General features: G+C 40.7%; 7 protein-coding genes across 19 annotated transcripts in view; 2 read left to right on the forward strand and 5 right to left on the reverse strand.

Moving 5' to 3' along the window:
- Positions 1–7539: 7539 nt before the first annotated feature.
- On the reverse strand, positions 7540–15948 carry si:ch1073-13h15.3 (inactive all-trans-retinol 13,14-reductase). The gene is made up of 11 exons (XM_012871693.3): positions 15483–15948; positions 13828–14010; positions 12726–12967; positions 12438–12633; positions 12138–12335; positions 11950–12069; positions 11724–11862; positions 9453–9562; positions 9145–9311; positions 8876–9035; positions 7540–8604 (listed from the first exon to the last, which is right to left on the reverse strand). The coding sequence occupies exons 1-11, from the start codon at positions 15637–15639 to the stop codon at positions 8438–8440; spliced, it is 1839 nt and encodes a 612-aa protein (XP_012727147.2). The 5' UTR covers positions 15640–15948; the 3' UTR covers positions 7540–8437.
- A 2227-nt stretch (positions 15949–18175) lies between these two features.
- On the reverse strand, positions 18176–19047 carry gngt2b (guanine nucleotide binding protein (G protein), gamma transducing activity polypeptide 2b). The gene is made up of 3 exons (XM_012871694.3): positions 18902–19047; positions 18648–18736; positions 18176–18471 (listed from the first exon to the last, which is right to left on the reverse strand). Exons 2-3 carry the CDS (start codon positions 18729–18731, stop codon positions 18343–18345), a joined length of 213 nt encoding a protein of 70 aa, XP_012727148.1. The 5' UTR covers positions 18732–18736; positions 18902–19047; the 3' UTR covers positions 18176–18342.
- Positions 19048–21073: 2026 nt separating this feature from the next.
- tmem101 (transmembrane protein 101) lies at positions 21074–24286 on the forward strand. Its single transcript, XM_012871723.3, has 4 exons — positions 21074–21256; positions 22036–22216; positions 23275–23421; positions 23533–24286. The coding sequence occupies exons 1-4, from the start codon at positions 21126–21128 to the stop codon at positions 23839–23841; spliced, it is 768 nt and encodes a 255-aa protein (XP_012727177.1). The 5' UTR covers positions 21074–21125; the 3' UTR covers positions 23842–24286.
- Positions 24287–28027: 3741 nt separating this feature from the next.
- Positions 28028–33456, reverse strand: LOC105932493 (leucine-rich repeat-containing protein 17). The gene is made up of 2 exons (XM_012871690.3): positions 32343–33456; positions 28028–28792 (listed from the first exon to the last, which is right to left on the reverse strand). The coding sequence occupies exons 1-2, from the start codon at positions 32619–32621 to the stop codon at positions 28028–28030; spliced, it is 1044 nt and encodes a 347-aa protein (XP_012727144.2). The 5' UTR covers positions 32622–33456.
- A 3313-nt stretch (positions 33457–36769) lies between these two features.
- On the reverse strand, positions 36770–48342 carry lsm12b (LSM12 homolog b). Its single transcript, XM_012871722.3, has 5 exons — positions 48172–48342; positions 44763–44896; positions 44566–44675; positions 39311–39437; positions 36770–37411 (listed from the first exon to the last, which is right to left on the reverse strand). Exons 1-5 carry the CDS (start codon positions 48296–48298, stop codon positions 37319–37321), a joined length of 591 nt encoding a protein of 196 aa, XP_012727176.1. The 5' UTR covers positions 48299–48342; the 3' UTR covers positions 36770–37318.
- A 1845-nt stretch (positions 48343–50187) lies between these two features.
- Positions 50188–57297, forward strand: g6pc3 (glucose 6 phosphatase, catalytic, 3). The gene is made up of 6 exons (XM_012871687.3): positions 50188–50501; positions 51600–51706; positions 51807–51897; positions 51984–52102; positions 53407–53548; positions 53636–57297. The coding sequence occupies exons 1-6, from the start codon at positions 50284–50286 to the stop codon at positions 53976–53978; spliced, it is 1020 nt and encodes a 339-aa protein (XP_012727141.2). The 5' UTR covers positions 50188–50283; the 3' UTR covers positions 53979–57297.
- A 2083-nt stretch (positions 57298–59380) lies between these two features.
- The window catches only part of tanc2b (tetratricopeptide repeat, ankyrin repeat and coiled-coil containing 2b), a 155978-nt gene continuing 145677 nt past the window's right edge, over positions 59381–69681 (reverse strand). For 10 of the 13 annotated variants that reach the window (XM_036142109.1, XM_036142100.1, XM_036142098.1 and 7 more), the window contains 7 exons: positions 68714–68889; positions 68481–68613; positions 66549–66578; positions 65237–65328; positions 63473–63619; positions 63253–63353; positions 59381–62667 (listed from right to left, as the gene is read on the reverse strand). In XM_036142109.1, the coding sequence (XP_035998002.1) occupies positions 60606–62667; positions 63253–63353; positions 63473–63619; positions 65237–65328; positions 66549–66578; positions 68481–68613; positions 68714–68889 (2741 nt within the window). In that variant the 3' untranslated portion in view covers positions 59381–60605. Of the gene's footprint in view, positions 62668–63252; positions 63354–63472; positions 63620–65236; positions 65329–66513; positions 66579–68480; positions 68614–68713; positions 68890–69681 lie in introns of those variants that run through there. The other 3 variants (XM_036142099.1, XM_036142097.1, XM_036142108.1) reach the window with 2 other exon arrangements.

The raw sequence follows: 69681 nt of genomic DNA on the forward strand, positions 1-69681 counted from the left end.
AGACGCTTGGGATGGAGCTACAGAGGTCCAGAGGTCCATCTTCCAGCAGGACAACAATCCTAAGGATACAGATCTAAACATGCACATTGGTTAGAATGTCCCCAAGGTCCAGATTGAAATCTAATGAAGAAATTGCAGTTTCACAGACACTCTCTATCGAGTCTGAAAGAGCTTGCACTGTTTTGCAAAGAGGAATTGCACATTGCATTCTAAGTTTAAAAGACTCTGGGGTCAGCGGAGGAGTGGAGTGTGTTACTTTCACGCAAAAAAAAAACATGCGTTACAACTGCTCTAAGTGGGACAGCAAACACTCGGCGTGTGTAAAGAGCGAGCCCTGAACATCTCTCAGCAAACTGTGAAGCACTCCAGGAGAAAGGTGTCAGGAGACGAGTAAATACAGCGGCTTTACTCAAACAAGAGCAATCCGAGTGTTTGACTTTGCCTCTGAATGTTTCGACCTCTTTCTCCAGCGTCCTGTGGCTGTTCGTAGTTGTTTCCTTTCTCCTTTTTTTTTTCTGACCAAAATCATACTAGGCAAAAAAATAATAAACCAAAAAAAAATTGCAGGATTTTAATTTACCATGTATTTTGGTGCCATATTATGTCGTGGATTGTTCTGGATGACACCCACAAAAGAGCCCCCTCTAGTGTGTAGTGTTTCAGACATTACACCCCCCCCCCCTTCTCGCCTCACATGTAAACACAAAGCAGACGGAGCAGTGATGACGAATGCGGATGGTTCGGTGTGTGATGAGGACTAAAGGGGGGTGGTCTTTTCGTACGGGGACGTGGAGGAAAGACTGAACTCTGAAACGTGAGACATATTTCTGAATCATCTGCTGTAGGAGGGGCTGCCGCCAGCAGAACCCAGATGGGTGTGAAAAAGCCAAGAAAGCCTCTTCCTTACAGCTACATTCAGTCACAGGTAGACATCGCCGTCTTTGCTCCACAGCTCTCAGGAAAGTGGTGGATTAACCCCCAGAGAATCACTGTAACTCTGCAAAGCAAACGTTTATGATCTGAGAGAGCGTAATCTGGTGTTTTTGGGTCACAGTTTTCTTTCCTTTTTCCGCCACAGTCACTATTTGGATCTGCTTTTATAAACTCTAGCTGGATGGTGTATTTATAAAAGTGAAACAAAATATATAGACATTTTTAAAAGTGAGGGTCTGTAAGATAAGAAGTTGGTGTCTTTCCTCTTGTCAGCATGAGAAAGCTATTGTCAGACGAACAGTTAATAAGGGAAACACCTCTGATGGAGAAGATTTAAGCGTGGGGACTGAGAGGCCCGTCGAAGATGGCAGATTTTGTGTCTGATGAATTATTTCTACAGTACAGTAAGACCCGTAAGACCCAAAGATGTTGCATTTTCAGTTCTCTGGCTGATGCCACCTGTTGTTTATTGGAAAAAGTCCTGGTATTTCCAAAGGTTCATGAGACCAAGCACTCTAACAAGGTTAGAATCATAGATCTGACACCATACACGTCAATATCATGGCACCCCAAGGCGCCATAACATCGATCCTTCGATTTGAAGTTTTGCTGCTAAGGAGCTCAAGTTTGGTCTCATCTGAACGCAGCACAGAGCCCCAGTAGAGTTTAGTAAACTCCAAATGCTAATGCTTCCTATCAAGAAGTCTTTTTTTTTGTGTCATTACATCTTAATTAGCAGCTAGCTTATGGTGATCACCCCAACGTGTCACTCTTTGCTACAGTGCCCAATGGAGCCATGATATTTTTAGTTCAAGCACTGTTCCAGGAAGTGCTTGTTCAGTTGCTGTTTTCAGTCCAAGCCATTGTCACCAGTCCTGAATGTCAAGGCAGGTGCTTTAGACTTAACAACTTGTACTTATACTAAGTTTTAACATACAAAAGTTGGTAATGTAGTTTTTGTTTGTTCCTATTGTTTGACAAAGTTAGAAAATAAACACACGGCTGCGTAAGCATTGAAGAAGGCTCCACCGCCTTTTGGGTCATTTACCTGGCAGCGACTGAAGCAACAACAGAGTATCACTAAAGACGTTAAAAGTTTCCGTCTGCTTTTTTTAACCTCGTCTCACCCCCAAAGCTAAAGGGCTGTTTCTCTGCTTTCAGAGGCTCTGGATTTTTATCTTTTCACATGTACTACAAACTGCAAGAAATAGTGAGAAGCCCTTTTTAAACTGAATTTACTATGAAATTGTAAGATGACAGGAAAAAAAAAGGTCAGAATGGGGGAAAAACAATGTGAAAAAAAAATGAAAATCTGGAATTTTTGACATTCTCACAATAGCATTTGAGTCTGAACTGGACTTATCTATAAATTCCCAAACATGTTGACTGGGCCGTCGGTTGATTGTGGAGAAAATCTTCAGGCAGTGAAAACAGATTCGGGGGGAACTGGAGAGAGCTGCCATTCTCCTTAAATTTTCCGTATGGCTCAGAGCGGACCTTAGCCTTTTTCACCCACAGTGGAAAAGTGTGATGTGATCTGTGCAGGGCAGCAAAACTGTTACATTTTTAAGTCAAAGAAAAAAAATATATGAAGAGATCTTATTTGTTTTATGTGGTGGTTTGAAAATGTACCAAAATAAAGTGGATTTTCTTCAACCTAACATCCACATCCTGAAGTACTGCAAGATCGTAATGAGCGAGAGACAGGTGTCGTCTTGTCACCTGCTCAGGCCTTTAAACCTGGTCTGATCCTCTCAGCTATCTCCAGAGTCAGCCTTCCTCTCGTCTGGGGCATCTACATTTTTTCCATCTCTCCAGATTGGAGGCGGCTTTGGCTGCTGGCTGGCTGGCTTCAAGCTGTGGAAGGCTGCAGCAGGCCAGCGGGGAGGAGCTCCAGCATCTGGAAAAGAAGAAAAGCTGGCCAAAGTGCAAAGACAAAAAAGAAAAATCTGCTGTAACAGTTTTTGCAAGTGTCTTTCCTACACAAAGAAAAAAAAGGAATATTTAGGTATATTTGTTAACACTTCAGTTACATTTCTGCTGCTTGAAAAAGTTCATCAAAGGTGTAAAGGAAGAGGAGGCCATAGTTGTAGTTGAAAAGGGAAACCGTTTTTGTGGCGTTTGAACCCTCTGGGCCTCTCTTAATGTAAGGGTGTGTCTAGATGTGGGAGGAAAAGAAAAAGAGGAGGGCGCTCAGGCGTTGATGTGTCTGCTGGTCAGGAAGTACTTCAGTGTCAGATCTGCCTCTTTCAGCATTCAAGACCAATGTTATAAAAATTCAACCTTTATTGCAAGTTATTTCATTCAGAGATGATAAAATCTCTGAATGAGAGATTTACAAAGACTCTAAATTAAGCATTTAAAATAAATGTCACTGAAGCATTTATTTAATTCCTATTGTACTTTTTCAGGTTTATCAAGGGGTTTAGAAAGCTTTAGTTAGAACTTTCCTGCTTCTTGTTTACCTAGGTTGTACCATAATAACATTCATGTAAAAACATTGGGACACTATATGACAGCCTGTGTGTATTTCTACTATATAGGGACACAGATATTTAGGATAAATTTTAACAGTACAGAAAAATCTATATAAATAAACAATAAAAACCTACATTGTCTGTAAATACATAATTTAAAAAGCTGATTCTGACTCTGGTTAGGTCTAAATTATGACATCATATTCATTCCCAGTTAAAATGGCTAATATCACACATTGGTGGATCAGATCTGGTGCGCCTGGTTACAGCATCCTTTCTGAGTATTTTCTAGGCTTTCCTCGTTTAAACATCACACATTCAGTTTGGTGTCCGGCTGACAGTTGAAGTAAGTAAGAAAAACATTGTGGGATGAAAATAAAAACTGCTTAAAGCCATCAGAAAGACGATTGTAGCAGCTTATGAGTCTGGTTAAGGAGTTTAAGAGACTGCAAAAGGGTTTGAAATTGTCGATTTTACTGTAGAGAAAACGGCTCAGAAGTGAAGAATATTTAAGAGGTCTGTCTAAGCTAATTCACTCCGATGGCAGATTGTGAGACACTAAAAGAAGGCGTGAAGATTTGAAAGATCTTCTGCGCTCAAAGAGACCTCAGAAGTTTCACTCTCATGGGAGATGCAACCAGGAAATCTTTGCTATCCAAGAAAAACAGCTTAACCAGAGAGAATATAAATAAAGACCATGACTTCTGAAGTAATATTTAGAGAGATGGATCTAAAATTGAACTATTTGGACACCAGAAGAGAGGACCTGTTAAAACAAATTCAGGACAATTTAAACAGGCTGAACGTGCAAGAAACTCCTCAAACACCTCATAGCTGAAAGTTTCCTCAGACAGATGTCAGAAGCTGGAAGTGTTTTGTTATTTCAATCAGAGGGGGTGATTCTGGGTACTGGGGTATTTCCAACAGAAAGCACATATTTGTTTATTTATTTTGTTTATTGGGTAAAACGAGATTCGTTTTAATGTTTAAATACAATGATTGCATTTTTAAGATAAAACTTGAGATTAAACATCAATTTGAACATTTCTGAACAGAGAACTGAACATTTAATGGGGATTCCTGATCGTTTCCACAAGCAGCGCCACTTCTCTGGACAAAGATCGGTATTTACCTCCACTTACCAACACACGCAGTGAGCAGGATTGCCCTCCGGTGAAAGAGCTGCAAGAAAAAGTGGCATTTTGGGGTCACCAAGTCCCCAAAGCAAGCAGCGGACACAATCTACATACCGATCAGGTGTTTGGAAAGAATGGCGGTACAAATGATTTCCTGTCGTCACGTCACCAATACGTGGAGCTTGCTAAATGCCACTGCTACTTTTGACTGGAGCTAGATGTGCTTTCGTCATATAAGGATGACATCGGGGTCTTGCAGCAAATACTCCAGTTAGTTCAGACACGAAACAAACGAAGACTACCACCTCATGCCCTCTTACAAGATGGAAGGACAGTTCTGAACAGAAATGCATGTTAGAGTCACTCTTCACCTCCACCCACTATATGAAAACAGACAGAGACGTAACCTGAAGGTGGTTATAATATTTATAGGACTGGGATTCATTTAGATTGGAGTCCCACATGAGGCAGCCATCCATTCATCCATAATGTCTATACCTGTTTATCTGTGCAGGGTCAGGGACTGGTGCTCTTTCCCCAGCAGTCATTAGGTGAGAGGTGGGGTACACCCTGTTCATGTTGTCAGTTCATTACAGGGCAACATAGAGACACGCAGGACTAGCTATAAAAAAAAGCATGCTCACAGCTCACAACCATACCTAAGGGCAATTTAGACAGACCAATTAACCTAATGGTCATGTTTTTTTGACCGTAGGAGGAGTCTGCAGACAGATCCCACGCTGCACAAAGGGGAACTAAAAGTAAGTAAAATGTTCTTGAAATGAGTTTATTTGTCCTTCAGCAGGTAAATAACATTATCTGCCAAAGGAATGAGTATGTTGACCCCTAAAATAGGAAAATTAGATATACTGTCCTTCAAGAGCAAAAGTCTTATTCTATTGGCAGATCATTGAAACTTGCCTGCTCCAAACAAAAACAAATATACTAATTTAAAGAAAATTTTACTCAGGACCTTACCACAGCAAGGCAACATTGCTAACCACTTTGCCAGAGTGGCACCTAAGTGGTCTTTAGCTGCAAATGCTAACTATTTACTGCAGATAAGATGCTATGTACTCATTATTTTCACTTGAACCTCATTTTGAAAAGTCAGAATTGTCCATTTAATTAGTGATTTGAGCTTGCTCCGTGGTGCAGCTTGCCATGTGTCTAAATTCTGGGTGTACCCTGCCTGTTGTCTGTTGACCATTGAATAAAAAGCCATTAGCCCCCCACCAAAGAGAAAACTGTTGGGGAAGTTTTTGTTATATAAAGTGCTGTACAACTAAAAAAGTGTGACTTTGTGAATCATCTTTGTGGAAAAGATAAACCCGTGTCTTGAGTTTTATTGCATCACTTAAACAGTTTTTTTTAAATATAATATTAGAAGCTAAGTAATTTCAAACAGAGACCTTGGACGATCAGAATCAGTTTTGTTTTAGGCTGCAGAAATAATGCAGTCACGTCAGTGCACCAGATGTTTAGACATAGCAGCCAGACCGATCATCCAGTCGACTGTCTGACTCCTAGACTCCTGCTGAAACCGAGGATAACTATAACTTCTGAAGTTAGAGTTTAGGTTCCTCCCTGGACCAGTCGCTGAACACCAAAGGAAAGTAAGAGCAACCTTTCATGTTTGTTTCTCCTTCAAGCAATGCCCTTTTATCACGGCGGAGTAATTAGATGTTATGAGCTACCAAACTTCCAGCCATGCAAAGTCAGTGACGTTAACTCCTCCTCCCCATTTCTCTGCAAATTTTGAAAACTTTTTTACAGTTCGGCCTTCTCTGCATTAACGCACCTTCGCTGACAGATGTCAACCTGTGCTTTCTGTGTGTCAGTGCAAGCGTTTCCCTGGTTTGTACAGCAGGGCGATGAAAGCAAACAGAGCTGGAGAGGTACTGGCATCCCACCGTTCCCCTGGACAGAGGGTTCATTCATCCCCTCGGATCCCCCTCGGTTGTCCCCTACAGACCTCAATTTGTCGGCCAATCTGCCCACCGTTTGCTGAGGAAATGTTCACTTAGAGCAGGAAGTCTGTGGTTTCACTCCACACGTTTGATTTCAGCGGCTGGCCAAACAACACCGGGGTAAGGAGTCAGGTCAGAAAAACACGGGTGGGAACTAAACGCAAAGGAGCCGTGAAACCTGGCTTCACCCGCGTCAGATCTTCAAACTATTAGCTAAATCTTTTAAAACACGCACTTAGGTGATATTCAATTCAAGCATTTGCTGACATGCATGATGTCAGGCCCCTATAAGCTCATTTTAACTATCGTAAAAATCATAAAAAGTATTTCAAACAACTGACAATATGAAAGAACAGCATTTGGCATTTTAGCTGAATCACTGAAGAAAGATTTTCCCATGTTGTTTTTCTTTTATATAAAGAAAAAGATGCAACCTAGTGTTTTACAAAAATGCCACAAAAGTAGAACCTTATAACAAAAAAATGCACACATCAACAGAGGAACGTTCAGTCCACATTTTCAAGCACATATTAACGCAAATTTACAAGGAAGGGTCAAAATCTGCATTGATGATGTACAAAACAAATCACTGCTGATACTGACCTTCACAATAATATCATTAGATGGGTATACCTTTGATTTCCATAGACATGGCCATCATTTAAACAGCGCTAGCATATCACTCATTGCCAGAGGCACTGTTGTCGCGGTGGCTGTCCGTCACCAATAATGAACAACGTCCTGAGCACCGGCATCATTGGAAACCCGAGAAGCACACATTTCTGAATCAGTGTCATGAAATGCATGAGATATTTCTTCTTTTTCTGCTCATTTTGTAATAGTTCAGCTGATGAAACAGCTAATTTCCAACAAGGACGACCAGAGCAAATGCAGTTTTCAGGTGAGGATTTCATTCATCGAGGGAACAAAAGATGTCCAAACCAACCTGGTCCTTAACCCCAATCTTGCTTTTCTTTTTTTTCTTTTTTTTGATAAATTTATAGGTGGATTTGCTGGTTTTTCACAAACTATTGTCCCGCTGTATGACCCAAAAAAAGCTTAAAGTCACAAACTGAGGACCCAAAGTTCTCCTTTAAGATTTCCTGGTAGAGAGCATAATGTATGGTGCCACTAATCACAGTAAGTCATCCTGGTCCTGAAGTGGCAAAGCAGGCCCCTATCATCACACTACCACTACCATGTTTATCAGTTGTTAATTCGGGGAGAACGCCGGGGCTAAGTAGGTAAAAGAAAAAATTTAAATAATTTTGTTTATGCAAATAGTTTATGCAATAGTTTGATGGTTTTTACTCTGCCTGTGGTTACTCTCAAAGACATGGGAACGCTGTTACCGTTTATTAAAAAATAACCCATTCTATGTAAATAGTCTCGTCCAAGCCTGACTGCTTTTTTACTGTTGCTGTTATTTTATGACAGGAAACAAAACTGGTTTGGCCCCTGTTGTGCCGACTAACTGGAAACTTAGCCTCCGTTTAATAAAAGTTAAGATGCTAAGAGTTGCCTTTTGCAGGCAAAACATTTCAGTATTTGCTGGTCGTCACCTCTCACAGGATCCTGCTTCAAAATGTCTGAGATAAAAAGTTCACGGGGGGCTTATCCCCATTAACACCAGCCCAAGGTCTAGATACGAATAAAGAATTATGCACAAAATCTAATTAAACATTCAGGCTCCTTCATTTCAGAGTTATTATCTTAATAATTGTACACCTAAACTAAAGAAACGGAGAACTTTTATATAATAACAATAATAATAATTCAACACATTAAACAAACAATACAAATGAGAAATGACACCAGCCTATTGGATTGTAGCTGCGTGGATGCTTTGCTAAGTCTTGCTGCACCAAGGTTTTGCACTTTCTTTATCGTCCTGCGGGGGAGGCAGTGAGCAGCATTCTCCTCACAGTTTCTTCTTGGCCTCCTGGGCCAGCTCTCTGGCCTTCTTCCCCTTCAGCTTCTTTTTGAGGAGGAGTAGGTCGATGTAGACGATGTGATCCAACACCGTGGAGGCGCAGAGGAGTCCGCCGTGCAGAGCGCCTGCAATCCCACAGCTGAACACATCTTGGCCTGGAAAAAAAGCACAACCTAGACACTTTATTCTGCCTTTTTTTGCTCACTTATAACAGTACTTTTAATAGTAACAAAACAGTAAAACCTATACTGGTGAAGCCAGTACACAGCATGTGTTTTCTCGCGTTTAGAACACGTCACCCCCCTTTCAGCATGTGACAGTTTGGACAACACAGTCTTTTAACAAATTCCCTCAGTCACAAAAAACGAAAAAGAAACAGGCTGTGCTTGGAGAAGTCGGATTATAAATCAAGAGCATTTTTCACACCTGAGATGTAGAGATTTTTTACAGGAGTGCTGCATCTGTTCCTGGCTACGGTCTCAGCATAGAATCGCTCCACGTTGTGCTCGGCGGAGTACATGGCTCCACGCTGAGCTCCCAGGTAATGCACGTTGGTCAGAGGAGTCGCCACATCTTGGAAAACGAGCTGTTTGTGGGGAAAATGTGGAATGGTAAGTTTATTTTAATTTTAATTTTTTACATTTCAACAAAACAAAACAAAAACTTTTCTGTTGTACACATTTTGACAGACTTACCTTTTCTTTGATTTTAGGGAATACGGTGCAGGCCCAGTCAAAGAGGTTCTTTGCAAATCTCATTTTGTAGTTGTAGTATCCATCACCTCTTTTGCGCACGGAAGTATCCTTCCACTCTTCAAACCATTCGTACTTGACCATGGTCAGTATCGTCATGCAAGATTTTCCTGAAGGCACAACAAACGGGCAACGTGAGGTGTTACCGTTGCCTCCTGGGTCATTCTGAGTCACATTTCATTACAGAAAAAAACAGATTCATGTCTCCATTTTTTGGTGTCAAAATCAGAAAAAGGAGCTGCTGCGTTTACCTGGATGACGCGTGTTGGCTTCAGGATCTTTTGCTGACGGTATCGTGATGAACATCATAGGGATGTTATCAGGTGCCTCCTCTTTGTTCATTGCAAAAAAGTCCTCCATCCTAGCAAATCAGTCATAAAAATATGCACAGTTTGAATTCTCCTTCTTCTTTTCAGTTTGCACAGTTTGAGTCTTCACTGAACTCTTGAACTCTTTTGAAGTTTTTACCATTTTCATTTTTGTCACACTGCAATCAAAAGCTTCAGTGTGTTTTATTGGGATCTGTTGTAACTGACCAACACAAAGAACCATTTAATTATTTCTTATATAATTTTATTCTTAACTTTGATACTGCAAAACTAATTCCAGTGCTCTTAATTGCCTAAAGAAGTTATTTAATCTTCTTTATGTTAGGTAGGAGGTGGGGTGCACACTAGTCAGGACACCAGTCCATCATGGGGATAATCACCATGCACAACACCCTCACAAACCTGTCATGATTTGGGCTTTGGTAAGGAAACCAGATGCTTGTGGAGAACATGCAAACTCCATGCAGAAAGTCCCCAAGCCAAGATTTGAACCCAGGACCTTCTTACTGCAAAGGAACCATGCTACCCAACTGCATGACTGTGGAGCACCTCCCCGTTTAATTAGTAAATTGATAAATATAGCTTAACTTCAGCAAAGAAAAATAGGTTTCTGTGATCAGAAGATCGACATCCTGAAGACTAAGGAACCAGCAGACAGATAAGGGATACATTTGTGGAGAAATTTAATACAGGGTTAGGTATAAAAAAAGAGCAATATCCCAAATAAGAATGTTGTTATCGATATAAAGCCATAAGTAATTTGCGGCAGCCATGAAGGGGACTGATCAAGCATGAAGAAGAACTAAAACCCCACATCAGTCTGAACATGCAGCTCCCATCAGGTGGTGGTGGTGGCAGCATCATGCTGTGGAGATGCGTTTTGTGTCCAACTTAGGGGGCCTGGTCAGAGCTAATGGGACACACTAAACTAAATTCAGGGTAATCCTGAAAGAAAACCTGTTAGAGGTCACAGAAGACTTGACACTGGAAAAGAGAATCAGGTATCAGCAGGACGACTACCATAAACACAGCCAAAGCTGCGGTATATCGGTTCAGATCAAAGAAGATTCAAAGTTCAAACCTAAATCCAATTGTGAATACAAGTATGTTCTCAGTCTGATATGAAGGAGTTTTTGTTATTTAGCTGTAAATAATGAGCAACATTTTCTGCTTTTAGGTGTGTAATGCTGGTAAAAACATACCAATAAAGTTCTTTAACAAAGTATTGACCTGAAGGGTCTGGATAAAAATGAAGATTAAACTTTTCAGACTTATTTATAAAGACTTTGAAAGCGATGTGTCCTTTTTTTTCCCCCCACTTTACAACTATGTTGGTCTATCACACGAGAGTCCCAAGAAAATACGTCGAAGTTGGCGTTTTTGAAGTGACACAATGTGAAAAAGTTCAAGGAGGAAAGACGTATGTAGGGAAAATGTCTAGTTTCTCTCCCTTTACAATAGCGCCCTCTTGTGGTCATATAAAAAGGATAAAAAATATTTTCATGTGTCTTATGTATGTTGTGTTTATTTGTCTTGTCCCTAGAAGGGCTTTTAAAAATCTAAATCTAAAATACTGCACTAAATGGAATAACGATAAAAGAGTTGCCATTGGTACTACAAAACATGTTTAGATACAGACAGCAGGGGGACTAATTCATGGCAGAAAAACATGTTAAACCTAATTACAATGCTGTCAGTCTCCCAGAGAGCGTACTTTAGGCACAAAGGTCAACAGAACCTTGTCTTCTGAGGCTGTTCTGATGGTTCTGTTATAGCCCTTCAGCTTATTTATAAAGTTACTAAGTGGTTTGGGTGAAAATCCATTGAGCAGTTGAATTCTTTTTAAATATATCCACTTAGCAAGATCAAAAATACTTAGAGTGAGGTAACCTGAATGGGTTTTTGTGTGAACCTTTCAAGGCCTGGTTGTGGAGATTTTTCCACTGGTTTGAGAGTCTGTGGCCTCTCAAACCAGTGTTTTTGGTTAGTCTGTGGCCAGACAGTAGCTGCGTGAGACCGGTGTGATCAAATCATCGACTTTAAGAACATCTCTGCACAATCGAAGGTCAAGAGTTTTCTCATTAATTGGAAGCAGTTATTGTTTGAACAAACAGTTTTGCGGATTTTTTTAACATTTAACTGGGAGTCTAATGTAATTCTCAAGTATCTGTATGTTTTCTTTTTTACACTCACGACTTATCCATGTCATTGTCCTTGAAGAGCCAGAAGTTTGTAGAAACAAGACCCAATTCCTCCGCAGTTCCGTCAAAGCCGGAAAAGATCAAGAACGATCCTCTGCCGTGTTTCATCATGTTCAGTCTTTCCTGAATACCTATGAAGGGGCAGATTCATAAAAAACTTGAGATATCTTTGCCGAGCGCTTTTCCTTCAGAATTAGGCCGTCCCTAGGGATACTAACCATGTTTGACCTGAATCTCAGGCGGTAGGAGTTTCTGGAAGGTGGTAAAGACGCCGCAGTTTGAGACCACCACAGGTGCGTGGACCTCCACTTCCTCCTGGCCCTTCTTCACCTTCACGCCTGACAAACACACCAAACGTAAAGTCTCGACCGTGGACTGGTGAAGATGACCTGGTCTGAGCTCTCACCGTAGGCCGCTCCCTGCTTATCAACCAGGATCTGAGAGACGGGGGCTCTGACCAGACAGTTCCCTCCATATTTCTGGATGGTTCGGATGATGTGAAAGGCGATCTCGCTGGCTCCCCCTTTAGGGTAGTAGGCGCCTCGTTTGTAGTGATGGATGAGGAGGGCGTTGATCAGAATGCTGGATTCCTTCGGAGGCACACCTAAGCGAGACATGAACGACACTCCAAGAAGTTAATTCGAGGGTCTATTTATTGATGCTACCTTTTGATAAACCTGTAAATGTAGTAAAGTTAGAGACACACCATAGAAAAAGTAAGAAAAGACAACTTGGAGGTCCTTGTTATTGGTCAGGGTGTTCAGGAAATCAGTTGCAGGCGTGCCAGAGAGGCGAAAGACTGGAGAGACGAGATCTGCGATGCCTGACTTCAGCAGGAATAAGGAGACCCACTGAGGAATCAGCTTCATGGTTGCCAGGTAGTGGGTCTTTTTAGCCGAGACCTGTTGGAACATTAAAGTTGTTGTTTTGTTTTTTTCATTCTTTAAATGTACCGTCACCGTAAATGTTAGATTGCCTAACCCTAACTCAATACCTTCATGATTTTGAAGAATGTCTCAATAGCCTCTGTGTCGTCGGGAAATTGCTTCATCAGGTGGGCTTTCATCTCGTGTTTCCCGGAGAAAATCGTGTACTCCCTCTTCTCATCTCCGAGGCCAATCTGGACGGTGTCGAAATGCGGCTGTAGCTCCTGAAACTCGAGCTGGCCCTCGGTGATCTGGTCGAAAGCAATTCGAAGCAGACTGTTTTCATGGACCTGACCGATGTAATGAAGACCTGAAGGAAAAAAAGAGTGCCGGACAAGGTCCTCAGCTCATTTTTTTACCAAAGTGCCCACAAAACACATTATATTTTTTATAAATCCAACAAAAGGACAGCCGGAGCACCATTGCAGAGAAGGACAGAAATAAAAGAAAATGCAAATGGAGCTGAAACCCTATCTGTTGTTCCTGTGTAGGAGCAAGACAGCGCAGCCAGCTGTTGAAGGAAGTTAGAAAAGTAGCAGTTAAAAAAAACAACAACCTGTGAATCAAAAACACGTTAAAATAAGTTTGTTCTAGTGATTAACAGTTTGGTCCAGAGTTAAACTCACCTGAGAATCTGTGGCAAGATTAGAAAAATTATGCTCACAGGTAGCTTTAATCCAATTTGACTAATTATAGTCATTTTTTTGATTTTGCAAAGAAGAATAGGTTAAATAAAATCTGTTTCCAGATATGCAAAGTAGGTTTAGACAAAGTATATACCTCGAAGTATTGATAAAGGGGAACTGAATACTTGTGCACAGCACAGTTTGCAGATTTAATTTGTTTGGAGTGGGGAGGAGTTTTGAAAACCATGTGCAGTTTTTGTTCGGTTTGACAATTCTGTACTTCCTGTTTTTATTCTGTCCCTTAAGATGGCAATAAAATACATTCAAGTTTGTGATTCTACCATGACTGAATGTGAAAAGGTAAGAGTATGACCCTTTTGATGGGCACTGTAAATTACTGGTTGTATACTTGGCTTTGGGAAATGTTGTATTTCTTCTATTCTCATTTTATTTTCATGGGATAGTCGGAGGAGAGTGGGACCCAACTTTCCTTTAATCGTGAACCACATTAGTTTTTTTCAAATGAGATGAAAAGATCTCTTACCAACGTCAAACTCAAAGCCTTTCTCTACATAAGTGTGGCAGCATCCTCCGGCCTGGTCATGCTGCTCCAGGACCAGAACTTTCTTTCCTGCTTTGGCAAGCGTGGCCCCCGCTGTCAGTCCACCAATCCCGCTTCCGATTACAATGGCATCCAGGTTCTGGGGCACTTTGTCGACACTGAAACCTGGACAGCAACACGCATGAAGGTCTTTAGTTGACACATTTTCTTTTCCGCTTAACAGTCTTACAAAAGTGCTGAAATTGACACACCAGTATCTGTTACACAATAACTGTGTTGTATAGCACAGTGTGAAGGTTACAGCGTACACCTTTCAGGTCATAAATACAGAGATAAAGCTCAGCTGTGTGCGGATGGCAACATACGGGCCTGTTATCAAAATCTCCCATTTCCGATCTAATTTAGATTAAAACACACATAAAAACGTTATCTTACTTCTGCTTATTTAGATGTGATCTCAATTCTGATTGTTGACACAGCAAGGAAATCTTCATATAAATATGTTAGTACAAAATCCAGAGTAATCAGACCAACAGCAAAACAGTTTCAGGCTAATTAGAGATATATATTAAACGCTATGTATGTTCAGTGGCATCAGAGATCTTTGCAAGAAAATGAAAGGAGAAAATATAAACTCATAGAGAGAATTCACCAAAATAAATACAAATTTCAAGAGGAAATACATTAAACTTAGGGTGCAGCGGTTTTATACCACATTCACCATGCAAGACCGCAGAAGGAAAAGCAGATTTAGATTTGCCGCAGAGCGTCTGGATAAGTCAAATACTGGGAGAATAACGTCTGGTCAGATGGGAGCCAAATATTGAACTCTTTGAATGCCATTGCATGCTTTATGTTTGCAGGAGAAATTATGTTGCACTAAAGCCCAAAAATATTAAACTAAAAGTCAGGGTTGGAGGTGAGTACATTATGGTGTGGGCCTTTTTTTTCAGGGAAAAGTACTGGAATTCTTTTTAAAGTTATATTATTATACATTCTGAAGAGCCTCATTTGTTAGATTAAAGCCAACTTTTGATTTTTGTTGCTTTCAGAGAAAGAAAATCAGGCAGCTGGGATATATCTGAAAATCTATAGAAATAATTCAAGGTAAAAAAAATAAAAATCTGGAAGGGGCTCCCGGCCCTTTAAGATTTGAAGGATTTTTATGTGAAAAAGAAATTGTTCAAAACCCCATCGGGTGTGTAACTAGAAGTTTCTCATAATGGGAGACCTCTCCAAGCTTTTAGTACTAACAAAGACATTCAGTCAATGGCTGCAGGGAAGCACAGCTAGCAGAACTCTTCCCCTGCAGTAAGAAGGCCTGTGATCTCTCTGCAGGGAGTTTACGCGTGCTCCCTGTCCACTTTGGCTTCTTACCACAATCAAAAAAACATGACTGGCTCTCTAAATTCCCTCTAGGTATTAGCGCTCTAGGTTTTTTTGTCCTGTGTGTCCCTGGGATGGACTGGCGACCTGTCCAGGGTGTACACCACCTCCTGCCCAATGGCTGCTGTGTACAGGCTCCAGCACTCCCCTCCCATCTTAAAATCCCCTTTTGTGTAACGTCAATAAGTCCATCAGAAATACATTCACTTGACTAATATGTTGGACGTGTTCAGTATCTGCATTAGCTTTACCTTGTTTGATGACTTTGTCTCTCTTCTTCTGGTCAAACTCGCGGGGTCCGGGCGGTCTCACAGACTCCAGGGAGAAAGGACTGGGCTTCCCGAACAGGTACCAGTAGGTGCCGCCGGCCCATACGACTAACCAGACTAAAAGAATCAGGAGCCACATTTTTTGGGCAAAACGCAGGAAAAACCTCGCAGCTTCAGCTGATTAGTCTGCACAACAGATCTCTCTGAAGGCTCCTTTTATTGTGCTGCTGTGCCGGAGCCAAAGGTCCGGGGACTGATATGAGACACTATCTGGGTTACAAAAAGCAGTAAAGATAAAGCAATGAAAGACCCACTTTTCTTGTAATAGCAGAGCATACACAGACCTTGGATAACCACGGCGCAGACGGCAGCATGAAATAATGTCTCGCTTTGTTTTCTTCATCACGTTTTCCCCTAGTTTTGCTCACTTTTTGATAAAACGTGTCAGGGACAACCTGTTGAAGCTATCTGCCACCTAGGCAGCAACAAGGGGTGTTTGTTTATTTAACAAATATATATATATATATATATATATATATATATATATATATATATATATATATATATATATATTTACATTTCTGTTTAACTGTAAAAAAATGTTTTGCTCAGCTTGATTTTAGATCGGAGTATCAAGACGGTCCAAAGAACTGAAAGAGCGGTACAGATTAGATAAATGCTTGTGAAACGGCTCTTATCTGATAAGGCAATTAAGATAAGTTACCTCCACAGATCTGCTTAGACTTTATACATTTAGTGCCCTATGTCCTTACAACATTGCAGCTGATTGAAATCAGCGAGTTTCAGAACCCAGGTCAGAGTCAAACATAGGCTTTGTCAAGAAAAGAAAAAAAAAAAAACGTTTTCTGTGAAGACTGAAGCAACTCGCACCACTTACGTATACGTGATTCTGTCATACCTGCATGGCTGTCCCTTCCTCGTGGAGAACCTTGTGTTCACACATTTTCTCACAACTTTGGAATATTAAATAGAGCTTTTTTTGTGGTAGACCAAGGCAAAGTAGAGCAGGATTTTGGGATAACGCTCCACCAGTTTTATATGTCTATAGAGTGAAATTTCTGCTGACTAGTATACTCCCTGGGTTGTGGAGTGTTTAGTTCCCTCCATTTCTGATTTACTCTGAACAGCTTCCCTGTCCCTGCTGAAAACATGCATTCCCACAGCATGATGCTGCCCTCACTGTGTTTCCAACTGGGGATGGTGTCTTCAGGGAAAATTGCGGCATTCTGTGGGTTTTTATAGCTGTGTGACTCCTCATGGGTCATTTGACTCCTGATGGCCTTCTTTCAACAACAGCGTTCTTCTTTGGCACTCTGCCATGAAGGCCAGATTAAACCTTGACCTTTCCGCTGCATTTCTTGCTCTTCTTAAATCTCTCTGTGTTCTCTAGCATACCTCAGAGGCCTTGACCGAACAGCTGGATTCACATTGATATTAAATCACACACAGACCAATTATCAATTAGGGGCATCAGCGTAAAGGAGTCTGTCACAAAATTTGCGATTGCTGAGTAGCATTTTGCAAAATACTCAACGATTTTATAATGTTGTGGTCATTTCTATTTTATTTTTACATGAGTATTATCTCTATTTCTATAATACTAATACTAATAGAGTATTATCTCTATTACTAATAGAGATAATAATAGAGTCTATTAGTAATAGAGGATTATCTCATTTTATTATGTTTTTAACTTGTTTTGTTGTTGTTTTTTTTCAGAAGATTTTAAATAATCCCTATTTTATTACATTTTGTGTTATTTTTGCCTCATGTCATTCATTTTTAGGCATATATTATCATCTGTTTCATGTTGTAGAAGTATTTTATTTTATTTTATTTTTAATCCAAACTTTAGTTTCCTAGTATTTTATAGAATATTAATAGTACACTGAATTTATACACTTTCATCAGCTGTGTAGCTTTTCTAAAATTCAAAAATCTACTTTTCATGAAGTTTCAAAAGTGCCCACCAACCATGTAAATCCCACATTAGTGTCTTAAATCTGTTGTGAGATATTCAAGTTTTCTTTATCATCATTTGTAAAGCACTTTGAAACAGTGCTGCAGTTACATAAGTGTTACACATGTGAACACATTATAATTATATATATATATATATATATATATATATATATATATATATATATATATATATATATATATATATATATATATACATACATACAGTTAGAGCAGTTTAAATTAAACTTTATTAGAAAGTGCATGAGTCCCTTTGAGGTTCGATCATCCTTCTTCTAGTCTGGAGGTTTACAAGCTTCACAACTATTTTCTTTTTTTTTTTTTTTAACAAAAGCAACAGAAATTGGACCTATTGGAGTCAAACTGAAACTAATTGGATGGAGCACCCAGATTGGAAGCTAATGAAGAGTGGAACAAGCTTAAAGTCTTTGAAACAGGAAGCCACCCTGTGTCAACAGGCCAGTCGGACCAAGCGAGCTGAACCAAAGAAAATCCTATTAAGGTTAAACTCAGCAGGAGGATAGAAACTCCAGTGGGTTTGCCCTGTTATGCACTGTGACATGGGTCGGCAAACTGCTGACCAATGAACATGTTTTCCCTGCTCTTTGATATAAGCCAAACAGGTAAAAAGGCCTAAATGTCAAGGGGAAAAAAAACAGACAGGTCAGAGGGAGGATATTTACAGCTATTTTTATTTACAAATTAACCCAAAGTCATACTAATACAGTGCTCATAACAACACTGATACACGCCTTCTGTTTCTTTCATTTATACATTTAAACCAGGAAAAAATGCACTACAAAGCAACCGACTCTGACAGAAATACACGGATGAATGTGTGCTATGTTATAACGCAGCCTCCTTTGTCTCCCTTGTACGGGTTCTTGTCATCTGAAACGCCCTTGATCAGCGGATCGTTCGGCAAGAGTCCCTCGACGAAAGCAATGGTTTCTGCACAGTTCGTACTCACCTGTTGAGAAGGAAATATATAAAAGTATGTGAACATGTTATATATATATATATATATATATATATATATATATATATATATATATATATATATATATATATATATATATATATATATATATATATATAAGCTGTAGCAAATAAATGAGAGCAAGGTTATTAAAGTTAGATACTCACTGGTGTCCTTGGTGTGCTCACTTCCTTTTTCAACTGCTCCAGCTCCATTTTCAAGATTTCCTTATCTGACATATCCCGAGCCATTCTGGCTGCAAAAACAAAACAAAATCCTGCATTCAAAAAGTGTTAAGAACAAAAAAATGTGACTTTTGTAATCTAGTCCCCAGGGTTTCTACCTATTCATCCAGATATTCTTTAATTTATCAAATCCTAAATCAGAAAAGCAATAAAGTCAACGTTTCCCAGGTGTTTACCTGTTGAATGGCGGGGTCCCCGACGCTCAGAGAAATGTTTCGGCTCCCAGGAGCTCCTCTACTGTGTGCCTTCCTGCGGTCCGGTCGCCTCTCCTCACTGGCCGATCTGTGCTGTCCCAGTGCTCCTCATCCACAGCTGATCCCTGCCGCTGGCTTTGGTTTGAGGTCGTCACCGGATTGGAGGACCTGATGTCACCAATCCCCAGTGATGAGATTAAACAATCAAGGAACTTAACTCCTGAAACAGGAAATCACTCCCGCAAACCGCACGCAGGAAGCGAGAAGATGACATTCAAATTGTGAATTCAGAGCATCATAGTGGGATCACCATGATGTCAATGCGAAGAAGGGAATTTTGCACCTTGCAAAATTATTCCCGCTACTTGGATTTTTTTCACATTGTGTCATATTACAAACATAAACTTCAATTAATTTTATTTGGCTTGAAGCAAAGTTGTGCATACTTGTAAAGAGGAAGGAAAATAATACCTGGTTTTATAATTTCTTTAAAAATAAGATCTAAAGTGTGGCCTGTATTTAGGTTCACCTCATTGCAGTCTAATACTACCCCTAAATAAAATCCAGTGTAACACTGCTGACAGGTCAGGTCAGGCTGTAGAGAAGTTTGGTTATACTTAAAGTGGTGATTTGGATTTAAATTTTTTATTGGAAATTTTGCACTTTTTTTTGTTAACACCTTCAAAAAAGTGTCATCATTATAGATAATGTTATACTTCTTTAAAAAAAAAATCGAAAAGTATTTTAGTCAGGAGCACACGTCTTCATTTTTTTGTTGTTATTTTCTATTTACAACACACTCTTCTCATCCCCTCCATATGACATTTGATGTGGGATACATGACAAGCTGGTGATCCGCAGCTCAGCCTTCGGCAGGACTCACTCTAAGCCTTTTTCAGGATCTGGGTTAGTGCTCTGGATTACCCCCACACACGTCACATGGATTATCAGTGTGGCGATGCTCCTTATGAACTAGCACCCAGTGAGCTGTCTGCCTTTTGTTTTTGTTTTTTTGGATAAAAAGAAACAGCAGTTCGCAAGAAAGGAGTGTTTTTTTGTCTTGCGTTGAGATGTTTTTACAGTCCAGTTCAATCCAGTTTATTTCATAACAGTGATGTAATTGATTTTTAACCAGGTTTATGTATTTATTTAATTATCATCAATATTTTAGTATAGTATATATTTAATATTTTTCCCTATGATTAATGAAGAAATCTGAATTACTTCTACTCCTGTAATTTGTAAAAATAGTCTTACTTACTTTTGATTAGAATCAAGAATCTTATCTACTTTAGATTCTAGATTCAAAAGATTTGCAATAGGTTTTTTTTCTTAGTTATCAGTTATAATGAGGACATATACAAACACATGCCTAATTTTATTATTTATTTAGTAGATTATGTACATATATATATATATATATATATATATATATATATATATATATATATATATATATATATATATATATATATATATATATATATATACATTAGATGTAATCTACTGTAAAAAGTGAGAATTTTACCTACAGAGTGTTAATGATAGTGGGCCGTAAACAATTTATTATTATTATTATTATTATTATTATTATTATTATTATTATTATTATTATTATTATTATTATTATTATTATTATTTACCTGGACCAATGAGAAATATTCATTTAGTAATTTATTTATTAGAAAACCCTGAAATCTTCTGTCAAATTCTGTATTGATTTATTATATATTGTATGTATATTATATATGTATTATAACTAACTAACGTATACTTTTAAAGAACCTGTTGTAAAAAGATGGAACAATGTAATAAGTGAATGTGTCCTCTAGATGGCGTGCAAGAGGGTAGTTTTCGATCTATCTCAACAGCTGGGCTTATTTTAGCCAATCAGAAGACACGTTTTACCTGGGAACTTCAGTAACTTCAAAATAAAAGCTTGCCTGTATTCCTTTAAATAGCAGCCGCCGTCGGCAGTAATAGCCGCCGGTCTGTCGAACCATAGACATCATATACGTATGTAATGTCTATGTGTCGAACCACCATACGCTGTCAGACCAGCAAACACCTACTTTTTATCAGCCGACGTTTACCAGTCAGACCAGCCGCTCTCTTTTAATTTGACACGTAAAAGACGTTCGCGGCCCGGAAGTCCAAGCATCCGGTACGTCCACCCGGCGGATGGAATCGCTCCTGAGCAACAACGATGGCAGGTCCAAGTAGGAAGCAGATGTTGAGGTTTCTCTGCCAGCTCGGAGCGTTCATTCTGACGCGGTTCGGGTTCTGGAACTGCTTCAGCATGCTGATGCTGTTTGCTGAAAGGGCGGACTCAAAGAGGTGAACACCGCGCGCGGGGGGTCGTTAGACGCGGAGCACCCAGCTAGCATTAGCTCACAGAGCTAACTGTAGCTCAAGGCAGCTTCTGTGTACAGGACAGCTTTCTGGTTGCTTCGTGAACAGCAGATACATGTTAGAAGAAGGGATATATATATATATATATATATATATATATATATATATATATATATATATCAGGCAACTTTTCATCTTATTTATGTCGTTTGTGGATGCATACAAACTATGCTGTATTTTATTTGTAGAATAAAACAAACTCGCCTTAAAGCTTCCTGTAAGTTAGGATTGCAGTTTATGTTTAACCTGATAATATTTTATATATTATTTGAACGGATCCTGGCCAAAAACTGACTGTGATTTTATTCCCCCCTGTGAGTGGGCTGCTAAAACCCACACATCCACGCCCTTCTAGTTTATCCTGTAATTATATAGGTGCTGTAGGGCGGGACAGAAAGAGGCTATTTTAATACGTCTTGTTACTTGGCTGAGTTTTAATTTAGCCCACAAAACAGCAGGACTTATGATAGCACCTTTTTTTTAATTTACGTTCCTGTAGTTTATCAATAAGTTTGTGTTAGATTAGATTTTTATTTTAGCTGTCTAAAGTAAGTAGCAACCCTGTGTACCTTTTTTAAAACAAAAAAAAAGCATAATGGCCAACTCCATTGCATTGGTGTACAAACACAGGATAAGTCATAAAGCAAGTAAAATAGACGGTTACATTTTAGAAACTAAGTCTTCTGACCTTCTCTCCTGTGCAGAAAACCCGACATCAATGTACCGTACCTGTATGTGGACATGGGAGCAGCCGTCCTCTGTGCCAGTTTCATGTCGTTTGGAGTGAAGAGGAGGTGGTTCGCTCTGGGTTCTGCCATCCAGCTGGCCCTCAGCACTTACGCGTCCTACGTCGGAGAGCAGGTGTATTACGGGGAATGGCTAAAGGTGTGTGAAACGCTTTGACTTGCAGCTGTGCTAATATAAGTATTTTTTTTTTTCTGGTCATGGTCACAGATCAGCGGTGATGTTCTGCTTTCTGTTAGGATCATCATCATCTAGTACAGGGGTCAGCAACCTTTGTAACCCGCAGAGCCATTTTTGCCCACGTTCCAGCTAAACAAATTTTGTTTAGAGCCACAAAAGTTACACCTCTCTTCAAAACAAAAGCTTGTTTTTATAGTTTATTATAGGAAATTTGTTTCATTTTTTTTATTAAAGACCAACAGTATTTTTATGTTTAGCTTTGATGCATTTTCTTCAATTGGACATTTGATTTTTATAGCAAATGGCATCAAAATTATTAAAAAGCAAGTCGTTTGCAACCTATTGACAAGAAGATACTTAATTTAGCTATAGTAAAATATTCCATACACCATTAGTTTCTTTCCTTCTGGAAATGTTATGCATATATTCCAGAACTAAATGCATCCTAAATCTAGCAATTTTAAATTACCTTTACATTTAGAAACATTCACCAATTATTTCCTCTCGTATTTTTGGTCTAAGTTTTTAACAGCCAAAGCTGAAGGTGTAAAGAGCCACATGCGGCTCTGGAGCCACAGGTTGATCAAGTGATCAAGTTAGGGCCCATTAGAAAGCGACACAAGCTGTTTGCGAGGATCTGTTTGGACTAAAAATCTGAATTTGGAAAATAGGCTGTTTCCGTCAAAGAGCTTTTTATTTTCATCCATCCATCCATCCTTCCATCAATCTTTTGGATTCATTCATCCATGTGTCTGTTCATGGATCTTTCTGGCCACCCAACCATCGATCTAGCAGACAGCTAGATTGATCCTTCCAGCAGTTCCTCTATATGTCCCTCCTACAACTCCTCCCTCCCCCTACCTAGCCATCCATTCATATACCCTGACTTACTCTCTTGCACCCCTTTTTTTTTTTGCAGGTTCCATATTTGACTGAGTCTTGAAAACTATGAAATATTTTACTCGCAAAATACGTAGGAACCCTTCCATTCAAAACCCTGATCCCCTGTGTACCTGCAGGTCCGGATGTACTCCAGGGCGCTGGCCATCATCGGAGGCTTTATGGTTCTCGCCAGCGGAACGGGGGAGGTCTACAGGCAGAAGGCTCGTAGCAGATCCCTGCAGTCGACTGGCCAGATCTTTCTGGGAATCTATCTCATCTGCACCGTAAGGCACAGATCGGCGCAACCTCTACGGCTGCAGGGAGAGGAACATGCACTCTCTGCTGTAGATCCCGGATTGGTTGTCTTACCTGCGCTTGCACGTTTTCTCCACTAGGTGTACTCGCTGCAGCACAGCAAGGAGGACAGACAGGCCTACCTGAACCACATCGTGGGAGGAGAGCTCACTCTGATGCTGATAGAGGTGCTGTTTGGGGTTCTGGCTCTGGCCTTTCTCACGGGCTACTACATCCGCCTGGCCGCTAAGATCCTGGCCACCATCCTTCCTCTGGTGATCCTGCTCATCGACGGGAACCTCGGATACTGGCACAACAACCGTAAGGTGGAGTTCTGGAACCAGATGAAGCTGATAGGCCACAACGTTGGCATCTTCGGCGCCGTTCTCATCCTTGCCACCGACGGGTAGACTCGCTGGCTCGTTTTTTTTTTTTTTTACAGACAGAAGCGTCTGTGCAGAGTGAGATTGTTGCGGCTGGATCGGTGCCGAAAGCCGCCGCTGTCCAGCAACACCTCAGGATTTTTAAACCCTCGGCTTGGGAGAGCGTAGACGGTTCAACGTTAGCTACCAGTTGGCAGCTTTGCTTCCGCGAGGAATAAAACAAGTTTCCTTTTCTTGTTAAATGGCGAAAGGTTTAATTTATTTGGTTTCTTGTTTACATTCGTTATGCTCTGAACCATTACAACATAAGTGAGTATTATGCAGGGGGCTTTTACTTCACTGGGAAAGGCTGAATAGTTTGAACGTTTATCTTAATACATGTTTTAAATACTTCAATGGAAACTGTTATATAATAGAATGTTGTTTCTAAACTTGTATATATGTTTTTCAATAAACTTAAAGATCATAAGAATATTGAGTCAAAGATTATTTGTGTAATAATAATAATAATAATGCTATTATCTGCCACTTTAAGGTGTTTGACAGATTAACTGTCTGACACCAGTCAGGTTTTTCCCAGCCGGTACTGATTTTCTTTTTTTCTTTTATGAACATGTAAATTCAGATTTTCTCGGTTAATTACGTTTTTTTTCTAAGGACTATAACACTTGAAAGTAAACAATAGATTCTTCAATAGATGTTTTGGCTTTGAATCCAACAGAAACAGAATAAAGAACAAGTTTCTCTCAATTTATGATTCAAAGAATGTGGCCCTAACCTTTTTTTTTTTTTTTTTTTTTTTATTAGTACAAAAAAATCCACATATGCTGTTGTTTACTGCGTTTAAAGATCAAAAACTCTGGGGTTTCTTTGTTCTGATCCTTTTAACAAATAGAGGAATAAAATTTCCATAACCGATCAGAGCCGATTCAGTGAAAATTTGTAATCTGTGATAATTATATTTTTCAAGGATTTTTCATATATTAGGCAGTGAAATGCACATCACTTTGGAAGTAAGGACAAAAAACGCTTGTTAAAGTCAGAATGAGATTCATTTTGGCTGATTTCAGAGCTCTGATTTTTTTGTAGAGGTCTGAACTGATTACTGATTTTAGACCGTTCTCATTTGACTTCAGAAACTGTAACACAAGACAACAGAAAAGAAAAACACTCCTAATATTTTCTTTTTTAAGCCCTGCTGTGATGATACAGCAGTAATTATATTAGGAGCAGATGTGACGTCATGCTGTGGGTTTTTGTGAGAGCATTCCCTTGAAAATGGAGTTTAAGAAATGTAAAACACAGACATGATTTCCCAATTAGCAGCTTTTATGCAGTGTTTTAAACACTGTAGATCCCTTACCTTAACGCTGAGATTTTTTCCAAAAGCTTCCCAAATTCACTATGTCCAATGAAAAAGGCTGAAACTTCAAATGTATAAACCACAGCGGCCTCCTGCCTCTGCTGAAAGAAGCGTCGTCCCTCTCCTTTGCAGCACTCGCTTGACGCTAGAAGCTACGTATGGTGCGTTCGCTGTTCAGAGGAAATGCGATTTCTGAGTTACAGGCCGGTCGGTCAACAGTCGAGCTGAAAAGCCGTTCAGTGATTGTGTTGCAACAACATGGCTGAAGCAGAGCAGGTATTTCATGTCACCCCTTTAACCTGCAGCAGTCTCCTTGGTTTTAATAGGTGCCTTTATTACTTTATGCAGCAAGTGGTGGCGAAGCAAAAAAAAACACTGAGATTACAAAAGATGCTTTACAACCGCAAAGCTGTTATTTAGTAGTATTTTATTTAATTAGGCTGCTTAAAAATCTCACGCAGCCTGAAGATTTTGGTTCTTTATAACTTTGGTTTGGTTTTTCAGACAGAGTTACAAAATTCCTAGTCCTTTTACACAGGTCAGGCTTTAAATCTAAATCTTGCAACAACAGACCATAAAGCAGAGGATGAATAAATGGAAGTATTTTTGCATTGCTCCAACTCCTTTTCCAGATCTGTGGTGCGACACAGAAACCATTTTGAAGCCGGCATGTGTCACCTACAGAGCTGTTACATTTCAAACCTCTATATAAAAACATGGAAGACTGAACAGATATCATTCATCCGTAATTTTAAGTAAAGTAAAGTTTTTGGCTCTATTCTTTCCATGGTTGGGGTCTAAATCACTGTGCGCTGCGAGAAGTTGTGACTTGATCCACTGGACAAAGTTTCCCGGCGTAGAGTTAACGTTTTAATACCAGTTCTGGATTCAAAGAAGCTGTGACTTTTGTCCCATGTATTTAATTCGAATTTTACGCATTAGACCAACACAAAGTGGTGCATCGTTGTGTTTGGAAAGGAAAACGACACTTTTAAAGATGAAAATCTTAAAAAATGCAGAATGCGTTTGTCCTGTTAGATCCCAGATCCCTACCAGACCTCTGGACTACAGTTCTACACATCTAGAGACATCTATAAAGCAAGCAGGACTGTTTAGGGCTTTTATTTCAACCGCGGTTTTCTTCTTGCCAGTTATCAATCAGATTTATGGCGTACAACAATAACAAATTCTCCCACCTGAGCTATGAATCAGCGCAGCCCCTCCAGAGTTACAGCATCATGAGGCCCTTGGCTGCGTCTCTGATTAATGTCCTCTTGCCACGCCTGTTGGGGGGGGGGGGGTGTATGTCATGGTAGATGTGCATAATTTCTAGATGATAGATTGAACAGAGAAAGTATTGTTTTTATCTGTAATCTTATCCTGATTTAAACACATTCACAGCTTTACCCCTGACCTTTCCTGCCCCGTTCCTTGGTTTTCCTGATGATCTTTGTTCCCTAATGTTCTCTAACAAACCTCTGAGGCCATCATGGAACGGCTAGATTTCTACCAAGGTTACATTAAGCACACGGTGGACTTTGTTTACTGCTTGGGCGACTCCTGGAGGCAAGTGGTTGCACTGGATTGTATTTAAATTGTATCAGTCCAAAACATTTTTTTAACACCTTTTTTCGATTCTCTTTCGTAAATGTTTGAAAACTATGCATCGTTTTCCTTGAATTTTCAGAATAATGCACCGCTTTTTGGATTAGTCTGTCCCATAAAATCCCAACATTTTTCGGCAATAACTTGACACAAACTGAAAAGCATCAATTGTCCAAGCCTTTTTAGCCGTTACCACGGGGACAAACAAACTGAAATGTTTCAGATCCTTTGCTGACTAAATCAAACTACGGATCTACTTTGTACGGAGCCCTAGAGGGGTCATCGCAAAATGTTTTGCATGTTGAGAGAATGTGCGCTCGTTTTACTAAATCGTGTGCACAATTTACTATATTGTGCTCTCGTTTTACTATAGTGTGAGCTCATTTTACTAAATCGAGCTCTCATTTTAAGCATAGTAAAACGAGGGCACAATTTATTAAACGAGTGCACTATTTACTGAAACGAGCGCACGATTTACTAAAACGAGAGCACAATTTAGTGAACATGGTTATAGAACATTGTGTGCACGATCTACTTAAACGTGGCCACAATATGTAAAACGTGCACTCAATATTGTCTTGACACATGTAAACATGAGCACGTTATAGTATATTTGAGATCTCGATCTACCAAAACTCACCCACGAATAATTAACAGGTGTCAAACTCAAGGCCCGCGGGCCAAATCTGGCCCTTCAAGGTAAATTATCCGGCCCTCGAGAGCCAAAAAAAAAGGCATATAAATCTTTTTATAGTGTATAAAGTCGCTAAAAATGTGACTCCTGTAAGTGTAACTCACCCCGATATCAACTTTTTTTGCAGATAAACTGTATAAACTGGGCCTAAGAGTGCTACTTTTATGTTACTGTGCATTTTCTATACTACTGTGTGAACTGGAATGAAATTATGAAATGAAAAGTATCGTCTCTACACATGCAAGCGGCCCTTTTAATGACTTCATGATGCCAAAGTGGCCCCATATAGAAATTAGTTTGACACCCCTGATATTAAAACGTGTGCTCGAATAAGTTTTATTAATTCGAGGACTCAATTAAAAGAAAACGTGCTCACGTTTTATTAATTCGAGGGCTCAATTAAAGGAAACGTGCTCACAAATTATCACGACCTGAAAAAAAATATCACTTAAAGTGAGCTCTCCCGGGCTCCGTAACTTTGTCTTTCTCCGGTCGCCTTTCTGTACTTTGGAAAGGAGTCTTCAAATCCATCCCCTCCGCCGCCGGACCGCTCATTTATCTGCTGACTCGGCGTCGCTCGCAGCCTGTTTGCTCTTGCGGTTTCGCTCAGCTTTGACCAGGGCGCCGATCACCGCCAGCATCACGGTGATGGTGATGACCAGCACCGACGCCGTCTCCGCCATGCACAGCTGACTGTCCATCGACGCCAGGGTGCTCCCGGCCTGCTGAGGGGGAGCGTGGCAGAGGATGGCCCGGTAGTCCTCCACGTGCAGGTGCCGGACGTACTGGATCTTGCTGAAGACGCGCTGCAGGTCGCAGTCGCAGATCCAGGGGTTGCGCGACATCTGCAGGTGGGTGCTGACGGTGCGCAGCTTCAGGAAGGTCTTGAACTTGACGTGCTGCAGCTGGTTCCCCTGCAGGCCCAGCAGGGTCAGGCTGCGCAGGGGGGCGAGCGCTTCGGCCTCGATGGCAGAGACGTTGTTGCGGCCGAGGAGGAGCACCTCCAGGCTCTGCTGCCGGCTCAGCAGTCCGTCTTCCAGCGCGTTCAGCCGGTTCCCCTCCAGGTTCAGGAGACGCAGGCGAGAGAGGCTGGTGAAAGCCTTGGTGTCTATCGTGCGGATGCGGTTGTGGCTCAAGTCGAGTCTCCTCAGGTTGTCGCAGTGCCTCAGCGAGGAAGAGTCGACGTGCTGCATCAGGTTGTGGTCCAGCCGGAGCTCCTGGAGGGAGGACAGGTGGAGCGTGAAGTCCTGCGGGAGCCAGCGGAGTCGGTTGAAGCTCAGGTCCAGCTTCTCCAGAAACTGCAGCGTTGACAGAGACTGAAAAACAGGCAGCCAGTTGCAAAGGATTAAACTGCTGTATGGATTCATGCACTGCAAAAACAGAACTAAAAATAAGTAAACATTTTCGTGAAATTAGTGTATTTGTCCTTTTCCACTTAAAATAGGAACAATTCATCTCCATCATCTTATTTCAAGTGCAAGATGTTCAAGTTTAGATAGATGAAGTTGGTTAATCCATAGAGGCTGGTTTGCAAGGTACTTGCTTGAGTTAAATGTCAACTTGGATAAACAAAGTTTGCATAAACTGTCCATGATGAGCAAGCATTAAGCGACTGTGGAGAGAAAAAACTCCCCTTTGGGAAGAAACCTCTGGCAGAACCACGCTCAACATGGCGGTCTTCTGCCGGACCGTTTTAAGAGTAACAGGGAACTCCATGAGAGTCCAGGAGGAACTACACTCTGGAAAGGCGAGGTTGAAGGAGCGTCGAGGAAAGTCAGATGGAGCTTGCTACGATGGCGGAGAAGGGGATGGAGGTGGATTGAAATGGTCGTCTGAATCAAAATCCGACATGGTGACGGTTCTTGCGCTTGCTGATAAGCAGGCCGAGAGATGATTTGGAGTCACTTTTAAAGGTGAACACTGGATGATGATTGGGCTTCGAGGAGGTGTGGCACAAAGCGGATTGGCTGCGTCGGAGGCGGACCGGCCTCCGATTGGATGGAAGTAAGCAAGAGTTTCTTCAGTTGAATTTTCCGCCTTTAGCTTCATTTCAAGTGCAGGATGTCTAATTATCTTATTTTAGGGGTAAAGATTCTCGTTCCATTGGCAGATAATCTTATTAACAGGCTCAAATCAAGGACAAATAGACTAACTTTGAGAACATTTAGCTTGTTTTTAGATCCGTTTTTGCAGTGTGGTACACACAGTAATACGGTTAGTGTTACATTTGGTTCAATACAGCTAGAGAGAAAAAAACTAATTCTAATTTTCTGACAGAAAATGGAAATATCACATAGAAACAAATTCAAAATGAAATGTTTTATGTACAGAAAGGTTTTCCTGGCCTAAGCAATCGTGGGCAAGACTGTTGACTTTTGGACTGTTCAGCAGACTCCCTCCAAAACACTGTGATGTATGACACCGTGGTAATGGAAAGTTGAGTGGCAGGAAAAAGTGTCGTAGAAAGTTTGCTGCTAACACCAGCTGGAATCTTTAAAGTTTCAAGTTGTATGGGAATGTCACTCTGCTTAGGAGTCACCTCAGTGTCAATTAACCGGTTTTAATGTTAATTGACACAATCCTAAAAAGACCAGCGAGCTAACATCAGGACAAGACTACGGCAGAATCTCTCTGATGGCTGTTAAGTGTGAGATTAATGTTTTTTTTTTAAGACTGTTAACTGCTAAATATTTAACCAAATATTAGTGGAGATTTGATCCTGTGTCGATTGAAGAAGATCCATGCAGGGTCCAACAAACTTTATCAGAACTGAAATTGTGTAATCATCCTAACGGGAAAGAACAGTGCAAATGTATCAGTTAAATGCATCGTGTACATGATGAGTGTTTATGGACTTGAATGTGAATCAGTGGATCTTAATTCCACTTCTTTAAACGTTCAAAGTCAAAGTTTATACTTTAGCATCAAGGATAGCCTGAAACAACTGAGACGTTTGGAAATCAGGGTCCTGAAAGCTTTGAAGTTTTCTTTAATTGAAAACAGGAAGGAAGCCTGCTTGTAGAGTTTAACGCGACATAGTGGGTTTTTGATAGTTGATCAAAAACAGCTACCTGTACTTCTGACTTTTATCACTGCAAAAACAGAACTTAAAATAAGTAAAATGTTCTTAAAATATGTGTATTTGTCCTTGATTTGAGCAGGTAAATAAGATGGTTTGCCAATGGAACAAGATTTTTGACCTTAAAATAGGAACAACTCATCTCCATCGTCTTATTTCAAGTGCAGAATGTCTAATTATCTTATATTAGGGGTCAAAATACTTATTCCATTGGCAAATAATCTTATTTACCTGCTCAAATCAAGGACAAATACACTAACTTTAAGAAAATTTTACTTATTTTTAGATCTGTTTTTGCAGTGATCTTAATGCTATTAGAGAAACATTTAGCCCATTATCCCTCTTTCTTTGCACCATTTGTGCAAATTACCAACAGCCAGAAGTACAACGAAAACAACTGCTTGTGTAATTATTTAGAAAAGTCAAAATGCCCCAAGTTTTCAGTTTAAATTCTTTTATTCTTAGCATGTCTCCCAAACCTCCCAAAAATACCATCGCCTCGCAAAAAGTGGTAAACGCCCACTGAGGTTTTTTTCTTAACATTACAATCCCAAACTTCAATAGATTTTATTGCTATTTTATGCAATAGAACACCTACGTAATAAACAATGGTGACCGTAGAAGAGAAATTATGTATGGTTTTGTTTTATTTTGAAAAAAAACAGTGTGGCTTGCAGTTCAGCTCCATTTATTACGATACCCCTGAACAGAATCCAGAGTAGCCAGTGACCTATAGAAGACACACATTTAGTAAAAACGGTGCAGCTTTGTGTAATTTCATCTCAAATTCAGCTGTTGTGCAAAGGCCTCAAAGGTTAGTCAGAGAACGTTAGGGAAGAAACAGCATCATGAAGACCAAGCAGACAGGACAGGGAGCCAGTTTTTTGGGAGGTTTACACCAAGATTAGGTTATAAAAGAATACGAATAGCTTTAAATATCTTACAGAGAACTGAAGATTAAGAAAACTGCAAATCTGACAGTCCGCCTAAGACGGTCGGCAGGAAGCAGCCAAGACGGAGAGTTTATATATCTCAGGCGGGAGAATTCATGAGTAGGAGACTTATTGGTCATGCTCTGCAGAAATGGGGCAAAAGGAAAGCTGTTGTTGGGAAGAAAAAAAATAAATAAAAAAGAAGAAGCCATATGAAATCAAATGTGCAGTTTTACCACAGGTCATGTGGGACAAATTAAGCACCTGCAAGAAGGCACTCTGTTCAGTTAAGACCTAAGTTGATCTTTTAGGCCTGCATTCAAATTGTGCTAAGTGGCAGGAAAAAAAAAAACCTGCATCATTCAACAACAACAACATCCTGGACACACATCCCCCCCACAGCATCACGACAACGGCCCTAAGTTAGAGCCACAACAAAATTATTTGGATTTCTATGAGTTAGAATGGCCCTGTCAAAGTCTAGACCGCATTCAGTGGTAGATTTTTATTGTGAAAACTATGTACTTTTTCAAAAAAGTGCACTACTTTATGTTGGTCATATAAATTAAAACCAATGCGCACAAGTTTGTAGATCTAACATGAAAAAGTGAGGAATGTTTAAAGGGGTGTTGATACTTTTACAATCACCAATCTGAAAATAAACAGTAGATACTCTTAAATTTTGACAATATTTGTCAAAATGTAAGAGCCTATGATAGAGTATGCGGTTCTACTTCCATCTCCAACCTTCTGCATCCTATAAGACGGTAGAAATAATTTGAACACCTGCCTTTTTATACTAAACTAGAGTATCTCACATGAACAATGAACCGCACAAACAGCTTTTTTCCTTACCTGCGGATGCAGAGCATGCACGCTGTTGTTGGACATCAGGAGGAACTTCAGCGACCACAGTCCCACGAACGAATCACTGCGCACCTCCCTCACCCTGTTCCCACTGAGATCCAGCAACCAAGTTCCCCGGGGTACACCGGGGGGGACCTGCTCCAGCCCCTGAGACCTGCAGTCCACCAGGTCAGAGGATTCGTAGCACAGACAGGGGCTGGGGCACGGCCTGAGGCTCAGCATGATGCTCGGAGGCAGCAGCAGAAGCAGACGGATCAAGCGGAGCATCTCTGCAGGATCAAAGTGAAAACCGTCCCGCTGAAAGCCATGGCTGACCCTCTTGTACGCACACGGAGCGATCCGTCCGAAACATGCCGAATGTGTTCGCAAACGCAACGCAAATGTGTCATTTCTGCAGACTCTGACGCACACGCATGGAATATTCCCGATGAGACGGGATTATGGGCTTAAACTGATGATCACATAACCAAATCTGGGAACGAGAACCGGCAGTTCCTTTTGGACCTCTTCCTAAATGAAGGATTTACATCTGCTCTCTATACGGATACATCAAGCACGGTCGTATGATAGCAACCAGTTTATCCTGTTGTTTTTATATTACATAACAAGGAATGGATTATCCATAGATCAGTCTTTGCAGAGAGGAAGGACTGAATCTGGACTGGATCTGAGCATCTTTTCGGCACAAACTAAAACACAGGCACATTTCAACTGAAAGACACACCTCCAAGAAGTTAAGTTGTTTCAAGTAATTCAGTTTAAAATGTTATTTTTTGGTGGTTATGGTTCACAGTTCATGAAAACCTAACGATCAACTTTTCAGAAAATCACAACAGGTTGTTAGATGATATCCAGACACGGGATCCCCACTGATTGAAAAAGTCAATTTACCGTGCAGTATATGCACTCCTCACTTGCTCAAGGCTCCCGCTGCATGAAGCTCTGAGTGAAATGAGCGTCAACATCAACAAGGCTGCAGGTCCAGACATGGCGTCAGGTTGAGCACTAACATCCTGTGCTGACCCACTAACAGGAGTCTATCTGGACATCTTTAAACTCTCCCTGCCGCTCTCCATGGCCCCTGCCTACCTGAAGTCCTCCATCATTGTGCCTGTTCCCAAGAAAACAACCGTCACCGATTACCGTCCTGTTGCTCTTACCCCTGCCATCTAGAGGTTCCTCCTGCATAACATCAAGGATGCCATCCCTACTGGCCTGGACAGCCTGCAGTTCATTACAGGAAGAACTGATCTCCCCAGGATGCTGTCTGACTAATCTCCAGCATCCCAACGCCTTTGGTAGGATGATATTTATGGCCTTCAGTTATATATCAGCTGTATATTCTATACAGTGCTCTGACATGCTGGCTCTGAAGCTCCACAGTTTGGGATTATCTCCACCCCTCTGCTCTTGGATCAGTGACTTCCTCACCAACAGGCCCCTGGTTGGTGAGGGTTGAGAAACGCACATGGAGCCACAGAGGTCCGCAATCTGACACAGCGGTGCTCCAGGAACAACCTGATCCTGAACACCAGCAAGACCAAGCAGGTCGCAGTCGACTACAGGATGTCCGGGAAGACTGAACATGCTCCTCTCTGCGTTCAGGGGGGTCGACAGCATAAGGTTCCTGGACATTCACATCTCCTCCGACCTCTCCTGGACTGTAAACACCTCCAACTTGGTGAGGAAGTCCCAACGATTTATGCAGCACGAGTCCAGAAAAGGGCCAGACACAACCCACCCACCCGGGCAATGTGCAGTGTGACCCGTTTTCATCAGGTAAATGCTTCAGAAGCATCAGATCGAAAAAGCAATAGCTCCAAACAGCTTCTTTCCAAAAGCTGTTAGGGCTTTAACCCGCTGATGAAAAGTTCGTCCTGGTAAAGCCTATCTTCACTCTAATTTCTCTGAGAAGGTCTGATTGCACAGTTCTGTAAGTGAAAGCTTAAGATTACACTGCAGAGAATTTACTGTGGCCATGAGGGCATCATTTCAGGCGTCAATTAATGCAACACTGTAGTAATTCATTTCATTCAGAAAAGGGGCTGATATCGGACGTTTTGGACTCGGTACGAGTCTTAGACTCTAAATACTATTTGCATGCTTTAAGCTTTAAGAGGAAGTGTGTTTGGTCAACTGATTTCATTTATGTAAAAAAAAAAAAGGTGTGGAAATATTTCTGTTGCGTCTGCGTGTATTCTGTGTAAATCCTGAACCCATGCGTCTCAAAACAATTTCACCATGGGGCACACATGGTGACGATAAAGATTGTTGATCAAATGCAGCGCAGCATGCAGCAGATCAGCCTGTGGCTTTGGAGAAATGTTAAGGAAGCTCAAGTTCCCTTAATGGCAGCCTTTAGCCTGTAGACACTGTTGGATCTAGTGTCTCTCGTCTTCCACAATAATCCATATATTTTCTGTGGGGTTTAAGCTAGTCCTGTTTGCTGGTCGATCAAGCAGTGATCATTGGTTACACTGACTAAACGCCCGGTGGACCAAGATCAGCAGATGACACGCTTCCCTAAATCATCTCTCTTTTTTGATTCTGGGAGCTCGATTTCCAAATGAAGTGTAAGATTGACTTGCGTCTTGTAAAGAAAAGGATTTTGGACGGCTGAATAGTAGACCAGTTTATATTTTCAGCCTGGGTAAAGGAAAAGATTCTGACATTTGTCTAGGCTCTAGGACTGGGTCGACTCCAGGAACTCGTCCAGAAAAGCAGCCCATGCCCAGGACTCGTCTGTCTGTGGGATCTCTGATGTAACGTTGCTTATGCCTCGCAAATCAAAAACAGGAGCTGGGACCGGGGTAAACCTGAGTAAAAAGTTAACACAGTCAGAGAAGCTGGGATTCCTAACTAGAAACTAAAGGTTAGTAATGGTGACGGCCAGGAAAAGTGTTTTGTTCGTAGTAGCTCCACTAAACATCCTTTTAAAGCTGTACTTTCCACATGCAAACACCATTTTTCATTTGTTCTGTTAAGAGTTGCAGCTGCTTTATCCACTATAGATTTTAGATGCATCCTTACAACCGTGTCTTGCAAAATACACGTTTTATTACAGCCTAGAGTTGCTGATGCGAGGATCATCAACACCTTTAAAAACGTCTCTTTCTGAGGAGAAAGTCCGACTCTGGCGGACGTTACAGTCGCTCTGAGTTGAAAGTGCAAATGAAATACATCAGATTTCAACTCCAGCTGCAATCCAAGCCTCCGAGTTTCCCCCTATTTTTTTTTTTTTTTTTTTTGTTTCTCCACTAAAGTCCTCTTAGGAATGCAGTTCTGGTTATTGCCAATTTCTTTATAACCAACCTTTTTCTTTTCATTTACCTTTCCATCAATCACAACACTATTCCTTAGCGATAACTACCTGTGGCTTACTCTGCAAAAAAGGAACTATAAATAAGTAAAATGTTCTAAAAATGAGTGTATTTGTACTTGATTGGAGCAGGTAAATAAGATGATTTGCCAATGGAATAAGATTTTTGCTCTTAAAATAGGAACAACTCATCTCCATCATCTTATTTCAAGTGCAGGATGTCTAATTTTCTTATTTAAAGGGGTGAAAATACTCATTCCATTGGCATATAATCTTATATACCTGCTCAAATAAAGGATAAATACACTAACTGTAAGAACATTTTACTTATTTTTAGATCCGTTTTGGCAGTGTACTCAGCTTTGGGAGCGTTTCATGTGTGATTATGTGGGCCATAATAGTCGGCATTAAAAGTCCTTATTGGTCTTTTGAAATAGTTTAATTCTCTGAGAAACAGATTTTTTCCCCCTTTTGTAAACTAACCAAAACCCCAAATAATCAATATATTGGAGAGTAATAATAATGTTTTTTAACTGAATTGCTTGACTTTTCAATAATATCCTTAATTGTTGAGCTGTACCTCTGTATCCTTTAAATGCCCCCCCCCCCCCCTTTTTTCCCCTCAGCACTTTATACTAATATATCTGAATATACAAAGCAGGAGCTAGAAAAAATAAAAATAAAAAACTAGATTATTTGTCTAACAACCAAGTGTGTCCAACTGAGGTTAACTATTCTGGCACAGGAAATTTTTTTTAATTAAGCACAATTTTAGATGATCGAATTCACCGTAATTTTGTTTTGATTACTAAAAGCTGGCCAGGTAATGTAGGCAAATACCAGCATACAGCAGCAGCGCTACCAGAGACTGATAAAATGCCAATCATTTTAGTCAGGAAATTAAACTACAGCCTACAAATGTGTTAACAGGAATGGTGAGTTTACTTGTAAGCATGTTGACCTGATATTTTTTCCCCCCCTTTGGACCCCAATCTTTACCCCACAGGGATTTTAATTATCGGAACTGATTCCCACCAACACAGAATCAAAAAACAATCTTTACAAACTGCTCAGAAAGTGGGTGAAAATTACAATATTACAGTCAGAATTTTTGTTACTTTTATTTTAGAAAATGTCCTTTAAAGTGTGGCGTTTCAAGTCACATTTTGTTTTAAAATACAGAAAATACAGACAGTAGAACATGGATACAGAAAAAAAAAAGGGAAACAATGACAGAAAATAAAGCTAACAAGCCTTTCTGACTGCTCTAGTTTTCTCTTTTTGAAATGGAACTGAAGGCAAAAGGAGGAGAGCGGAAAAAAGAAAAAAAGGTTTCAGGGGACGGGAATGGAGGAGGGTGGAGAGGGTGGAGGGGGCGGGATGAGACAAGTTAGTTAAGGAAACTATGGTTTGCTTTATGGATCATGTTTAAATTATTCTTTATAAAGTCTAATTTAAGATTTAATCTTTCTTCTCTTTCTTTTTTTGTCTTTTTTCTTTTAATGGTATTTTTGATCTTCAGGATCCAAGGCCCTCAGCACTCCTCCTTGTGGTCTCGGACTGAGGACAAGGAATGCCGACTTTGTCTGGCAGTGGGAACAGAACCGCCCGCGTCGCCTTCCCCTGGCCGCTCCGCACTGCCAACTCAAGAAGATAAAGTGGAGTCCTTCTGTGTTTGCTGTGCTTGTGAACGTTGCATGGACTTCTGACTTTCCACGTCTCTAAAATGTTTCTCAACCTGCAACGATAACCGAGAGGAGAGACCCAAATGAGGAGGAGAAGGACGAGCAAAAAAATAATTAAAACAAAAAAAAAACACAAGAAATAAACGTAGTTTATGAATGAATCTGTTTTTACAGCAATTACATCCAACTGCTTTTGCAGCGGTTTTCTAGCCTCTGAGGCAGGTGGTCAACCAGTTGTTGCATTGTTGTTTAAGGCTCATCTTCAGATTAGTCTGTTAATCCTACAATTAATATAAGGGGGTGGATGACTGGATACAGGAAGCCAACTGTGATAGGCCATTATATTAAATGTTGGGCCAGAATCTGTCAAATTTCCAACATTAACTGTTATCAGCTGGAGCAGAGATGAATCAAGTGGCTCGAAAGACTATTATGAAAAAAAATCAACACAGACAAACACCTAAATCGATGCTTTGTTTATTTCCTACATCTGCATATTAATCAGCTTCTTGACTCATGAAGACTTTTATTGCGTTCACGTCATACTTTTAGCATTAAAATGTGAATAAGGAGCACATGCAAATTGGTGAAAAGGACCTGTAAAGCCACAAGTTCAGAATAGCATCAAAACTAAATTAGCTTAGGACAATAACTTTGCAGCTGGATGGATTTCTAATGAAGAAGCAAGCTTCAGGCATCCTGTTTCCCCCCCTCATCACTCGTCATGAAAAATAAAGCCAGACTGGCAGAACAGCCTTAGTCTGTCTGCTTCATAAATGAATTTTAAAGCCGTTTTCTTCTGCGCTCGGGCCTGGTGGGTGCGCAAAAAAAAAAAAATATAGAGACTAAAAACAAGATTTAATCAGGGAAACATCTGTCGGTTACGCCACCGTTGAGGTTTCTGAGAACGCTGCCAATATTCTGCTTTCTGCAGCAAAACTAACAGGAGACTGCAGGGATCCAGACAAACAAATCCCACAGGTACTTTGTTTCTAACAGACCTATTCAAGCCGATCCGCAGCGAAACCTTTTTAAATCCAACTACGGAAGAACAATGAACCGGAGTGATATTTAAACTTACAATAATTTGCATGTACTGAGCACTCTTTTAGGTTTAGGGCAGACGGTCCAATGCAACCATCGTGTTTAATCGGCACCGTTACTCAAAATCCAGCAGTTACATTTTTTTAATTTTTTTAAATGGTTCAAAAATGTTATTCTGCATCTCAGACTCAACAAGCCTCCGCATGTTAAATAAAGATGGCAGGGTTATTTAACGAGCTACGGTCAGGATCTACGTCCTCCAGGGTACACACTGATGTTTTTGTAATGCCAATTCTTTATTATCACCAACACAGGGCATTAAAGACTACGCAACTATTCGGTCAGAGCTACAAGATGGCAGTTCATATTAGATGAATGAAGCCTAACACTTCTGGAACTGAGGTTTTTTTTAACAGATCAGACCAAAATGAAGGAGGTACAGCTCCATGGTAAGAGAAAACCCAACACAACCAACGGGTGGAATTTCCTGCTTATAGAGTTCCTATACAGTCTGGAAATTGCTAAATTTGATTAGTTTTCAGGTGTTTTTTCTTTTTTTCTTTAAACCAATACGCTACAAAAAAATTCATTCCCAGTGTAGATCATAAGAAGTTTGGACCAAATCGGGTCATTTCAAGCAAAACGGTGAATCTACAACAGAACTGCTGAAAAGGATCAAGTGCTGCGATGGCCCAGTCAAGATGAGTGGACCAATATTTCTCCACCATGATAAGATTGACAAAGTCAGACAAAAAAACAAAATATTCCCTTTTCTCTACATCTTTTTGTAAATAACGACCACGTGGAATCTGCAGTCTTCACACCGTGCTCAGTAACTATAGTCTCTGACAACGATCAAATCCCTTTTACTGATTACCTCGTCCTGCGTGGGCAGAAGCCATACTTACTATTTTGCGTACGTGACTTAAAGCGCTTCCCTCTTTGCCTCTGCAGTTGTCAACCTGGTAAGGCGGTGAGATTACGACGTCGTCCATCACAATAATGTTCTTCTCCTGCCATTTACAGTCTTTGATGCTGGAAAGAAACATCAGATTGACTTTATTAGCACTTTAAAAGCAGTGGACCATTTGTGTGTCAACGGTTAAAAAAAAAAACCCTACTGGAGCACAAGCAATTGCAACTTTAATGGTGAGCATGGTGATGACATCGTTGGCTGTAGTTAACCCACATCTCTTGCTTTTCCATCAGCACCATTTCCCCACACCTTCTCAGTCACAGGAATCTATGACGTGTGGGCATCTAGGGTGGCAAAGATTTTATTTCTGTTCATTTGGATGATTATGGCTCACGGCGAATGATGAGTCACAATTCAATTTGTCAGAAAGATGGATTACAAGACCATGTTTTTTATACACAATTATGTTATGGTTAGGGTTGGGCGATATGGCCTAAAAAATAAAAGATTTTCTTTTTCACAATACATCTGATTTATGATTTTAATTAATTTTTCTCTCAAGGAAATCATTCAAATAAACTTAAAAAAAAAATACAAAATTAACAAACCAAAATGAATTACCCTATTGGACTTGAAATGAAAAACCTAAACTAAATAAAAGGTTCCGCTTGAACAAAGATGAGTGTCCCTGTTGTGATTAATGGTGCAATAACTTGCCTTTCGCAAAACTCACAGCAGCTGCCTGTGAGACAGCGCTGAGGGAATAGGGAGATCCCACACAGCTCTAGCAGTTGTCATGAGACAGTAATGGCAGGCAGACAGATCGCTGCTTTCAAGTCAAGCTGCTAAATCGGGAAAAAAAAAAAAAAAAAAAAAACACACACAGAAAGGGGTCTGAAAAGTCCCACAATATGAGTCGCTACGTAATAAACGCTGGACTGTCGGTAGAGAAGGAAAGGAGAGACGAGTGCAGAGCAGCTCAGCAGCTTCATCCACTAGCAGCTTTGCAGCGAGGCAGACGGGAGCCGCAGGAGTTGGTTTTTTAAACATGAATTTTAACATTTCACAATATAATATATAGTATAAATTAATTTTAAATTATTAGAATAAGCGCACAAATATACAGTTACTATGCTATATCACATGCTATACATTGTTTTAACATATTTCTGAAGGCGTGGCGGCTTTTATTTTTTGGTGCTCATTTCCACAATATATTTTCCTAAACATATATTTAACATTGCAAGCTTTTAAACAAGTTTCCCCTTTCAGGACTGAGGTTTTTTTTTTTTTTTTTTGCAATGGCAAAAATAAAAAATAAATGTATTTCTTTTAATATTCATAAATTGCAAATTTGAATTAATGGATAAAATTGATTTATCGCCCAACCCTCGTTATGACCTACGTAATTGTGTGAGAAACTCTTCGCTTGACACCCTGTGCAAAGGCAGCTAAGCCACAAAAAGCCCACAAAGTGTTGTAACTTGGGTGAAAGGAAAGGAGTTTAAAAAGCTGCCCAGGCAACAGGATAATGGCTGCCTCGTGAAGACGGTGTGGCGAACCCCATCTGAACGTTCAAGGAGCTTCAAAAAGAGTCGACTCTGCAGAGCTCCCATCGACTGACCCAGGACACACGCTGCAACTGATACATTCCTTGAGTTAAGCCGCTCCTGAACCAGAGACATCCGCAGCGTCTGAGCTGGGATGACGAGAAAAAGATCTGGACGGCCGCACGGTGGTCTAAAGTCCTCTTTTAAAATTAAAGTACATTTTTGCAGTTTATGTGAAATTCAGGATCCCAGAGCTTGCAGGAAAAGTGGAGAGGCACAGATTCAAGGTTGTGAAATGCTCTATAAAAACAAACTGGGCTTTTTTTCATACCTCAGCACATCTAAAGGCTGATCACCACAAAGCCAGGCTGTATTGGTGCAGCAGTGCATCTACAGCCATTAATTCAATTAAATTTATATAGCACCAATTCATGAAATCATCTCAAGGCACTTTACAAAGTCAAATTCAATCAGATTATATAGATTGGGTCAGATTATTATCATAATCATTACCAAGTACTGAGTGCATATCCTGTGGGGTTGTCGCAATACTGAAATCTCAAACTGGATACTGAAACTAAGAAAAATACTCGATACCATTTCTGATACCGCAGCAGCATCTTTTTAAAGCACAGGCTTTTTTCCTAGTTAAGAGGAACAATTATAAACTACACGACAAGATTTAACTTCCTCAATTAGGGCAAAACCAATAAGCAGGGGACACACTTATCCTTTATGGAGGTATGTAGCTTTGATTCAGTCGTGTAATTATTTTATCACGATTGCTTCCATTTGCCAGCTAATTCACTGACAAAGCAATCAAAGGTAACTACTGAGGGACAGATAAAGGATTTTATACTGAATTAAACTGTTTCCAAAACAACACAGCAGAGTGGAGCACAGCTGGGAATCTCATCTCGACAGAACCCCGTCACTGGGCTGTGTGTCCGTTTAGCTAATATTTAAACAGCCTAAACTTGTGTCGTCCAGCAGCTTTACTACTTCACTGTTGCAGATTGAGGAGCTTTACTCGCCCTTTTAAGACGCTCTTAAGCACCAATGTTGCAGGGTTGGCACAACTAGCACAAGTCATTAGGGTATAATAACCTGGTAATATAATATAATGTTCAATAAACAGACCTGCCGTATTTTTTTGGACTATATGGCACACTTAAAAAAATCCGTATATACCTTTTATATGATTACTGTACTTTTTGTGCTTACTGGCTGATTTTATGTGGTACAATACGCTCAAAAATCTGTTAAAATTTGTACCGTATTTTTTGAACTATAAGTTGCATCAGTCAAAAAGAAATGCGTCAAAAAGGAACAATACATAAGTCGCACCAGATTATAAGTCACATTTATATATAAATGTATTTCACACAACCCAAGACTAAAAACTGACATTTAATCTGGTAAGGCAATTTATTAAATTACACAGCTGCATCCACAATCGGCTGAACCCGGAAAGTTTTCGTCGGAGCATTTCGGCCTAATTAGGCTGAAATTAGACTGTGAGCGTAGCGTTGCTACATGCTAAGCTACAACACGGATGTTTCAGAGCAATGTAAAGCTCATGTGCATCAGTGAAGTTGTAACCCACCCAGACAACAGACCTTTAAACTAGCGCTAGCTGTTATTAGCTTCACTGATAGCCCAATAACAGGGTTCTGTCGCTTCCTCTCCAGGAAGCTTTCTCAATTCAAAAAGTCTGGAGTAAACTCTGGAGTAAAGTCTGGAGTAACGTTACTCCACATTACTCCAGAATTTTTGAATTGAGAAAGCTTCCTGGAGAGGAAGCGAATCGTCTTCAACTACGAAAGACAAGTCCAGTTGCTTTGTTTTTTACTTTTTTTTGGATGACCATGACCTGAATGACTCAGAATCTTCACCAACAACATATGTACATGTATTCCGTCTTTGTTGTTTATAAGTTAATGTTTTAATTACTTTTTAAGTGGTGCAAGAGCAACATATAGTTTGCACAGGCTTAGAGTGCCCTCTTGCGGCTATTAGATGGTAATGTTTACTACTTGGTTCATCTTAGTCAGTATGATTTACCATTTAAAAGTAGTATACAAAGTTGTACCTGACTGAAGTCGCATTATCAGCCAAACTATGAAAAAAACGTGCGACTTAAAATCTGAAAAATAATGGTAAATACGACTTTGGTAAGCAATGAAGCCACTACACTCAAAGGTACACTGTGTGACTACCTGATCGGTTCCATAGACATTATATACGTACACGCCTCATTACGTGCTGAAGCGCATCCTGCATCGCCGCCATCTTGGATGGGTCTCTCCTAATCGAGGTTGGCATAGGATCCGACAGGCGTAAACGCAGAGGGAGCAACTTTGCCCGTATTTTCTGCAGTTTACGGCTATAATAACAGGTCATAACTACTGAAAGTAGATCACGCAATGCAGATCACCATTTTGGGCTGAGATTGACTTTGAAGATGAGTTTTTACTTGGTGAGAACATTGCAGAAACCCAACAGATGGACCATAATTTTATGTTTATGAAATTGTTATTGCTATATTTCACAAATTAACGCTAAATCATGTTGCCAAATTAAGTACCCTGGAGTATCAGAGTACAAACACATGCAAGAAGCTCTGCAAAACAGTTCTTTATCAAGGGTTTTAAGCTCCAGCCCTGTTTGCAAGCAGGGTAGTGTAAGACACTGGAATGATGTGGAAATGTTAAAGAACACTTGTCCAGGCATTTTCAAAAACACAGAACGCAGCAATATGAAGAAATTATTGTTGCCGTGTAGCGAAGCCTCAGGACTGTAAAAGTAATCGAGTGAAATAAATTTAAATGAACAATCCAACTTGTTTCTTTATTAAAATATAAAAATGTATTAACTTATACATTTATTAATTTGTAATACCATGTCTCTTTAAGAGCATAGAAAAGTATTTCAGCATGAAAGCACATATTTTACGTATTTCAGCATTAAAATGTGTTTTTTCACGTGTGGTACTGTCCTGTATCATAACTACATCTCTGCTGTTTGTAACAAACCAAACCGTCTAAAAATGGGGTAAAATTTCAGGGGGTTATGATTTATTTTAGTTGGGCAAAAGGCTTCCTCAATACAAATAAATGCACTGGTGTGGCGTGAGAGACCCACCCAAAATGGCGGCCACGCTGAAACGTCAGCTCCAATAGGCAGTGCCAGTCCATGGGGCGTCTACCTGTATAATGTCTATAAAAAGACCCCTGAGCTGTCTACAAGACTGCCTGACTGTAATGTTGAAACTAGAAGTGCATTCATGTAAGACAGCCCACGCCCAGAGTACCCGCTAGCAACAATAAACCAAGTGAGTTAATTCAGTATAAAAGTTAAGTTTATTTTGGGCGTAGGTTACAAACAGGGCAGTGTGGTCAAGCTACTCTGTCCTCCCAACAGAGACGGAAAGCTCTTCCTCACAGGAGAGGGCTGTGTACGTGGAGGGGAGTGATATTACAAACTTAATATTTAATGCGCCTCATAATCCGGTGGGCCTTATGCTCCAAAAAAATACGGTACTATTCAGCCCGAATACCTACCACCATTTCTAGAAATTGGCCTTATATTACAACTGAATTTTCTGAAGCCGACCAACAAAGGCCAGCGATTCCTACGACTACGTAACCCCTGACATCCGATCGGGTCACCGTTCACCGTAACATGAAGTCCTTACGTTTTGTGAATAGTCTGGAATAGCTGCTGGCCCTCCACAGAAACCCCAGCACTGATTGCATAGGCTTGGGACAGCTTGTCTTCCTTTTCTGTCCGTGCTCGATTGGCAAGCTGTGAAAAACAGAACAGAGGAAGGGAGCTCTAATAAATCACACTCATGGAGTATCTGGCCACAAACCACCATTCTGATGGCCTTACCTTGCTAACATTCAGTGATGCTAGAGGAGGCGGAGTCTCAGTACGGTCATGTATTATGTCCACGTCGGACACATAGGCTAAGTTGATCAGGATGACGTCGTTGAGGTTTGGCTTACCGCTAGAGGAAGCACATTCTTAAGGGGAAACGGGTTAAGGCAGAAAACTTCAAAAAGGACTTAAACATTTAAAACATTTTTTATAAGAACTTGGACATCATCGGGTCAGAGAAGCTTATGATAGGAGCGGCGAGGCTTTCACACCGGCAGTGAAAGGTTGCGCCAGTTACAGGAGGCGGCTGCTAAAAGCCGCTTCCAGTAACCTTGCATCCATCGGTTTAGGAAATATGCAAACATGAGCTATAAGCAAACCTCAAACAGGTTCAAACCCACAAACAGGACATAAACACAGGAGGGAGGTTTGACAAAACTGTTTGATATTTTAAACACGGCAAGTCAAAAGCTTTAATGCACTAAATTTCCGAAATGTATTCCCACTGCAATGTTAAACATATTTTTTTATTTAAAAAAAAAAAAAAAAAAAAAAAAAAAAAAAAAAGGTCTGTAACGCAATATCTGTTGACAATCTTATTTCTGGTGACGGGAATTAGCATTTGGACTGAGTCTCGCCGCAGTAGATGTGCAGTACCTGATGAAGACGATGGAGCCCAAAATGCTAACTGTTAGAGTTGGGAGTATCGTAAAGACGGATGAGAAACCATCACGTTGATCACACGCATGAAAACGCAGCTCCTTGATTTGAACCAGTTTATGAGTCCACATAAATGACATTTCAAAGTGAACTCTTAGGAAAAGAGAGTAAAACTGATGGGTCTGAGCGAGAGCTGAGAACACGACTGGACAGAATGTGCCGTGCAGACACCGACACGATCTCTCTGATTTAGCACATTGATAAGATGCGCCTAGAGTTCTTTTTAAAAGGCCAAAGAAAAAAAACCAACAACATCCAGATGAGTAAGTTGTCTTGAATGTGTACAGAATGGTTTTTAAATTAAACAACGTGAGGAGAATAGTTTGAGCAGTACCGTCGACACCCAGCACAGGCAGCGAGGAGGAGAGAGGACGCATAGGGAGCCCCGAAAACTACGGCGAGCGTTCCCGGCTGCTGCTGCTGCAGAGGAAACTTTTTAACGAGGATCAGCAGGTCATAAACCTTAAGTAGCCGGAATAAGTGTTACTGGCAGTTTAGTTTTCAAACGTATTAGTAATTAGGATCCCTAATCATAAAATGCAATGTCTGTAAAGCTTTAAATCGGGCTTCAGTTAAGTCGGTCAGATTGACTGACGTTCCCTACAAGTCATGCCTCCCTTCCAATCCTTCCCAATCCAACGTCACATCGCTCACCAACACTAAACTGTGTTACATTTAAACTAAGAATAAAAAACAAAAAAAAATGTGTACATGTAAATGATACACCGTTTATATTTGGATGATCAAAACTGCAACATATCGGTTGATACTGCAATAACATCGGCTGCCTTTAATGCACGTTTCCTTTCCGCTCCATTTCTTTTCATGAAGTCCCCTCCCAACTCTGTGCTAGCTTCAGCATCTTTGTCACAAAAATGTATAATAAATTAAAGCATCAAGTGGCACCGACAGTTTATCCAAATGGCCAAATGTATTCTGATCATAGAGAGCAGTAACACAAAGCACCGGGATATTGTAATATTTTTGCTGAACACTGCGATAACGACATCGCGATCAACCTCCATCTTTCTTACAACTCTTTTTTCCAGTTATCACAACGTCCCCACAGCTCTCCCCAAGCCATGTCGCTTAAAAACTGGACCAGGCAGGCGCGGCTGCAAAAAAATTAATAAAATAAGGACAGGGAAAGTCCATCCAGCTAGGCCACATGTGTTTTTGACGCACAAAGCCTGAATGCATGGTACAGTAAATGTTTTAGCCAGACAAATATGCCATTCAGGCAAAGACGCCGCAAAGACGGCTGAAATTCACTGCACCGGGCAGCTCTGCAGCCAGCCAAAAAAAAAAAAAAAAAAAAAAAAAAAAACACACAAAAAAAAAAACACGAATGCACGCAGTCTAAGGCGACATTCATCTTTACCAAAAAAAAAAAGGTTAATAATGGTGGCAATAATCAGTCATCCTCTGATAATAAATAGACTCTAATGCTGTTTGTAAAGCTCTAAAAATCGGGAGTAGGATTTGGATATGTGACCATTTCTGCTTTTTTTTTTTTGGTGAGCCTATTAATAAATAAATGTGTGTAATGGAAAAAATTCAAAATTATACTAATATGAGTGCAGTTAATATTTGCCATGAAACATACAGACAACAATTAAATCACAAACTATTTTTAAAATTAAAATAAAAATGTTAACTTTTGTGTGTTTCAACCAGCAATCAAAATAAAATGCAAGATATTGGGCTGATATTTCCTGAAGGACCGAAGATGCAACTCAGCGTTGAGTGACAAAAACCCCCCCACCATTAAAACTCATTCATTCATTCATTTAACGTCACGCCTCGGCCACGTTCGCCGCATCGGTACGTCGCGGCCTTTTGGCATATTCCATCATCATCACATTTCTGCGGCATATGAATGAATCTGACGACTCTGGCTCAGGAACTCCCTCACGACAGACCCGTAAGGGAATGAAGGCAGGCAAGTTCACAGGCTAAAGGTTCATGGTAGCGATAGGTTCAAGATGTTCCCGCGATTACATGCCACGGTGCTCTCCCCAAAAATAAAAAATAAAAAACAATCCCGGTGACACGTCAAGACCGAAGCCGAGCTGAGAGAGCCCGGGATCCCTGGAACGCTTCGCGGAGCTACGGGGCGGTTGGGGAGTATCTGGGTTTGACCGAAACTTAGCATGCTAGCCGAGCTAGCCGCGGTTACCATGTAAGCGTGGCTGGAGGGGAGGAGGGGAGGACGGGCGGGGGGCTCGTGAACGGTGTTCTGGAAGCGGCCGCCCGCGTGTCCCCGACTGTGGGAGTGGGTACCGGGGAGAAATAACCGCGCGGACACCTGTCAGAGCGGGGCGCGCTGGGTGTCAGTTAGCCCGCTAACTAGCATCGGCTGAGAGCCATGATGCCTTACGAGGGTTCGCTGCCAGATAGTGATCCATGTTGAGGGGCTGGCAATACAATGAGTGAATTCAAAACACATGCACGTCAGGGCGGGTTATTCGGCGCGTTTAAAAAGCGACGCGACAACGGACTCGTCGGAGGATAACACAAGCGCGAGCGGGCGGCGTTTGTGAGAAAACAAGCTGAAACGAACAAAGATGTGTAACTCAGCCAAAACCAATTACGCCTGCGCGGATCACTATTTGCCATCTTTTCGGTTACCCTACAGGCCCTTGCAGCCCAGGCAGGCCAGCCAAGCAGCCGCGAGCGGCGCCGAACAAACAAAGGATACTCAAGGTTAACATCTTGGACTGGTAGTCAAACGCGACCACTTCTCCCTGCAGTTGTTGGCCCAAACAGGTGAGGCAAGAGACATGGCTCCCGACGCTGAAATACTCCCCCGGTCCAGGAGCCGCCATCTTCTCCGCCAGGAAACCGGAGCGCTTGCTTTACGTAAGGCGACGTGATGTCGTAGGAGGACGAAATCTGGGCGTGCCGTCGTTCGTCAGCTTGACGGCCATGGGGGAACTAGATATGCTTGTCAAGAGTTAACCTCGAATTTTATCGCTAGATTGTATCCAGATGTATTAGTTTCACCTCTAAGCTCTTTGCTAAGCTTCTAAAAAAAAAAAAAAAAAAAAGAAAGAAATAAAAAAAAAAGAAAAAGAAAAAAAGAAATTAGAAACAGATTCATTACGTTCCAGGTTCCGGTTTTAGCCAAACAATATGCAGGCTTACAAAACATTAACATTTGTTTGTTTGTTTGTGTTTACTTAATGAGCTACAACTTGCATCAAGTACAACAGAAAATAAAACGTTAAAGCAAATTTTTTTTTCTTCACAAACGGAATACTGTCTATAAAGTTAATTTAAAAATAAATTAACTGTATAAATACATTCAGGCAACATTTCTGCGATTTACTTAAAACATAATACTGAAAAAGAAATAGATCTGCCCTTTCCGAGAAAATATTTAATTTGAGATGAATTTGGATGGTTGATCAGCAGGTCAAATACTCAGAAATCCTATTTTTCCCTCCTCATGCAACAGAACCAAGAAGGCATGAACCAACAGAACAGAGTCGCCTTTGTTTAGCATAATAATGAAATAAAATAAACAGTTAATTGTTGGGGATGTAACGCTTGAATGCACAATAAGCAGACAGTCTTGTTTTTTTTCTGTTGGATTCAAACCTCAGTCAAGGAAACTTTACATTCTTCAGAATAATAATAATAAAAAAAATACATTGGTCAAATTGGGAATTGGAGAGAAACCAGAAAACAATATCAGCCACGAAAAACTGGACTGACACATTACTAATTTTAACAGTAACAAATTTCGGTTCGTAAAAGACAACATAAAATAAGAGATTTCATATCTTCTATGAATTCTTGAAATCAAACTGTTGTATATTGTACATTATGGTGGGAAACCTTGTCTTTTTAATGTTCAAGGTTTTCCTATGTCTTTTTTAAAATAAACATAGCAATCTACAATCCCTTTGGTATTTTTGTGCAATTGACTTCCATTCAAAATACACTTTTTGAAGACAGACATAGCAAACTGATTTGTGTTTTTAGTTTGTTTGTTTCACTCTGTTATCTACAAGGAAAATTAAAAAAAATCCTGATTTCAAATGCTGTTCCACAAAAATGCCAATTCCAGACATTCCCTGAATCGGGATGCAGTGATACTATTAATAACAACGTATTATTGTTGTTATTATTATATTATAAATAGGATACAGTAAGAAAATAAAACAAATCAAGAATTTTTAAAAATTGTTCAGGAAAATATTGTTTCTCTCTTTAAAAAGGGGGAAAATTGTATAAATGGCAATCTTTTTTTTTAATCGAAGCGACGCAAATAAAGCGCAAAAGAGACCCCTAATTGTTTTAGCACTGAAGCGTTGAACATTTGTAAACACACAAAGGGTATTTAATCACTAAATATACTTATTTAACTATTTTTTTTCTATATGTATGGTTCTTTCGTGATTGTTGTCTTTTATTTTGTCACATGCAGGTGTCTTTTTTGAGCGCCCCCTTCTGGAGATAGATAGGCTTTACTCCAGGTTTCTCAGCAACGCATTCTTCGGTTGCACGATGGGAATTCAGGCTCCTTTTCTGGGATCTCGACTAGTTTGCTCACTTCATCCAAAAAGTGTAACACGTGTTTAAAGGAACACATAAACATAATGGACGTATATTTCAATATACCCAAATCTAGATGTTTCGAGACCCTATTGTAGGAGAGTTCCACGAGGTCTGCTGACGCCGGTTCTGGCAAATAGCCAACCGAACTGGCTCGTTCACGAACAGCACATCTGTGCAGCTCATGATGATTTCACTTCCAGTCCTCGTTACAACTGTTTCTTATACACTTTCTTAGGACGCCGGAGAAATGGAGGCGGTGCACACTCAAGGCGTTTGGATCGCTGAATTTCTCCAGCAGCAGACAAAGGACTTGGAGCACTTCTGGCTCACCGTCACTCACATCGGGGACCCTAAAGCGGCGTTTCTGCTCGTATTCCCGTTCACCTATTTTGTCTGTAAACGAGCCGGTGTTGCGGTGCTGTGGGTCGCGGCTCTGTCGGAGTGGTTTAACCTGGTGTTTAAGTGGTACGATCGTTAAAACAGGCCGAAAATCCTGTTTCTGTTTCACCTGTAACAGCTAGGTGCAAGCATGTTAATGTGTAGAGTTCTAATTTGGACTTGTGAAATAATAGATGTTACGTATTTTACTTCTGCCACTCATGTCCCCCCTTATTTTGTTGTCATAAAGTTTGGGGTTTTCTTTCTAGATTTTATTTTACTACTAGACGTTGTAGCTTCCGGGACAACACCGCGGTTCCTACTCTATATATTGTCCGTGTTGAAACAGGCATTAGTGGAACCATACACATAGCCAATTTAACCCGATTTTCCAGCACATACGGCAACTTCGCCGCCATATTGCAAGTGGCACATATTTTTACTTCACTTTATTTATTTTTAATAATCTAAGTTAACAAAATAAACATTACCATTCCAGAAAATCAGTTTTCCTAATCTGAGCAGCAGTCGATATGATACAATTGTATTTGAAAACATACAAAAATATAATGTAGCTGAAATGAAATAAAGCAAATAAGAATTAAATACATTTCAAATAAGAATTCTGCTAGCTGATATTTAGTGGGGCTTAGTTCATACACACTCATGTAGCAACTCTCAATGCTTTAAATCACTTTTGGAAATCAGTTTCTTAAGTAAATGTGTTTTATTTACTTAAGAAACTGATGTCCAAAAGTGACTTAAAGCTTTTATTTGAATTAATCCAGTTTCCTACAAAAACGGGAGAGAGAATTAAAAAAATCTTCATTGTTTTATATCAAATCAGAACATTATGACAGTAACATTAAAAAGGGGTTAATCAGTAAATTACCGATTTCACAGTTGTTCTGAGTAGCGTTTTCCCCATAATAAATAAAACGACTATATGGAATCACTCCAGTCATCTCAGTTTAATGTTAACATTTATTTAAAAGGTTTGTGTGTCGAAAACGAAAAACAGAAGAAATATGTAAAGGGGTAGATAATTTTTCCCAGCACTATTTATTCCTGTCTCATCAGATAGTTCAGTGGAAGTAAAATAAAAAAGTTAAATTCTTAGCTTAATGGTAATTCGCTCCCTACTTGACCACCTAATGGGTTTATTGTCCTTTTGATTCTTTTCAGGATGCTGTTTGGAGAAAGGCCGTTCTGGTGGGTCGGCGAATCTCAACTCTTTGTCACCACAAAACCCCAAATTTCCCAGTTTCCATCCACCTGTGAAACTGGCCCAGGTGAGGCAAAAACCAAACCCACGTAAATCAGTAAATCATAGACGACACTCTTCATTTGGAGTAAGAGTTCAGACTTCCTGATTTGCCGTTTGTTTCTCAGGTAGTCCATCAGGACATGCAATGGTGACGGCAGCCGTCTGGTGGGTGGTGGTGTCGTCCCTCAGCTCGTTTTTGTACTCCCGCACTCACAGGTAGATAAAATGATCAAAGTATTTTGAAAAGGAAGTAAAAGCACAAAAGTTTTAACTGCTTTTCTTTTCTTTTCTTTTGTCGTCAGCTGGCTGATTTCAGCTGCTCCCTATCTGCTTTACGTTCTACTGCTGGTTGCAGTCGGAATATCCAGGATCTTTATCCTCGCCCATTTTCCTCACCAGGTTGTTGCTGGTTCCATTACAGGTCTGAACACAGGATCATTACACAGGATTAATACTGTATATTTACAGCAGCGCTACCTGTCAATGATGCAGAAAGCCTACAACGTAAAACATTTTAGGTTGAATTATTTACATGTTTCCAATTCTGGAAACCTTTAAACTGAACCACCAATATAATCAGGGTTCTTACACGCTGTAGAAAAGTCAAGCCATGTATGGAATTTTTTATTTTTTTTCCCCAAGTTGGGTTAGACTCAAGACTGAGTTAAATGAGAACTGAGAGAGAGAAAGAATAACAGGAGTTAAGATCTTTTTATATTAACTTATATTTGCCACACCCATAGTTTTTTTTTTTTTTCTTTTGGCTGACTAATTTATTGTTTTGCTGACATAAATCCAATGCAAAATAATAACAATTGTGATTTTAAAGCTTTTAGATCCTTAGATCAATTTTAAAATAGTCCACTTGGATTAAAAGTGGGTAGGATTTAGATACAATTTAAATTCAAATATCTTTAATAAGAACAAAGTATAATTAATTCCTTTAAAACTATCTGCTTTTATTTAGAGTCATATAACAGTTGCGCTTAAAATATTCATACCCCTGAAAGATTAAGGTTTAAAATTATTTTCAGTCAACAAAAAAGGTTGTTGTTTGTTGTTGTTTTTTTTGTTGTTTTTTTTTATTGCATGTTAAACTATTTATACCCTCCTTAATCAATGACCAGGGTTTGGCATATTTTAGCTGGTTGGACGACCTTCTTGCCACCACCCTAATCTGCAGCTCTCTCAATCAGATTTAAGTCAGCACCCTGGCTGCCCCACCCCCCAAAACCTTAATTTTACTTCAGGTCAAAATAAATATCTTGGTAAAATTAAAGGATCACAATAAACCTAAATCTGCCATGACTATGAAAAGCTTAGGCCTTAAGTGAAGATGGTGGTGGCTGCAGGCAGGAAGGATCTCCTGTTGCGGATATGATGAAGTTTGTTCTTGAATCGTAGCCTGATGAAGAAGATGCTTTCTGTGCGGTCATTTCTAGAGGTTAAGTTAATGTCAGTGTTGTGTTGCCCTAGTGTATTTTGGGCCCAGCAAATTACTAAACTCAACTAAGATAATAATTATACCCCAGTGTACCAAAATGTTCTAAAAATTGCAGGAAAATTGACTCTGAATAAGAATGGATTTTTGACAGGGAATACCTGTAGGAACCCTAAATTAAATTTTTTGTGTATATGAAAAGCCTGAAGTTATTCTTATTCATAAAATTTAACATAAAATGAATTGAATTATGTGTCTTGCTGATTTGACCTGATTGTTTTCAGGGTTCATTCTGGGGATTCTTCTGGGCCGCAGAGTGCCAGAAGGGCGCCCCCTGCTGTTCTTCCTGAGCATCAGCGCTGGCCTGCTGCTCAGTGCTCTGACACTGAATGTTGGCCTGCAGCAGCTTGGCATCGACCTCTCCTGGTGAGAATCTGTGCAGATGAATTTAATCTCTGTGCTTCGATTAGAGGCGTCGGGTCTCACTGGTTTTTACCCTCGATTATTCCAAAGGTCTATAACTTTGGCTAAGAAATGGTGCAGCCATGCTGAGTGGATCCGCTTGGACACAGCACCGTTCTCCTCCCTGACCCGGGACTGCGGGGCCCTTCTTGGTCTGGGGCTGTGCCAGTACTGGAAGCCGGGTGGGTGGTCCCTGCCGTGGGCTCCCAGAGCCCTGTCCCTGGCCGTCTCGTCCATGGTACTCTACCACGTGAACCGCCTGCCGCTCCCCGTCAATCCACAGGGCCTCTTCTACAGCTTGGTCTTCGTCAAGTTTGCCCTGGTGCCTCAGATTGTCATAGTGCTGGTTCCTGGACTGGTTCACCTTTTCACACGCAAAAAGAAAAAGGACTAGGGGTGATCCTCTTCTCATGAGTTCAAATTGTCTTTTACATTCCCCCAAAAAAAAAAAAACAGCTTTCTTCCGAGGATATACTCCAACTTTAAATTTATGTTGTATTTTAGAGATTATCTGCTGGGTCACGGTGTTATTCAGTAACCGACATTTGATTTTCATTTTTTTTTTATATATATATATATATAAAAATTAGTCTGTCAGAATATTTTCAGCTGTTCTGCTGATCGCACTCCCACCTCATTCATAGTGTTTATAAGGGAGCTTTCATGCTTTACAAATGTGCAGTAAAAATACTGTCGGCGTTCTAGGTGTTAAAAACTCTGCTGTATTATCGCAAAATCGTTTGATTGTACGAGGCACGGGCTGGTATCAGTGCTCCACAGTTTCACGGCTTTTAAACAAAAGCGTATTAAGAACAAAACAAAAATGATCCAGTAAATTGGTCATTACAACCGCAACAGTTAAAGTGACAACATTTATCTATCATTCTGGTTTTGATAGGTACACTAAAGCAAAAATACTGGATATATTAGCAAATTTCTGGAGCTAATTGTCCAGATCTTGTCTCAGTTTTGTTGTTCTGGTCCTTAGAGAACCATCAGCTGAGAATATTTCCAAAAGTTGCAGCAATTGTTACGGACTTTGTCTGGCATCTCATGAAAAGGATTTTAACCTTTAGGAAATGTTTGATGGACAGTTTGAGGTTTAAAAGCTGTGACGTTTAAAAAGCTCAGTGTACCATAGTGCATAGTGTACCCAGCCCATGCCAGTGTGTGGCTACTAAAGATTGTGTCACATTGTTTAATGTTTAAAGTTATAAGCACCTTAATACACATCATAGATGTGTCTAAAGATTACTTTTTTTATATATACAGACCCTGATAAACAAATACAGGTTTAATGTTCTTTGACAATGTTCAGTCACATCAAAAATAAACATTACAGAAGTGGGGTTTAATAAACGGGTTTAATAAAAGTATACCTCAAAGAATGAAATGCTCCTTTTCTGGCTTTTTCAGTTAAGTTGATTCCTTTGAGGACATCATTAATGAAAAACAATATTCTTTATCAGTCAAGTTCCTATAATTTCTTCAAGTAGCTGATGTACCTAGATCCCAAAGTTCTGAAGCCTGGATGGTAAGAAGCACTGATCAACCTTTGGTTTGACTGAATGAGAAAAAAAAACGTCTAAGTGTCCAGGTAGAGATAACGACTGGCGTCTGCCGTTCGCCTTTGGCTGACATGTTGCGCCGTATTGATGTTACTTTGGAAACGGGCTTTATTGTCTTTTGGCCAGCGCAGATTCAGGATTCAGCCCTGAATCATCAATTGTCCGTATCTCCTTCTCTTCAGCACATTGTAGCTTTGTTTTGTTCTGTGTAGGTGTTCATGATGTTTTTATTTTTTTTTATCCAATAGCTGCCTCACCAAAACCCCTGTTTCTGCCAATTTGTCTATAATTTACTACTTTCAAGGTATGCTGCTTTCAGTTTTTTTTGTCCTGACCTTTTAATTTCCTCTCTGGTCCAGCTGGTTGTTTCCTTTTTTTCCCCAGCCTTCCCATATTGCCCATTTCAGCTTTTACACCCTGATGACTGAAAACAGCAAAACTCAGGCAAACAATAAGGATTTCCCTTCTTGATGGGGTTTTGGAATTTGTCCTACTGGTTCCTTCTCATTAGAGAATTAGACCTATGGTGGTATAAAAAAAAAAAAAAGGCAAATTAAGGACATTCCGTAATATTTTGCTCTCTGTGATCTAAAGAAAACAAAGTTTGATTAATAAGAACGGCATTTAATTTGTTTTAAGGTATGTTTAACAAAGACTGTCATATCATCTAAACTAATTAGAAGATCACCAAAAAGGTTGTTTATTTCTGCAAGTCAATTCAAAAAGTAAAACATCTTTATTGTATAGAATCATTGCACATAGTGGGATATATTTCAAGTAGTTAACCGTTTAGCTTTGCTTATGGCGAACAAAAGTTGAAAAGTTGAAAACTGATGACTTGTCCTTTATCAAGAAGAAAGTTATGAACATAAAAGGTCACTGCTAAAGAAGGCGGCTGTTCAGAGAGCTCCAACTGTCTTAATGGAAAGTTGGGTGGAAGAAAAAAACTATTGTAGAAAAATGTGCCCAGGCAAATGGGATAACTACATCCCGTTTGAGGATTGTGAAGCAAAGTCCATTCAAGAGTTTGGGGGAAGATTGAAGAGCTTCCAGAGACAGAGCAGAACATGGGCTACAACTGTTGGACGTCTCGTGTTAAGCCAATCCAGAACCAGTGGTAACATCAGAAGTGCATTACCTAGGTTCAGGTGAAAACTGACTAGATTGTTGTCCTATGGTCCAAAGTGTTTTTTTCATAACCGCGAAGGCTTTAAAATAACCATAAAGTAAAATGTCTGTATTATAGTTCTCTCAGAAACAGAATTTTTGTTTTTCTTTAGCTATAAGCCAGCCTCGTCAAAACAAATACAAATAATCATTTGTATTAGATCCCTCTATAGAATCTATACAGTATTGTGTCGTTTTTCTTTTTTAACAAGAAGTTAACTTGTCAGTGTAATTCTAATGTATTGAGATATACCAGTATTAATGATTTTTGTTTCTACAAGTTAAAAAAAAAATCAAAACATTCTCCAAGACCGTTGATTTCATGTTTGTTTGTTTTTTGCCAGTGGATGTAAAGTAAGAACCGTCATGCTTGTGCAACATTTTGGGTTCATGTCGAGCAGGAGTTTGATACTCATACAGTGTTTTAATTTAAATAAAATTTTAATTTAGTGTGTTTTAATGGAGCAAAAAAAGAAGAAAAAAAAATGACCATGACTATGCAATGCACAAATCAAGCAAATAAACGACTGACGTGCATGGCGTGTTTCAGTTTATAACCATTTATAAATATGTTCTTTTTTTTTTTTAATACATAGTTTGGACTGTACATGTTACAATCAGTTATCATGAGATAAAAACACATTCTTTTTTAACATTTTTAATGAAACTTTTTTTGTCACAGCGATCTGAAAGCTCACATTTACAGACAAGAGAACTCTGCTCAGCAAGCAAATACGTTAAAACTAAAATAAAAGGAAACCTTTTGCTCGTCTGGTGAGGCTGAAGGAGAATGATGAGGACAGTTCAGGGACAGCAGTAGTCTCCTTATCTTAACCCCCGACACCGTTATCACACGCTGCTATACATGTTTCTGCTGGAGCATCATGGGAAGAATAGAACATGCATTGGACTATTTACAGCGAACTAATATACACGTACAGCTCGAACTCGAACGCCCTCGGTTTCCCACAACTGAAGAGGTCCCGTTTAAATTAGGTATGATACAGTTTCCTGACTGCCACTGCTCTGGCCGCTGTTAAAACAGGCGACAAGCAGAACACCTCTCTGTATATCTTCATCTGACATCACAAAGTAAAAAGCTACAGACAAAAAGCCTATAACCTTTCCAAAGTATACTAATAACCTGACTATTAATGTTATTCCACCTCATTTTGACTCCAAATATGGAGTTTCTGGAAAATAATGATCCCAAGCTTGATTATTATTTTTTTCCGTTTCAGTAGATTTGTCTTAATTTCCACATGTGTGCATTAAAAAAAAGCTGTTCTAACAGATTTATTTGATTTTTTTTTTGTTTTATTTTATTGAACAAGGTGAAAGATGTTTTGGCCTTGAAAGACAAAAACGAACCCACTCGACCGACAAATCTGAGCTGGACCGAGCGCTGCATCCAAACCAGTATATACAACTTGTGCTAGAAAGTCTATACATCCTCGCCGGCTTTAAAAACGTCGTTTTCTCTCCTCATTCGTCACTCACTACCGGGCAGAAAAGGAGAAAGAAAAAAAAAAATTATACAGTAATGTAATTTATGACAGTCTGGCTGCACCGGAAGCACGCCCACGCTCTCCAAATTCACCACGCGCAACACCCATAGTAGGCAAAAGATATAAAGTGCACCCTTAGTTCAGAATGTAAGACGCATTCTTATAGCAGAACTGGCTGATTAAAAAAAATGAAGATAATAAAGCAGAAGAGGGGAAAATGGTTACCAGGAGTCAGCGGGGGGCGGGGAGGCATTTGCTTGCTTGTAGCCATTGAGCACTAACCCGTCACTAGTTAAGAGGGACAGAACCAAACTTCAATAGTCACTAATTATATTAATTTCAGTATCTTCCTATTATTTACTTATTATTGATCAGGTCAGGCAAAACCGTTTTACTGCAATCAAAGCTAAAAGTTTCTGTAATATAAAAACTAGAGCCACTATCATATATTCAATATTTTTCAGCAATTATACTGCAGTCGAATAGCTCTACGGACAGGGGGTCTATGATGACCTGGTAGAAAGTCTGGGTTTCACCACGTTAAAATATATGACTATGATTAATCGTGTCAAAAACGTTTCCTGCATATGACATACATCCTGCACAGCAGCTGAACTGGAAAAACCAGCCTAATCTGTTAGGAGGAAACATTTAAATGAATTAAAAAAAAAGCTGTAATACCCTGGTGGCGTAGGTGTGTGCACCTTTGGACAAATGCTTTCTTGGCGTCATTGCTTCAGTTTCAGCATTTGGGGTCATTGAGCTCACACCTGCAGTCAATTATAGTGAATCTGTTTCACTTAAGCCGGTAGGATTTTCCCCAACATTTGCATCTTTCTGCTAAAGCTATATAAAGAGGTTAAAAGGGATCTCATAGAGCAAAAGGTAGTCATACCCCTGGCAGATTTAGATTTAAAATACCTTTCATTTAACCAAGAGGTTTATTTCCCGAAATGGAAATGAGGCTGGTATTCCTTTAAAGATGACAAAGTGGGTATCTGCCAGGGTTATGAAAGGAATTTCCTATAAGTACTGGTTGTTTTTTACATCTGGTCAGGTGTAGGGATTCTTCCAAAAAAGCCTTCAAGCCTGGGTAAAATCTCTCAAAACCTTTTAGGGTATTATGTAATGGTCTAATCAAACAATGTCCAACTTTTGGGCCATAATTTTTGCTGTTGGGGTCGCCTCTCTTTTAGATGGAAAAGGGGATTTTTCTGTGAAGGTTAATAAAAAAAAAAAAATGAATCGTTCCGAAATCCAGACAACTTTTACCCATAAATCTTCAGGTGTGAGAATTTTTGATTTTCATTACCACGGTGAGTCCAAACATACATCCACGTCAACAAAAAAAAGAGTTTGTTGACCAGAAGTAAATAAAACTATACTATGGCCTAGTCATAAACCAGAACAGAAAATCTGTGGGGTTGCCTGAAGAGAATCTGGGAACTTTTAGAATGACTGGAATCTGGACCACAATTTAAAAAAAAGACGCATCAACAAAGTATTATTTTAAGGGTGTTCACACATATACAACCAGGTCATTGTGCCTTTTCATTTTCAGAAAATTTCCCCAAAAGAAAGATTTTGTTATTAAGCTGAATTATGCAAGATGTGACTATGAAGGTTGGGATGTTTTAAAATGAGCTAATTTTTAACGCCCCAATAACCAGGTATTTAACAGGACTGTTGACACCTTTCTCTACCCTTTGTAAGATAAATTATGCTAAATAGAAATTAAAATGTGGATTTTCTTTTAACCATAAATGTTTTTTAGAAAGATTAAGTCCACACATATGTTGCAGCCTTTGACAGTTTTTTGATCATCTGATTTAATCTACTTACTAAATAACAATAATAAGTTATATTTTGGAAAATATTGCAAATCCTTTTATTTTTCTCCACCTTTGAATAAAAACAAAAAAAACGTTTCAGGAGAAACACTGTCTAAGTCTGATCATTTTAGGATCTTTTGCAGATTATTTAAATAATCTAAATACTTTCCAATTGAATGCAGTTGCTTGCATCTCGCAAAACCAAATGTTTAGTTTTTTATTTTTTTATTTTGATGAAAACATATCAAAGCTTGCCTGTCCCTCATTTATCAACTTTGCCTAATTCTCCTCTTCCACATGACTAGCAGTCTGACACAGTAGCAGGGCTAATGAAATTAAATTAAAAATGCAAACTATTCTTTGTTTTGTTTTCTATGTACAATATATAACTTAATTATAAATATTGTCATTTTTCTCTAAGTACTGAGTCGTAGAGCCTTTTGATTTCTCGGAGCAATGTACAGTATTGAACAGATAATATTGTAGTACATAGAATAGAGCCTACACAGCAACCTTGGTTAAGAGCACACTTTGAAGGAACCGAAGATGAGCAGAGAGTCCACGAGCAGAGTCTGATGAGGAGCACGGTCCCTCTTGTGGTCGCTTGGTGCCTCTCTATGCCTTGGAAGTGCACCGGTTGAAGAATGAGATGAGACCTCAGAAGCTTTGTATTGTTCAGCCTGTCTGTGTGCAGATTATGATGATGAAATGATCGTTTAGGGTTCAGTCATGGTTCTTTTCATATCGGACTGCGTCTAAAAGCCTAAACATGGTTCTCATCTCTTTGACAGGAGTTGTCTCTTACGAGTTCTTTTGCATGAGTTTGTCCATGACACATACACAGATCACATTAGTTATTTTTTTTTGTTGTTGTCGTTTTTTTCTTTTTTAAATGAATATTATTCCACCCTCTCTTCAACTGACGCACCGAGTCCAAACCGTCCACTCACACGTTCGACTCCACAAATGGTCTCTTTGGTTTGATGGGGGAACTGGGGCCCTGGGTCCGGGAGTCACGCGACAGCTGGCGGTACATGTTGTCCTGGTAGGCCTGTGCCACTGGCAGAGTCCTCGCCACCTTGACGTCGGGGTAGGTAGGCACCTGGCTGACCCGTTCCAGAATATCACCGCTGCCACGGGAGCCGTTGGCCAGCTTTCCCAGTGAGGAGGGCTGGTTCTGGGAGTAATAGTCCTCCTCCAAAAGGTGTCCGTTTTGGGCATTGTTGGTCTTGTTGTAGTAGGCGATGTTGCCCAGAGATGCTGGGGGACTGTAGGTGGAGCCCTGTTGGACTAGCTGCCCAGGGGAGGTCGGGCTGATAGCAGAATCCATGGAGGTCATGGGCCTGGACCGCCCAGGCTGATGCAGGTACTGTTGAGTCCGAGCTGTCTTGTCTATGATCCCCATGAAAGGCGTATTCCTGGAGCGGGTGGTTTCACCCTGATACAGGCCGCCGCTCTGGGAGGGAGAGATCGGGGAGATGTCGTCACAGGTACGCTCATATGTTGTTTGCAAGGGTATCTCCATCTGCTGAATGGACGCGGAGGGCCTAAAGCCCTGGGCTAAGTTGGAAGTGGATCCAGCTGAGATGTTGTTGCTAGAGGGGGAGAATCGCAGGCCTACGCTCTGAGAATGGATGAGAGGCCTGGGGGTGGGCACGTGCTGTTTCATCTCAGTAGTATTGGCACTCACGGGACGTCTCACCATGTGGGGGTTCTCAGGAGAGCCCAGCTGACAGGGAGGCATGGCGTTGGCACGCTCCAGTATGTGTTCAGAGACTGGGTAGTAGGCGGCAGACTGGCTTCGGCTTATCTGAGGTGTCTGGCTGTAACGGATGCCCCCCGGGCCCCCGCTGCTGGCGCGGTAGGCAGAGGAGGGGCGCTGGGGTAGCTCGTCTTTCAACAGGTTCGACTCCATGACCCCTCCTCGGCCGCCGTGCTGACAGAGGGCCCCAGAGCTGAGGCTGGGCTGGACCTGGGGCATGGACCGTCCATCTAGGGACGGCTGGTACACCAGGCGACTCTCCACGTCCACTGAGCCCCCCTGATAGCGACCACCAATGGAGTGGCCCATCGGACCGCTAAAGCTGTTGCCCAACATATTGGGCTGGTTTGTTCGGACGATTTGGGCAATAGAGGGTTGGAGGCGAAGGCCTTGGGCTTGGTGATGCTGAGAAGACAGAGACTGCTGCGAGGTCAGCTGGAATGAACGCTGGCTGCTCATCTTGGAGAGGGGGGATTTTGGTCGGCCAGGGAGCTGCTCTGTTTGGTAGCGCACAGGAGACCCAGACTGGGACCTGTATAAGCAAACGCTTTCTAACGGTGGACTAGCTCTGTACTGAGCGGCTCGACGTAAAGGGGACGGCGGAGGGCTCTGGTGATCCATCCCCTGACCCCCACTGCCCATAGGAGGTGGGCTGAAGCGGTAGGACTGTTGGTGCACCGGGGAAGTGTGAGGGGGGCTGTGTCGGTAGTGGGAGTTTTGATGTGTCGGAGAGAGGGAGGGCGATGGGGGCTGGTATGAGCCTCGAGTTGGGGAGGACATGGAGGAAGAGGTGGGGAGGTATTCATAAGGCTGGCCCATGGGTGACCCCCCAGTTAAATAAATCTGATCTGGGTGTGTGGGGGAGAGGGGTGGGCTCTGTATGATAGGAAGACTGGATGGATTGGTGAGAGAGTCAGGAGGTGGCAGCGCCAAAGACATGGCCTCCAGCTCCTGCTCCAGGTAGTCCTCGTCTTCAAACAGGTCCTGGACGGGCTCCATGTCCTCCAGGCGGGGCTCAGGTGGAGGGGGTAGAGGCATGGATAGGGACAAGGACTCCTCCTCCTCTGGGGGAGGTGTTGGGGGAGGGGATGGTGGAGGCTCCATCTCAAGGTCCTGCTGCTGGGGTTCTTCCTGGTTGAGCTGATGACATTCCTCCTCCACCCTCTGGAGTAGTCGCTGGATTTCTCTGTTATTGGGACATAGTTTGATGGCTTCATTCAGGTCCTCTAAGGCTTCAGGAAATTGTCTGGAAAGAGGCAAAATGTAATTATTTCAGAGAAAAGGTAGGCAACACAAACACTGAAACGCATAAATCAAAAATAAATCTTGAGTTAATGGGAAAAAAAGGCGATTGCTGATTATTTTCGCCTCGTCTCCATTTCGTACCCACCAGGGATACATTTTTGGTAATCAATAATTTCAAGAAGATTTCAATTAGAAACAACAGGCACAAAGGAATTAGAATCAAATGGAACAAAAAAATTAACAAAGCCTAAGACAGTCTTACAAAGTTAACAAGCTGCAGTGGAAGTAAATTATACCTAAGATCAAAGTAATCAGATCTCAGGTATAACAATTCGGGGCTTCTTTAGTTGGCAGTGGAGGTGGAATTAATTTACGTGCATATGTAGCTACTGCTACAAGATAATTTACCAGGGTTTAAGCTCATGGGTATGAAATACTTCATTTAAAGGTACAAAACTAAAATAGAAGTGACAAAATGGCTATGCATAGGTAAGAAACGAGTGTATGAACTGGAAAAGGACTAAGAAAAGCAGTGGAGAGTTAAAGCAGGCGGGCCCTTGATCTTCAGAAAGATAAAAGGACATACCTGCTGCTACGTTTGGCGCGGGCTCTGGAATAATAAGCCTCATATGATTTTGGTTTCAGTTCAAGTGCCTTGGTAGCAAATTCCTCAGCCATCCCAAAGTCCTGCAAAGATTGAAATGCATAAAAACTGGGACGCAATCGCATTAAAAACATCCTGAAATGTGTAAAGTAATTTTGACGCTGTTCTATGAGTCATCTGAGCGGATCGTTCGCCGACTTACGTTCATTTTCCTCCGACATCGGGACAGGTTGAGGAACAGCGATACTTTGAGTTCCCTGAATGTCTTGAGGTCCTCACTAAAGCCTTCACGTGGAAACTTTTTGAGAGCATACTGGTAACGTTGAGTAGCCTCCTTCACCTTCCCCTTCTGTTGGAGGAAAAAAAAACACAAATACGGCTGTTTTGAACTTTTATCAACACAGTATCTTGTTGTGTGTGTGTGTCGTCAGAGCAGCTTAGTGAACAGAATTGTGGGTGTTGTTGTCTTCTGGTGTCCGGTCAGATTTGCTCGACAAAATGAGGAATATGACGTATTATCGATTTAAAGACATCGTGATGAACTTGAATATCATCACAAAGATGATTTACTTTTTGTAAATCAATTTAAAGAGTCAAACTCATCACATAAATTCATTAATCAGAGTGGTTCTATTTGTCGTCATGATCATGGCTTACAGCCAGTGTTGTAGTCAAGTCATTATGCCTCGAGTCCGAGTCCAGGTTCGAGTCTCCAGTGTTCAAGTCCGAGTCAAGTCCAAGTCATAAAAAAAAATCCGAGTCAAGTCCACTACTCATCCGAGTCAAGTCCGAGTCGAGTCACTATTGATCCAAGTCGAATCCTTATTGATCAAGTCGAGTCCAAGTTCCGCACTAAAGTAAGCATAGCCTACATGTTATTAAACAAAAAAAAATCCACACTCCACCACATTGCACTAATAGATATTAAAATCATACACCAAATAATATTCTAATGACATATTAAAATTATAGCCTAATGATATAAAAAAAGTTGAGTCTTTTTCTCAATTTCCGAGTCAGAATGATCTGAATGTAGGAGTCCGAGTCCAAGTTCGAGTCATCAGTCCTCAAGTCCAAGTCAAGTCACGAGTCTCTAAATTTAGCTAATGACTCGGATTCGAGTTCGAGTCTCGGACTCGAGTCCTACAACACTGCTTACATCTACTGAAAACTCAAAATCCAGTTTCTCAGGATATTTTATTATTGCATAAGGCCAATACAAAAATTATTTTAAATACATAAATGTGATGAAATGGTCATGGGGAAGACTGCTGACTGTCCAGAAGGCATTTGTTGATGCCACCAACTAGGAGGTTAAGCCACAAAAGTCCATTGTAAAAGAAGCTGCTGGACTCAGAGCTTCAGGAGCCACCACGCACAGAGGTATCCTGGACATGGCGCTGCAACTGTCGCATTCTTTCTGCCAAGCCACTCCTGAACCAGTCCTCTTTTCACATAAAAATAAATGTAGCATTTAATTTGTCAACAAGCTTTATGGAGATGCTGGTTCTATTTTACAGCAGGGCCTGGCACCTGGCCACATTGCCAACAGTGCAAGTGCCTGCTTTAATGACCAGGACAAAGATGTGCTTGACCTAAAACGCACAGAAAACACAGAGTATTGTCATGAGAAGACGAAAGACATCACACCCCGGCAATGCAGACGAGCTGAAGGCCACGATTAAGGCAATCTGAGCTTCCTGAGCACCTCGGCACAGCCACAGGCTAAAGGCCTCCATAGATACTGTACTTTTACAACGCTCACACTTCTGTATTAAATATTCAAATGGTATGAGAAACTGAATTTTGTGTTTTTAATCAGCTCTCTGTCTGTCTACACGTTTTGAACTGAACTACTGAAACAAATAACTTTCTTTTTGATTCACATTTACAGAGATACACCCGATAAACATTTGAATCCCAGGATGAAACATCCCCATGAGGGTGAAACTTCCCGTCCTCTAACCTTATAGAAGCTGTCCCCTTCCTCGATGAGTTTGCTGAGTAAGATGATCATGATGTCGGGTTTGGAGGTTGCCATGGCCCACGTGGCTGGACCTGCACAACACAGGAGGGAGAGGATGAAAACGAAAACACAGTGAGTAGGGCACGCAGTAAGGTCCGATTCAAGAGGGCGTTGGAGGGAGGAAGGAAAGTTTAACTTGGAGACACACAGTACACACACACCCACACACGACAGTAAGACCACAGGAATCAGGACAACAGTCAAAAATGGGGGATGGGAGAGAGAAACGGGCAATCAAGTGCAGAGGAAAGATAAAAAAATATCTGAATCTAAAACCTCGATGCGAACTCGCTTTGGGGCTTCAGGCCTCAGTCAAAAACTGTTTGCAAATGGTTCATTTTCCATCTAGAAAATAGCTGCTGAAAACAGCCTTAAAAGTAGCCCAATCAGAATTGGTTTTAAAGATCTCTAGTCACACGATGCGTCGAACAGCTGCAAACAGAATATGGCTCAGGCAAAAAATTTTAACGAAATAAATGAAATCATGACTTGAAAAAAACTGTATTCTGTGTTTTCGGCTACAACAAAAGAGATCTGTGAGGGGGGGCAGACGTGTTTCACAGCACCGTAAGCAAATGCTGATTTCCACATAAAATATATAAATAAATAAATAAAAATAAACCCAGCAGACTCATTTGTTGTTAGAAATAAAACTAGTGTGTGCGTGCTGCATCTGTGCAAAAGCGGTTTTTGACACCTGTACACACACACACCGAGGGATGAAAACTATGTGGGACGTAGACATGGTGCATGGTGAACAGAACGAGGCAAGCAGGGGTGATCTGAGGAGGGTTCTGTAGGCGCCAACTGTCCACTGAGCTGCAGGTCGAAGGAGAAATGCTGCTGAAACGGCCTGGCTGAGGAAACAACCGAAGGATGACCGTGGGTTACCACTGCAGTCCACAAACACATGCACGATGAAGGGGAAAAAAAAAAATCACTTCCACATAAGCAGTAATAAGTGGTTCTGTCATGCATTTGCGGGATGAGAGGGTATCTTGGTATGACGTCGCAGGCCGGAGGCCGGGCATGCTCAATCGAACCGCTTTGGCGTTAGCATCTACCTCTAGACAATCCCGAGCGCGCCACTGTCACTGCTAATACCTTAGCATGTTATTATTTGTCAGTGTGTGAAGGTATTGGGTAGCTAAGCTCGCCTGCTGACACTTAGGACCACACAGACAACACAGAGAGAGGAGATAGAGCTGTCAAAATGCCTGGTAGGGTGAGAGGTCGACAGCCTTGGCTTTACCTCGGGGCCGGCTGGGCAGCGTCTGACATCCTGGTGCCGGGGGGAAAGAGGTGAGGAGTGGAGGCAAGAGTGATGCGGTGGAGGGTGAGTGGGTGGGGAGCGGGATCGCCGGAGAAAAACAGTGGCGTGGGAGTGCAAAAAAGAGTAAGAGGAAAGAGAAATAGCAGGTGGGTGAAAGAGAAGGAGAGGTGATGGTGGTTGGATGTGGTGGAGGAGAGGTGAGAAAAGGAACACAAGCAGCAGTGAGAAGCGAAGGAGGTAAGTGCCTCGGCAAAAAAAAAAAAAAGAAGAAGAAAAAAAAACAGATACTGAAAAGAAACACCGCAGGCGCTAATAACAACCTGTCTCTGAGTAACTGCAGAGGAATGGCGAACGAGGATGTGATTGAGAGAGAAAAGAGCGACAGAGACAAACAGAGGCACTGAGAGAAAATGATAGAAAAAGCACAGGCCAAAAAAAACAAAAAAAAAAACAGTGGTACAGTTGGATAGCGAAGAGAAAGACACATCGGAGCTCTAAATAGCCGAAAAGAGGCATCAGAAAGGGGGTGCAGATGAAATACTGCGGCAGAGAGGGGTTTCTACTAGATGGAGACAAAAACCTGAGTCCATGGCTTAATGCCATATAATACAGCAAAGAGAAAGAAGCCAGTAGAGGAAAAACAGGAGCATTCACCCTTTCATGCAACTCGTTCTCCAAGCTGCACTGCAGGATCGATTTGACCAAGATGCCGCTTTACGTTTTTTTTTTTCAGACCCCTTGAACTCTTTTCATGTTTTCTCCAATTTGTTAGCTCAACAGGATTTTAGTTGGACTTTATGTGAAAGACCAACAATCTTGCAGTGGACGGAAAAACGATACATGGCTTTAAAAATGTTTTTTACAAGCCAAAATGCTAAGTGTGTGTCCTGCTTTTATTCAGTGCACTTTTCTCTGACACCACTAAATAAAAATCAAGACTTTGAGCAGTGTCCTCTTTAGCCAGCACTTTGTAGAACCTACTTCCGCTGCATTTGCAGCTGCAAGACTGTTGGCGTAGGTCTCGACATCCAGAGCAACAGCATCAAAACAGCTCAAGCTGCAACCGTTTGGATGGAGAGCATCAGGGAAAAGCGCACTTTGAAGTCTTCCCACAGATTTTCAACTGGATTCAGGTCTGGACTTTGACTAGGCCATTCTAATAAACTAACCATTCCATTGTAGCCCTGACTGCAGTCCCGCTGACCCTCCACCTTGATATCAGAGCCCTCGGACTCTGATACGAACTTGCCCGCTCTAATGTGTGTATGTGGTAAACACACACACACACACAGTATTAGTAAATACTAAGTCTGATGTGTTTGTGTGTCATGTAATTTGTGTGTATCCTAAGCCAGTGTCTGCCTTAAAGGTCATTTCACCACGGTAAAACATGGTGACAGTAAAAGATTCCTGATTCTTGATAGTATCAAGCACCTAACAGGTTTTTTTTCCATGACTGTCTTGTATTTAACTGCATCCGTTTTCCCATCCACTCTGGCCAGTCTTCCTGTCTTTCATCACCGGGGAAAGCATCTGTGAGGATGCTTTCCCCGGTGATGGAAAGCATCCTCACAGCATCATGGTGCCACCCTGATATTACACCACGGAGACGGTGTGTTCAAATCAATGTGAAGTGTCACTCAGCGTTTTGCATGCGAGTTCAATTTTTATACCGTCTGACCAAACCACCTCCTTCCACTTTACTCCGTGCACTGCTTTGAGTTGTTCTATCAAATCAAACCCATTGAGGTTTGTCTTGTAATGTGACATAACGTTGAAAGGTGCGAGGCCCGTGGCTACATCTCGATGCGCTGTATCTTATTTTAAAGCATTTCGTTTACAGTATCACACATGCTGCATTCATTGTGAGCTTCACTAAAAGGCTCCTCAGTCCTCCCACACTTTTCTTACCAATCTTGGCTCCTTTCTTGAGCAGGGCGACCACCACCGACGTGTTTCTGCAGCCCACCGCTCGGTCCAGCGGGCGCATGCCGCTGTAGTCCACATGCTCTATCAAGGCCCCGTGGTCGACCAAGAACTGGACCTGGGAAAAAAATAAATATTTCAACATAAATTAGCTCTTCTCGGACGTTGGACAGATAGTATAAAGATTTCATTTTGGAATTTTTGTCTCGCACGCGTACCACATCAGAGTCGCCGTAGAAGGCTGCCAGGTCGAGGGGCGTGCGTCCGTTCTTGTCTGCGTGGTCAGTGGCGGCGCCGCTCTCCACCAGGTAGCGTACGATGGGTAAATGTCCTTTTAGACAGGCCCAGCTCAGCGCAGTCAGACCCTCCTTATCCATCAGAGACAGAGAAGCTCCTGGGAGAAGCAACAGCAGTAGCTACACCTTCAGATTCCTTCGTCCTTATTGTTGTCGTAGATTTTTTTTTTATATAATTGTATACTGCAGTCAAGTGTCACTATGCCATTACTTTCTCAAGCTGATTCACATTAACTAAAAATAACTCACACTGATCTAATCTACTTCTAATGTCAAAGCCAAGCTATTTGTTCATATTGAACTCTGAGTGTAATAGTTTCAAAAACAGAATCTCACCTCACTGATTACTGGGTGCATTCTCTCTGTTTTGGTAATATTTATTTCCTATCTAATCGTTTCTTTTTGCCTTAACCACTTCTCCATATTCTATGCCATTTAAACCATTCAACCTTTACAAAGCTCAACTTATCCAGGAAACATGGCCCCTAACTGCTGCTTTAATAAATTATTTCACTTTTTGATTTATATATGAATTAATATATATATATATATATATATATATATATATATATATATTAGAAAAATTATAAAAACAATTAAACACTACACTAGAATATTACTAAAACTTTTCGCTATTTGTAACTTTGTAACACCTCTTCCACATACTTTCAGCAACAGTCATTTGCATTGTGCTCTGAATAGCTAGGTATGTTTACATGAACATAAGTAATCAGAATAAAGGGTCAATCAGAATGGAAACGTGTCATATACGCTCGGCAATCGGATTATTGTGATCGTATTAAGGCCCATCGGGATGAAATTATGTGCTGAACGAAACGGGTGTTTTATGCTGATTGTTAATCCGAACAGTGTCCATCTAAACCCTTATT

This window comes from Fundulus heteroclitus, chromosome 10, assembly GCF_011125445.2.
Source record: "Fundulus heteroclitus isolate FHET01 chromosome 10, MU-UCD_Fhet_4.1, whole genome shotgun sequence".
Taxonomy (NCBI): domain Eukaryota; kingdom Metazoa; phylum Chordata; class Actinopteri; order Cyprinodontiformes; family Fundulidae; genus Fundulus; species Fundulus heteroclitus.

Bases quoted from the DNA above. Each gene is read 5' to 3' on its own strand.
- lsm12b (XM_012871722.3), bottom strand. From the start codon at position 48,298: ATGGCGGCTCCTGGACCGGGGGAGTATTTCAGCGTCGGGAGCCATGTC. The intron at 44,676-44,762 runs GTAAGGCCATCA...TGTTTTTCACAG, and splicing joins CATCACTGAATGTTAGCAAG to CTTGCCAATCGAGCACGGAC. The intron at 37,412-39,310 runs GTAAGTATGGCT...TTATCGTTGCAG, and splicing joins TAAGTCACGTACGCAAAATA to GTTGAGAAACATTTTAGAGA.
- g6pc3 (XM_012871687.3), top strand. From the start codon at position 50,284: ATGGAGGCGGTGCACACTCAAGGCGTTTGGATCGCTGAATTTCTCCAG. The intron at 51,898-51,983 runs GTAGATAAAATG...TTTTGTCGTCAG, and splicing joins TTGTACTCCCGCACTCACAG to CTGGCTGATTTCAGCTGCTC. The intron at 53,549-53,635 runs GTGAGAATCTGT...ATTATTCCAAAG, and splicing joins CTTGGCATCGACCTCTCCTG to GTCTATAACTTTGGCTAAGA.
- LOC105932493 (XM_012871690.3), bottom strand. From the start codon at position 32,621: ATGCTCCGCTTGATCCGTCTGCTTCTGCTGCTGCCTCCGAGCATCATG. The intron at 28,793-32,342 runs GTAAGGAAAAAA...CCTGTTTTTCAG, and splicing joins TGCATGCTCTGCATCCGCAG to TCTCTGTCAACGCTGCAGTT.
- gngt2b (XM_012871694.3), bottom strand. From the start codon at position 18,731: ATGGCTCGGGATATGTCAGATAAGGAAATCTTGAAAATGGAGCTGGAG. The intron at 18,472-18,647 runs GTGAGTATCTAA...CCTTCTCAACAG, and splicing joins TGAGCACACCAAGGACACCA to GTGAGTACGAACTGTGCAGA.
- tmem101 (XM_012871723.3), top strand. From the start codon at position 21,126: ATGGCAGGTCCAAGTAGGAAGCAGATGTTGAGGTTTCTCTGCCAGCTC. The intron at 22,217-23,274 runs GTGTGTGAAACG...GTGTACCTGCAG, and splicing joins ATTACGGGGAATGGCTAAAG to GTCCGGATGTACTCCAGGGC. The intron at 23,422-23,532 runs GTAAGGCACAGA...TTTCTCCACTAG, and splicing joins GAATCTATCTCATCTGCACC to GTGTACTCGCTGCAGCACAG.
- si:ch1073-13h15.3 (XM_012871693.3), bottom strand. From the start codon at position 15,639: ATGTGGCTCCTGATTCTTTTAGTCTGGTTAGTCGTATGGGCCGGCGGC. The intron at 12,968-13,827 runs GTAAGAGATCTT...TTTTTCCTTCAG, and splicing joins AGGCTTTGAGTTTGACGTTG to GTCTTCATTACATCGGTCAG. The intron at 11,863-11,949 runs GTTAGTATCCCT...GCCCCTTCATAG, and splicing joins TGAGATTCAGGTCAAACATG to GTATTCAGGAAAGACTGAAC.